The sequence below is a fragment of the Delphinapterus leucas genome, chromosome 17 (genome assembly GCF_059928025.1).
Source record: "Delphinapterus leucas isolate spDelLeu-1000000601 "Yukka" chromosome 17, BTC_Dleu_Yukka2, whole genome shotgun sequence".
In the NCBI taxonomy this organism is placed as follows: domain Eukaryota; kingdom Metazoa; phylum Chordata; class Mammalia; order Artiodactyla; family Monodontidae; genus Delphinapterus; species Delphinapterus leucas.
The window spans coordinates 50,863,289-50,935,377 of NC_143145.1; the positions used below are offsets into that span (position 1 = coordinate 50,863,289).

At 37.0% G+C, this 72,089-nt stretch overlaps 1 long non-coding RNA gene across 1 annotated transcript; it reads right to left on the reverse strand.

Moving 5' to 3' along the window:
• Positions 1-4,676: 4,676 nt before the first annotated feature.
• LOC149747004 (uncharacterized) lies at positions 4,677-40,755 on the reverse strand. Its single transcript, XR_016388439.1, has 4 exons — positions 40,583-40,755; positions 30,465-30,518; positions 27,976-28,081; positions 4,677-18,311 (listed from the first exon to the last, which is right to left on the reverse strand). It is a non-coding gene; the product is annotated as an uncharacterized LOC149747004 (long non-coding RNA).
• Positions 40,756-72,089: the final 31,334 nt, after the last annotated feature.

The window sequence follows — 72,089 nt, forward strand, 5'->3', positions numbered from 1 at the left end:
TGAGGTGACAGATGTTAACTAAATTTATTGTGGTAATCATTTCACATTATATGCATGTATCAAATCATTATGTTGTACTCTTTAAACTTATACAATGTTATAGTCAACTACAACTCAGTAAAATTGGGGAGGGAAGGAGTAGAGAAAATACAGAAGCTATCACACCATACCCCCCCCAAGAATCAGTGATACAATTAAAGAAGGATTGAGACATTCATTCCCTCTATTCTCTTTTTGGATGGCATTTTTTTTTAATTATATGCAGGAAATGTAAGAAAACATAAGATACCCAATTAACAGAGTTGTATATGAAACAGAAAAAAGATGATCCTTCTCCCATGAATGCATGTTAAATGTGCTTGAGACAAATGCAGATTTTTAGGTCCAAAAAATATCTTATGATCAATTTTCCTTAAGAAATAGTGATATCTAATTTGTCAGAGTTTTACATTGTTAGGGATAGTAATGATTCTGCATTTGTACAAGCTGGGGGTTAATCCATGCATTTTAATTGTTAGGACAAATAAAAATTTGTATTTATTACACTCATTTCAGAAAACAAATTAACAGTTGAAACAAAATGAAATATTTTAAGCAAAGGATTTACTTACATCAACTAGAGAAACGCAATTATATTTAAACAATAATAGAATTAATGTGAAAATAGTGCTAAAGAAGTATCCTTGCAACTACTCTAGGTAGGTTTGAGTACCATAATCACTGCAACAGTGTGTCCTTGTGTCTTTGGAGCCCTTCTAGAATGTAGACTTCCACCAGTGCGGGCTTGGCTTCATTCTGACTGGCCCACACGCTTGAGATCTTTCTGTATACACAGGATAGATTCAAAAGAAGTTGTACCAAGAGGAAAACACACTATGGAAAACCTCTACTTGCAATTGTTAATGTACTAAAGTGACAGAAGTACAAAGGAGCAACACTTCATAGATTGGCACGTAATTCAGTAGGAATGGAGAACATGATATGAAAAGAAGTAAGCATCTAATATATGCAAATGGAGCCCTTGAAATGTTTCAAGGAGAATGTAGAATACAATGGCACATTTTGAGATGAAAAACAATCTCCGCGTATACCTCCCTCTTTTCAACCCCACTTCTTTGCTCTCTGCTTCGTGATCCTCTGTCGGATGCCTTCTCTGCACCATCAGGTCTCTTTCAGGGGTTCATCCGCATTCCTATGATTCTCCCAGGAGCACCCTGAGAGCCCAGAGCTGGCAGGTGGCAGGGGACTGAAGCCAGAACTGTTCCACATGCAGCTAGCTGGAAAAGGGGTTAGCATTCACCTCCTGTGTTAAGGGAAACAGAAAGCCAACAGCTAAATACGGTCTGGGTTTGCCTAAGTCTGTGATCACCTGTGGCAAGGAAACAGTCTGACAAGGCAAAAAACAGTGAGGTTCACCACTACTTGGCCTAACAATGTACATATTCATAATAAAATCAATTTAAAATTCAGTGCTCCTTGATAAAGTTTCACGCATACTAAAAATTAACCAGTGCTGGATAGCACTTTACAGTTTTACAAACACATTCACTTATTTTATGGGTCATCATTATTAACCTACTTAAAGATGTAACTGAAGTTCAGCCCCAGGCAGTAAACCACAATGTACTTGAGAAGCAGGCATTCAGCATCTTTGTAACTTCACTTCTCGTGTGATTTGTTACCTGCTTACCATGTGATGGTCCTCTGCCACATGCAAGGAATTCAGGGACAGATAAAACACAGCCCTTTTTCCTTGAAGAGTTTACAGTGCCCCAGGGAAAGGAAGAGACGTTGACAGTACTTTAGAATACTGTGTAATATGAAGCTGGCCCAGACAGAAGGGGAGGAAGCTCAGGCACTATCAGGGGACAGATGTTACTCATAGCAGAGTGCATGTGTCTCCAGGGGCAAGGCTTCCATGAGGAAGTGTTACTTGACCTGAATCTTAAAAGGTGATTAAAAATTAATAGGTGTGGGCTTCCCTGGTGGCTCAGTGGTTGAGAGTCCGCTTGCCGATGCAGGGGACATGGGTTCATGCACCAGTCTGGGAAGATCCCACATGCCACGGAGTGGCTATGCCCGTGATCCATGGCTGCTGAGTCTGTGCGTCCAGAGCCTGTGCTCCGCAACGGGAGAGGCCACAACAGTGAGAGGCCCACGTACCGCAAAAAAAAAAAAAAAGAATTCATAGGTGAATGAGAAGGACTGACAGGACAGGGAGATGATGAGCCTATAAACATATGCACTGGTGTGTGCTGTAAGACACCCAATTCCTGGCCACAAGAGCACAAAAGCAATTGTAGGTTTGGGATGAAGTTGGAGGGAAGGAACAGGTAAGATCAAAGAGGGTCCTATCACAGCTAGCAAGGATTTCAGGTTCAAATCAATATGAACAGACTACTTCTCATTTTAGAAAGACACCTTATATTTTATTTATTTATTTTTTAGTACTCAGTACTTAATTTTTTTATTTTTCAAAATTTTTATTGAAGCTGACCTGCCATGTTGTGTTAGTTCCAGGTATACAGCAAAGTGATTCAGTGATAAATATTTATACATATATTCTTTTCCATTATAGGTTATTACAAGATATTGAGGATGGTTCCCTGTGCTATACAGTAGGTCCTTGTTGTTTATTTTATATACAGTAATTTGTATCTGTTAATCCCAAACTCCTAATTTATTCCAACACTCCCGTTTTCCTTTGGTAACCATAAATTGGTTTTATGTCTGTGAGTCTATTTCTGTTTTGTAAATGAGTTCATTTGTAGCACTTTTTTAGATTCCACATATAAGCTATATCATATAATATTTCTCTTTGTCTGACTTGCTTCACTTAGTATGATAATATCTAGGTCCATCTATGTTGCTGCAAATGACATTATTTCACTCTTTTTTATGGCTGAGTAATATTCCACTGTATATATGTACCACATCTCCTTATAATTTAGAAGAAGGATGGCTTTTAGTGAGATAAGACTCCTCATAGTCTTACAATGAAAGTTAGCATTAAAAGGACTACGGGGTTAAAAGAAGACATATCCTTTGGTCCCAAGCAATTTATATTTGATTTAAAAAGTAATTTATGTATTTGTACATGCAAGCACACAATCTAGAACAAGAGCAAAAGTAGTATTAAATCTATTAAGTGCTATTAAACTTGTCTGAAATCATTAAAGAAAGCTTCAGAGAGGAGTTCAGCTATAAATATTGCTAGGATTGTCACTGAAGAGATGAGAGAAAGAACATTTCAGAGGGCAGTATAGAATATAAAAAGCATAGAGTGGAAAATAGAAATTAGATACTTGTAACAAAAGCCCAGGACCAGATGGCTTCACAGGAGAATTCTATCAAACATTTAGAGAAGAGCTCACACCTATCCTTCTCAAAGTCTTCCAAAATAGAGCAGAGGGCGGACCATTCCCAAACTCATTCTATGAGGCCACCATCACCCTGATACCAAAATCAGACAAAGATGTCACAAAAAAAGAAAACTACAGGCCAATATCACTGATGAATATAGGTGCAAAACTCATCAACAAAATACTAGCAATCAGAATCCAACAGCACATTAAAAGGATCATACACCATGATCAAGTAGGGTTTATCCCAGGAATGCAAGGATTCTTCAATATATGCAAATCAATCAATGTGATAAACCATATTAACAAATTGAAGGAGAAAAACCATATGTTCATCTGGATAGATGCAGAAAAAGCTTTTGACAAAATTCAAAACCCATTTATGACAAAAACCCTCCAGGAATCCAAATTGGAAAAGAAGAAGTAAAGCTGTCACTGTTTACAGATGACATGATACTATACATAGAGAATCCTAAAGATGCTACCAGAAAACTACTAGAGCTAATCAATGAATTTGGTAAAGTAGCAGGATAAAAAATTAATGCACAGAAATCTCTGGCATTCCTATGCACTAATGATGAAAAATCTGAAAGTGAAATCAAGAAAACACTCCCATTTACCACTGCAACAAAAAGAATAAAATATCTAGGAATAAACCTACCTAAGGAGACAAAAGACCTGTATGCAGAAAATTATAAGACACTGATGAAAGAAATTAAAGACGATACAAATAGATGGAGAGATATACCATGTTCTTGGATTGGAAGAATCAACACTATGAAAATGACTCTGTTATCTAAAGCAATCTACAGATTCAATGCAATCCCTATCAAACTACCACTGGCATTTTTCACAGAACTAGAACTAAAAATTTCACAATTTGTATGGAAACACAAAAGACCCCAAATAGCCAAAGCTATCTTGAGAACGAAACACGGAGCTGGAGGAATCAGGCTCCCTGACTTCAGACTCTACTACAAAGCTACAGTAATCAAGACAGTATGGTACTGGCACAAAAACAGAAAGATAGATCAATGGAACAGGATAGAAAGCCCAGAGATAAACCCACACACATATGGTCACCTTATCTTTGATAAAGGAGGCAGGAATGTACAGTGGAGAAAGGACAGCCTCTTCAATAAGTGGTGCTGGGAAAACTGGACAGGTACATGTCAAAGTATGAGACTAGATCACTCCCTAACACCATGCACAAAAATAAGCTCAAAATGGATTAAAGACCTAAATGTAAGGCCAGAAACTATCAAACTCTTAGAGGAAAACATAGGCAGGACACTCTATGACATAAATCACAGCAAGATCCTTTTTGACCTACCTTCTAGAGAAATGGAAATAAAAACAAAAATAAACAAATGGGACCTAATGAAGCTTCAAAGCTTTGGCACAGCAAAGGAAACCATAAACAAGACGAAAATACAACCCTCAGAATGGGAGAAAATATTTGCAAATGAAGCAACTGACAAAGAATTAACCTCCAAAATTGACAAGCAGCTCATGCAGCTCAATAACAAAAAAACAAAACAACCCAATCCAAAAATGGTCAGAAGACCTAAATAGACATTTCTCCAAAGAAGATATACAGAGTGCCAACAAACACATGAAAGAGTGCTCAACATCATTAATCATTAGAGAAATGCAAATCAAAACTACAATGAGATATCATCTCACACCAGTCAGAATGGCCATCATCAAAAAATCTAGAAACAATAAATGCTGGAGAGGGTGTGGAGAAAAGAGAACACTCTTGCACTGCTGTTGGGAATGTGAATTGGTACAGCCACTATGGAGAACAGTATGGAGATTCCTTAAAAAACTACAAATAGAACTACCATATGACCCAGCAATCCCACTACTGGGCATATACCCTGAGAAAACCATAATTCAGAAAGAGTCATGCACCAAAATGTTCATTGCACCTCTATTTACAGTAGCCAGGAGATGGAAACAACCTAAGTGTCCATCATAGGATGAATGGATAAAGAAGATGTGGCACATATATACAATGGAATATTACTCAGCCATAAAAAGAAACGAAATTGAGTTATTTGTAGTGAGGTGGATGGACCTAGAGTCTGTCATAGAGAGTGTCATAGAGAGAGTGAAGTCAGAAAGACAAAGACAAATACCGTATGCTAACACAAATATATGGAATCTAAGAAAAAAAATGTCATGAAGAACCTAAGGGTAAGACGGGAATAAAGTCACAGACCTACTAGAGAATGGACTTGAGGATATGGGGAGGGGGAAGGGTAAGCTGTGACAAAGTGAGAGAGTGGCATGGATATATATACACTACCAAATGTAAAATAGATAGCTAGTGGGAAGGAGCCACATAGCACATGTAGATCAGCTTGGTGCTTTGGGACCACCTGGATGGGTGGGATAGGGAGGGTGGGAGAGAGGGAAACGCAAGAGGGAGGAGATATGGGAACATATGTATATGTATAACTGATTCACTTTGTCATAAAGCAGAAACTAACAAACCATTGTAAAGCAATTATACTCCAATAAAGATGTAAAAAATAAAAAACAAAAAAACCCTCCAGGAAGTAGGCATAGAGGGAAATTACCTCAACATAATAAAGACCATATATGACAAACCCATATGCAACATCGTTCTCAATGGTGAAAAACTGAAACCATTTCCATTAAGATCAGACACAAGACAAAACTGCCCACTGTCACCACTATTATTCAACGTAGTTTTGGAATTTTAGCCACAGCAATCAGAGAAGAAAAAGAAATAAAAGGAAACCAAATCAGAAAAGAAGTAAAACTGTCACTGTTTGCAGATGACATGACACTATACAAAGAGATTCCTAAAGATGCTACCAGAAAACTACTAGAGCTAATCAATGAATTTGGTAAATTAGCAGGATACAAAATTAACACACAGAAATCTCTTGCATTCCTATACCCTAATGATGAAAAATCTGAAAGAGAAATGAAGGAAACACTCCCATTTACCATTGCAACAAAAAGAATAAAATACCTAGGAATAAGCCTACCTAGGGATACAAAAGACCTGTATGCAGAAAACTAGAAGACACTGCTGAAAGAAATTAAAGATGATACATGCAGATGGAGAGATATACCATGTTCTTGGATTGGAAGAATCAACATTGTGAAAATGACTCTACTACCTCAAGCAATCTACAGATTCAATGAAATCCCCATCAAACTTCCAATGACATTTTTCACAAAATTAGAACAAAAAAAATCACAATATGTATAGAAACACAAAAGACCCCGAATAGCCAAAGCAATTTTTCAGAAAGGAAAACAAAGCTGGAGGAATCAGGCTGGCTGACTTCAGACTATGCTACAAAGCTAGAGTAATCAAGACAGTATGGTACTGGCACAAAAACGGAAATATAGATCAATGGAACAGCATAGAAAGCTCAGACATAAACCCACGTACATATGGTCACCTTATCTTTGATAAAGGAGGTGAGAATATACAATGGAGATAAGACAGACTCTTCAATAAGTGGTGCTGGGAAAACTGGACAGCTACATGGAAAAGAATGAAATTAGAACAATACCTAACGCCATACACCATAATAAACTCAAAATGGATTAAAGACTTAACTGTAAGGCCAGATACTATACAACTCTGATAGGAAAACATAGGCAGAACAATCGATGACATAAATCACAGCAAGATCCTTTTTGACCCACCTCCTAGAGAAATGGAAATAAAAACAAAAATAAACAAATGGGACCTAATGAAACTTTAAAGCTTATGCACAGCAAAGGAAACCATAAACAAGACGAAAAGCCAATGCTCAGGATGTGAGAAAATATTTGAAAACGAAGCAACCGACAAAGGATTAATCTCCAAAATTGACAAGCAGCTCATGCAGCTCAGTATCAAAAAAACAAACAACCCAATCAAAAAATGGGCAGAAGACCTACAGAGACATTATCCAAAGAAGATATACAGATTGCCAACAAATACATGAAAGGATACTCAACATCAGTAATCATTAGAGAAATGCAAATCAAAACTGCAATGAGGTATCACTTCACACCGGTCAGAATGGCCATCATCAAAAAATCTACAAACAGTAAATGCTGGAGAGGGTGTGGAGAAAAGGAAACCCTCTTGCACTGCTGGTGGGAGTGTAAATTGATACAGCCACTATGGAGAACAGTATGGAGGGTCCTTCAAAAAACTAAAAATAGTACTACCATATGACCCAGCAATCCCACTACTGGGCATATACCCTGAGAAAACCATAATTCAAAAAGAGTCATGTACCACAATGTTCATTGCAGCTCTATTTACAGTAGCCAGGACATGGAAGCAAACTAAGTGTCCATTGACAGATGAATGGATAAAGAAGATGTGGCACATGTATACAATGGAATATTACTGGGCCATAAATAGAAATGAAATTGAGTTATTTGTAGTGAGGTGCATGGACCTAGAGTCTGTCATACAGAGTGAAGCAAGTCAGAAAGATAATAACAAATAGCGTATGCTAACACATATATATGGAATCTAAAAAAAAAATGGTTTTGACGAACTTAGGGGCAGGACAGGAATAAAGTCGCAGATGTAGAGAATGGACTTGAGGACACGGGGAGGGGGAAGGGTAAGCTGGGATGAAGTGAGAGAGTGGCATGGACATATATACACTACCAAATGTAAAATAGATAGCTAGTGGGAAACAGCCACATAGCACAGGGAGATAGTTCAGTTCGGTGCTTTTTGTCTACCTACAGGGTGGGATAGGGAGTGTGGGAGGGAGATGCAAGAGGGAGGAGATGTGCGGATATATGTATATGTATAGCTGCTTCACTTTGTTATAAAGCAAAAATTAACACACCATTGTAAAGCAATTTTACTCCAATAAAGATGTTAAAAAAATACATTGTTGTGCTTGCAACCATGAGAAAATCATTGCAGCTGGAAAGATAAGCGACAGATAGGTGCAAACCCTGCTTGGTTGTCATAATAGGACCCCAAATTTCTCACCAACAGGAACTGCAATGTTAGCCTGTGAGAAAGACATAGATTTCCTCAATATTTCATGAAAATATTATCGATATTTTTAGGCATGATCATTACAGTCAAAATTAAATTCAAAAAACAGAGAGAAAGATAAGGATAAAGATTAAAAAAATTACGAACGCTTTTTATTTTAGAGTGGACATGACGTACAAAGCAGGTACTATAGCAGTTGACTGATACTTATAACTCTAAGACCGTTCAGGATATATGAGGAATGATGGGAAATAGGCATAGGCAAATGTTTGGCAAAGATGTTTCTTCAAATTCTCTGCCTCCAAACTGATGATTTCTCCCCTGTGAAGACATTGTTTACATGTAAAGCCAGAAGTCGTAACCAAGGTCAACCGTGTGCCGTGCAGTTATTCAGATTTTATATTCTTTCTCGCTCAGTAGCAATACCACTGGCTGGATATAGGGATAGAAATGTGCCTGAGGTTTTGATTGACAGGTTTGGAGCTTGGTTTCCCTTGAGGAATTCTCTTCCTATAAGTCTTTGTTTTCCTGGCATTTTACACATTATACCATAATGCTCATCAGAAAATTCATGTCAGATCTAACTACTGGCACTTGACTGTAAAGTTTTATATTTAAAAGATGCTGTTTGGCTGTTTACAATATATAAATGCCAGTTTATTTCTCTGGGAAGGGTCACAGAGAAAAAAACAGTAATTTTCTTTCACTGACATCAGGGGAAACTGCTTCCTGCTAGATCAATGCATAAAAATTCAGTTTTAATGACTTTGTAGTACCTTAGCCTTGACATCTGTATATTTAGAAATGAGTGTGCAAAACCTTCAGCATTTTATAAATGAAAAGAAAAAAATGATTTAATTATGAGTAGTGTATACAATATTATGATTATTATTGCTAGAGATAATAACACCAAGAGATGGTCCATAGACAAATGAATACATATTTTTCCAATTTTTATGTTAATAAAGTCATTTAAGTAAATTCAGACCTGGTGTTGTCTGCAGAGCAGTACATTATTCTCTATACACACAAATAATTATGAAAGGATTAGTCAGTTGTAGGAATTTATTATGTATAGTATTCTGCCTTGCATTTATCATTCAGTGAAGTATTAAAAGGCAGCTTATGGAGAAAGGAATATTTCAAATTATGGACTTATAAATGCTCTGCAAACCATTGCTTTTGATGAACTGATTTCCTGATCAGAGCAATCTTGTATAAATTTTGATCATTTTATATTTTTTCCATCTGTACTTCTTTCAAGTTCAAGTCTGGATAGCTTGAGTTTGTTGCTTGTCCCCCATTAAATTGCCTGAACTCTATCTCAAAGCCCAAACCATGCTTATGTTACATAACACCCAAGGGGAAATGTGTTTCCTGTGGGGACTCAGTTAAAAAGATGCCTTTTCCACATAAAGATCTTTAATATTTCTGAAAGCACATTTTCCCTGAATGTTAAAATCTGCTTTCCATTACACTCTAATGGTAAAAGTTTTTGCATGGGCATCTGTGGTCCAAAGGTTGCCTCAGCAGGGTCACATAACAGTCTCTCAAAGTAAACCTGAGGGGCCGGCCCACCAAGCCCCCCTCCGCAGAGGCAGTAGCAAGCTGGGCTGATCAACCACCAGCACAGATCAAACCAGCAGCATAGGAGTTCTCACTGCACTGCAGCACTTCTTAGCAAATGGTTTGTAATTAAGTCCACATTCCCAAAGACAACACATTGAAAAATGTATATGTTTAGGAGTGAAAGGTGAAGAAAAGAAAGCCAATACATGAGGTACCTAGAGCTGTCAAATTCATAGAGCAGAAGGAAGGAGAGTGGTTTGCAGAGGTTGGAATCAGGAGGGAAGAAGGGAGAAATATTGTTGACCGGGTACAAGACGGGACGCTGCAAAGAAATCTGGAGATGGATAGTGGTGACTTGCACAACCATGTGCAAACTTTATGTTATATACATCTTGCCACAATTTTTTTTAAAGACCTTGTTAAAAACAACAAAAAAGAAGAAAGCAAATAAGAGATAGTCATAATGATTGCACTCGATCAACTGCTTAATTTGTATCTTACCCAAATCTAAAATGTTATTCTTTTGTTTTTCATAATTGTCCAAGTTGGTTCCCCTTCTGAGGTGAGAAAAATAGTGAATTTGCTAATGATTTCTCTCATAGGCATCTATATCTTCTGCATTTTTGAGAACCTTTTACAAGTCCCCAAGTTGCTTACACAACCCTCAGACACTGTGATGCTTCAGGCCCTAGAGAAGGATGCTAAGTGTCTACCATGTTTGCGGTCTCAAGGTACCATTCCTTATAAAAGCTCAGGAAATAGCTAGGTGGCTTGCAGAACTAACCACCATGACGGTTCTCTCTGGTTGAGGGGTTGGCACTTTAATTTCCTATGGTGACAGTTTCCTTTGCTGAGAGCTGCAAGGTGTCAGGACCTATGGTTTCTAAAACCTGGAGGACTGGGCTATGGCATATGCAGTGGAAATGCTGCTCCACAATCCAGATAAGTAGACCCACTTCTTCCTGAGTGACGTTAGCTGTCTACACCACAAATGGAGCCATTGAAAAAGTTAGATATTATCTGAACTCATTAATATTCTGCTATGAAGTTTGTTACTAGGCAATTATGATTAAAACGGACAAATCTTCAGTCTCTTGAAAACTATGTTTAATGACACTTGCAAGTAGTAATTTGTTTCTTCTATTTATGGACAAATATTAAAACCAGACCTTCTTAAAGGAGACAATAACCTCAGTTCAAAGAAAATCAGCCATAATGCAATCACACATATGTAAATATTAAACATATACATAAACCAGAAAGACAATTCATGTTTGATTGTGGCAGGAATGGATTATGATTCTTTTGTAATCTTTTCTTGGAAAAAATGATTATCCAAAGAGTAAATTCACAAGTTCTAATTTTAGTTCCTCTTCATCATCAGGAGAAAAGGTGATTAAATATTTAGCATTCAGAGCTCCCTATGGCATAGTTATCATGCCCATTACAAAATGAGGAAAAATCACTCAGAAGGATTAAATAAAATTGCCTAAGCACAGCTAGACAGGAGCACAAACAGGATCCACACTTGTGTCCGACTTAAAACATATTCTCTTTTACTTCCTTATGTTTCCTCTCAATAAATAATTATTAAGACTGTATTATATGAAGGATACTGTGAAGGGCCTTCATAGACTAGAAATAAACATAAGCTCCTGTCTTTCTGTGGATTAACTGATAGAGCAAATGTACTGATATAGTGATGCAGTCTTTATATATGTAGAAGAGGCCTGACCATTAAGACTAGAATGTTCCAGGGAAGTCTTCAAGTGAAACTAGGAAAGGACCAGGTGAATAACACCTGACTGGAGAGAGCATGTTCATAGCTGAGCAGGTCAGAGAGCTGCTGCCTTGCATCCTTCAGAATCATCACAGACACAAGAAACACAGTCTTACACAGAGTGGATAATAAGTAGATAGTTATTGAATTAATGGACAAGAGGACTAATTACTAAAGTCATTTGGCTGGAGTAAAAGCTTTATGTAGAAAAATAAAAGCAAAGGTAAAATTAGGAGGCTAAAGAAAGGGAGCATGTAGAATGGTTTCACGGCAAGAATATGGGCTTTGAACTCTATCCTCTAGAAAACGGGAGAGGTCACATAAATGGGATGATAAAAGACAGAGTGGATATGTTGTCTAGGAAGAACTGGAAGGGGAGAGATTGGTGAGAAGTAGACAATAGCCCAGGTGTGAGATAATGAGAACCTGGGCTGGGGAAGGGGGTGCAGTGGGGAATGGACAGGATTATCTTTACTTGTGAATAATGGAAACCTATTTCAAGAATAAGTATGGCAAATATATTCCAACAAAATGGGTAAATCACTGTTAACAAATTTCTCTTACAATTGAAGATAAAAAAAATACTGGTGTGAATAAATTTATTTAAATTTTAAGATGTATATTTTAAAGCGGTTTCATTATTTGATTGATATTTACCATTCAAATAATTAGTTGTCCATATCATTTTGCATATACAATAACTCATACCCAATCTGCTGACAAAACCTTATGGGGTCTACACTGAAAAACTGCATCAGCCTTTTCAATTAATTTAATAAAGCACTTGCTCTTCACATTTTAAAGAAAAAAATATAACAAAACCCTAGCCCAAGAAAATCATCTTTTACTTGGGCATTTGTAAAATAAAAATTAAAAAAAAAAATGAACATCTTTTGGCTTTCTCTAACTCTTTTTTACTTTGAAAGAGAACAATAAGAAAAGTCCAGGATTGTAAGTTCATCCATTATTTGGACTGAATATAATTTCATCCTTAAGTGAGTATTTTGTTTTTAATCCTGGCCTCCTACTGTAATCAAAATAAAGCATATTGGTTACCTGCCAGGAGTCAAGTCTGACGCCACAGTACAAGTGCACTGGATTGTTCTTTGGGGCACCCAGGGTAAACTAACACCCAAAAGTCATCCCAAGTTGCCCTTCAAAATCAGTTGCAGTTATTCGTTATTTAATCCCCACAGCAATGCTTTTGTAACAAAGGTCAGGATCTCTTTGTAGGCAATCAGGTGGCTGAGGCAAGTGACACAAATGTCAGAGTTTTAGGGCTTCATCCAGCAGCTCAATTTTCATCTCTCTGTTTATTAGACCAAAGTAATAAGGCTTAACCCAACTATGTATTCAAAATGCATCATAAAAGATAGATGTCTTGACTGCAATAAATTTTTTTAAAACCAAAAGATAAATAAAGTGATGTTTCATACAGCTGGGGAGTTTGAGTTTATAGAAAAGTATTTGTTAACACAATAGCGATCTTAGCATTAAGAGCTTATATTTCTTAAAAGCTCTTCAGAGCTTAGAATACTCACCAATACACTGGGATGGATCGCGTATAAACGAGCCTACTTCCTACTTTGTTCATCTTTTGTTTTAAATGTTAATCCACAAAAGAAGCCGAGTGAAGTGTTTTCTATGAGAAAAGTATAAAAGCTGAGTTTATGAATATAAAAAATAAAGGCTAGTATAACAACCAGCCCTGAAATAATGGGAAATGGACTGCTGTCAAAAGAACAAGAAAAAAATTAGGAGAAAAGACTGGATTTTTCTACTTTTGATGTGAAAAGGAAATGGCTGCTTCTTTTCATCTGTTTACCCCCGGACTCACCTCTCCCCAGATACGTCGATTGTGAGTTTGAATATTAAATGTCTATCAATGTAGTAGAAATAATGAGATCTATTTGTCTATCTATTTATCTGTCTGTACATATACATTTACATTCAAAACATACTATCATTTGATACAATCATTTTTTGAAATGTCAGTGTTTCATTTTATATAAAAAGAGATACAAAAAATTAAGTGAGTAAATTAAAGAAGGGTCAGAAATAATGTGACACAATAATAGTGACACAAAGGACGCCTGGGAGCCATAAAGAACCTTTATCTGTTTCTAAGAAGCCTGCGGCTTGGTTATTTAAGATAAATACTTGTCTCTGCTCTCTTGATCTGCACATTCACAAAGCAATAGGCTGGGAAGCAACACGCCAACTATCAAGTCCTTTCTTTGCTGCTTAGTCACAGTATACCTTTTGCACAGCCATTGAAATTTTCTGTACCCCAGTTTAGTCACAGGGAAAATCATGCTATAAACTTTCATTTGTCTTCTATCTTTAAGAGTAAGGGAGAATAAACTAAAATTAAAGAGATTTTTCTTTTCTTAAGTTGAATTCAGGAATTTTTCTCATAGCTAATAAATGTATTTTCAAGCACAAAGGCCAAACTCCAATGGCAAACACATTATCTGACCTTGTATGCATTGTCAGATATTTCCAAGGAGAGATGCAAGCATGTGTGTCTACTGTGTGTGTGTGTGTGAGCGTGCATCTGTGGTATTTGTCCACACCGACATATACCTGTGAATACAAACTCATATTACAGCATATTGAATACTATAGGAGTAAAAAATCTATACCTCTCATATAAATATTAAGTGTCTTAATTCTATGGGATATTCTATTGGGCTTATAAAATGTATAAGATGTAAATCACAGAATTTCTCGAAATGCAATGGTTCTAATTTGAAAGTGGTTAAAATCAAAACTTTACAAATGGGCCTGGTCTTACTCTACAACAGATGGATTAAGCAAAGACATTTAAGCTCATAGCCTAAGTGTATAATCATCCTCATTGAGAATAATATCTTTTTAAAGTTGACTGTCCATGACTTGATCTATTTAGCATTGGGAGGAGAGATAAATTAGGAGTTTGGGATTAATATATACACACTACTATATGTAAAATAGCTTACCAACAAGGATCTACTGTATAGCACAGGGAACTCCACTCAATATTTTATAATAACCTATGAGGGAAAAGAATCTGAAAAAAATATATATGTGTATAACTGAATCACTTTGCTGTACACCTGAAACTAACACAACATTGTAAATCAAATGTACTTCAATAAGAAAAAAAGATATAGAGGTGCCTATCCCATCACATATTGTGAGTTTTACAGGGTTACAGAATCCTGGGTGGTGCCAGCGCCTAGCGGGCAGAGTCACAATAATTTCAGAATTACTTAGATTTGAAATTCCAGAAATTCTATTAAGTCAGAAGTGAGAAATGTGTGAGTCCTCTTGACCACAAAAGTATTCAATGAAATATATTACAGGATTTAAGAGAGAAGGTCCTAAGCCTGCTTGCCTTAGTTTCAACGCCAACTCTGACACTTTCTAACCAAATGCCTTGGACAAGTTATTTAATATTTCTGTACCTTGGAAGTCCTTGGTCACTATTGAAAAGGAGATGACGGTAGTCTTTACCTCATAAAGCTTGAATCTTCTATGTGTTCAGGAAAAATAATCACTAGCACAGAGGAAGCGTGTGAAGAATGTCTGATGTCTGTTTTTCCACTGAGTGTCCTTCAACAGCCTCTGGACAGTCCTGAGAACAAATAGCTAAAACTCTTGTCTTTGATGTTGTGTTGTATGGACACTACTTTGTACCTCTTTAGTCTGTAGTTTTCTGTGACAAGTTGAGACTTGCTAAGATTTCCAGGGCTTTATTTTTCTCCACTTGTGATGAGGGAATTAACTCATTTGATAAAAGTTTACTGAATAAATACTGTGTGCCTGAAACTATGGTAGGTACTGTGGATGTATGAATGCTGTATCAGGTGAAGTTACATGCTACAAAGAAAAATCACAAAAGTTAGGGAGTGTCCGTTTTCCAATGAGTTAACATTTGAGAAGAGACCTACAGGAAGAGAGTGAATAATCCATGGGCGTATTTGAGCCCTGAGTGTTTGAAGGAAAAATAACAGCAAGTGCAAATACCCTGTAGCAAAGTCATGCTTGGTGTGTAGGGCATTGCAGAAGCCAGTATGTCTAGAGCAAAATGAGGAAAGAAGAATGATTGTGAAGCTCCAAGACATGGGATCATGGAGGCTTTTGTAAGAAATGTGGCTTTTACTCTCAGCGCATTGAGAGCATTGAAGAACTGGAGTAGAGAAATATCATCAAACATGGTTTACAAAAAGTGTCTTTGATGTGTTGCAAATAGATTGAAAGAGGGCAAGAGCCAATGCAGTTAGAAGGCTGTTGCAATAATCCAGGCAAGAAATGATAATATCTTGGATGAGGGTAGCAATGATTAAGATGGTAAAAGAATTTGTATTCTGAGTAGACAGTCCTTAGGGACAGAAACAAGGGTGTTTGTTCATAGACTGGATATGGGTTTGAGAGAGACAGGGAGGTTACGGACAGCTGCAGTGTTTTTGGTATGAGTATAAGGGAGGGTGGAGTTGACTTTAATGAGCTGGCAAAATTGTGGGATGGGTGGGGTTTGGGGAATCAGAGAGAATCAGAAATCTCACTGTGAATTTGTTTAAATGTGAGATGACTATTAGATACTTAGTGGGAGTATCAAGGAAGCAGTGAGGTACACTGTCAAGATTTGGTTACTCTGGGAATAAGATCCAAGGGTAGACTCCTCATTGTCATGATGTTTTGGATGTGCCCATGACTTTCATGCATTGACATCATATTGCTCGTCATTTGTCTCGTACAAGTTAGCATGATGATAAATAACAGAAATACCTTTATGTCCACCCCATCCAACAAGGCATCAATAGAGCTATAAGAGATCATCTCTGAAAGTATGATGGGCAGCTGCATGGTGTGAGGCAAAGGGACAGCCTTACCAATTCTTGGTACCACTTTCCACCACCTCTCCACATTTAGACATTGTTTGCCTTACATTGTATCTCTGAATCCACAGCTCATTGAATTTCAATCTCAAACACAGTAAGATGTATGGAGTGATTACTGACCCCAAGCAGAAGGAAAAAAATGAAACAAAACAAATGACAAGTTTTGACTATTCAGTTTAGTTAGAATAGTAAGTGAAGTATGAGTGAAGTATTTTAAACTACATACTGCAAGATGAAGTATTTTAAACTACATTCATTTTGTCCGTCTAAATGTGTTTCTTCCATTACCAGTTCTTACTTTTTTCCTCTGACCTACCTTTGCTTTTAATGTTTTTCTAGTATGTTTTAAGTACATTTAACTATATGGGAATGGAACTGTGTTTCCTTCTGAGAATTCTGATGACTCATTAGCTGGGTTGATTTCATACACTGCATTAATGTGCTTGTTATTACAAACTATAAGATAAAAGCATGTTTTCGTTTTTATTTAAAAGTTTTTTCTAAATATATACACACATTCATATGCAGCACCTGCAAGCATTAGAATTGCTACACTTCGTATTTCATACATTTTCCTTTTTTCTGGTGTACCTGTTCTTTGTCCCATTTCATTCTACACCATTTATTTTTAATTAAGGATGCCTCTTTCTACTCTAGATGGCTGACTCTAAATTCTTCAACTTTTCAAAACCCACTGAACATTTACTAGTACACTGGGATCCAATCTTTGGAATGTTTCTAAAACAAGGCATGTTCTATGCACCAAATCAAAATACGCATGCCACTGTCCCTGTACCTCCAAACCTGTTTCTGATTACTGATCGAAATTCCCCTGTTCTTCATTAAAGGCTGAGATTCTTTTTAAATGCTTATTTATGGCTGCCTGGTCCACAGGGGCAGACTATGGATTTAATCGCCTACAGCACAAACCTCTTTTAACATTTGGCCAACTGAGCATTAGGTACCTTGTTGGCTGGGGGGCAACACGTTCCTACTTAGTGTTTGGAGAAGGTAGCCTCAATCCAATATTCTTCATTTATTTCCAAGAACTATTAACGCTAATGAGCATTACATCCACACATCAAGAAAAGATACAAAATAGAGTCACTGCTTCTCAGACTTCATTAAGCTCGGTATTGCTTTATTCAAGGAGCAGGTGTCTAATTTTACAATGTTCTATAAAGACAGATGAAAACAAATACACTGTAATTAATAAAAAGTATTGCTTACCTCTTTAGTTGGTAGCCCCTATTCAGATACAGCTGTGAGTTTGAAAAGATACTACTTGGGGTTACAGGAAGAGATAATTAAGTGTACTACAACAGAAAGCAATTCATTAAATGACAATGAATTTTATTTTCTTCTGATACAAGTAAAACAAGCAGGTGTCCACATTAATTTTGTATCTTCTTTTGTGACTGCAACATACCACAAAAGGTTTTCACTTAAATTTAACTTTTGTTACATGATTCATATTATATTGCTTGCTGTATGTGTTTAAATGCTTTAAGCTCTGCATCTACAATATAAAACTTAAAAAAAGCTTTTCCTCTTGGAAATGTCAGGGGGTTTTTTTCCCCCTAAATCCAGAGTATGTTTTCAAGGTCTCTTCTAAAATGATAACCTTCATATGAGTCACAGGAAGCTAAGAACATCTCTGCATTAGTCTGGCTTCAGTGAGGTTAAATGCAGCAACAGTATGCCTACAAAGAGATACGATAAGCAGCTGTAATGGGTATCACTCAACACAGCACCAAATATCAATCAAAACTAACAAATGCCCTCCCCCACAAATGCTCTCAAGTTCAGTTCCTTGAATTTAATTATTATAGCAAATGGTAATATAACAAGAGTGTCTACTGTCAGGAAAAAAAAATGTTTAAAACAGATGTGAACCATACAAAGCATATGTAAAACACATGTGATCCACAGCGAGGTCACAGGACCCATTGACAGAACACATGTGGAGTACATGAACCACATATGGACACATGTTGCAAAATCACGTTTCTGTTCAATGCCAAGACTCGTATCGTATTCTAAAGAAATCAGGGGCTCTTAAATAAACTTTGTACTTCTTAAGGTAAATGGATACATTTTTGTTTAAAATCCCTTAGTGTAGGCAGACAAGGGTCCTCAAATCTAATATTGGGCTTGAAAGTACTCAAATCCTTGTTTCACTCCTGTTTTCCTATCCCAGGGTGATTCAGTTGATTATTCTCAGGGAATAAAGATTTCTTCCTTGCCCACAGCTAATTCTTTGAGGATGCCATAGCGTATAATGAAACCTAAGCAAACAGAGCCTAAGTGTGTGAATTAGGAGCAACTGTGGTTTGAATGGGCTTTTTCTTTCCTAAAACACTCAAACTAACAAGGCATTGCTGCCTTATCTTATGTATCTGGAATAGAATTTAAATCTTCTATACTTACAAAAAATCATCAGCATAAAAATCCCAGAATAACATTTATTTTATCTTATAATTTGGGGGAATAAAATATTAACCATATAATTTAAAGTGAATATGAAAAGTCTCATATATACATGGAAATAAGCACAAGTATATCATTTTCTAGTGTGAAAACAGTAACAGTGCCTTATGCATAGGCATTAATTTAATTAGATTCAATATATTATTTCATTTGGTCCTCCTCACAGCCCTGAAGAAATGTAGTGCAACTAGAATTCAGTAAGGCAACTACATGGTATTTAAAAAGAACCTAGGAGAGTGGCATGAACATATATACACCACCAAATGTAAAATAGATAGCTAGTGGGAAGCAGCCACATAGCACAGGAAGATCAGCTCGGTGCTTTGTGACCACCTAGAGGGTGGGATAGGGAGGGTGGGAGGGAGATGCAAGATCCCCTGTATATGGGGATATATGTATATGTATAGCTGATCCACTTTGTTATACAGCAGAAACTAACACACCATTGTAAAGCAATTATACTCCAATAAAGATGTTAAAAAAAAAAAAACCTAAGATATAAGAACAAATGAGAGAAGTAAAAGTTCTTCTCCCTGAGCTGTTAAACTGTGGCATCCAACAAGTGATACACCTTTTTTGAGGTTCAGTTTTTAATAAAGAAACATGGGGATTATACAATTGCTAACTTAATATGTTTGTTGTAAATTACCCAACTATTATATGCAAAATCATATTGTAAATGCAAAGATATTATATGTATAGGTGTTAGCTATTTCCGCTGACAATTTACACATGAGAAACACTGAGATTCAGAAAGCTAAGCCGATTGTCACATGACTAATAATTAGTAGGCCTAAGATAAGAAAATAGATAGTTTTGCTTAAGAGTCCCCCATTCTCTTCCAAAAGGCAAAGCTAAGCAGAATATATTTCTCATTAACAGGACATTCATTCTACCTCTACCTCAATAGACAAGCATTGATATCACAGATAATCATTATTATAATAATGCCACATTCACATTTACAGCATTTTACATTTTCAATGTAAAGCATGATCCAGTGAGCATTTGTCTCTTCCATTTCAGGGAAATTACCTCCTTTCTAAAGATTACTAAATTAAGGTTCTAAGAACACAGTAAATAGGTTGCTTGAATTTGTATGCTTGTTAAGAAACAACATTAAGAATCTAATTCAAGAGATGAAATTCGAAGTCCAGTAATTATTTTCCATTAAACTAAAATTTTAAATATATAATTGGCAGGCTCTCAATATTGTGTTTTTGTATAATTATATCCAAAACAGTGTTTCTATTGATGCTGCTATTAAAAATGAGTGTATGATGGAAGAAAATCGTGGCATCAGGAGGGGAAATTTTACCACTGAATGAAATGAAAGATTTTCCTTTGTTACTGATTTTGGCAAAATGCAGTAGACTATCCAGCATGGCCTGAAAAGACAGAGCTCCAAGCTGCTTACTGATTTCAGATGTATCCGTTACCTATTGTTTATCGTTGTTTTTGAAAGTGTCATTCTATTATACCTTAAGATTTTAAAAATGTTTCTTAGATACATGCTTTAGCTGTAATTTCTTTGTTAGCATGACTGTCCCCTTTAAACCTGGCTCACTGCCATCCACACTTCAAGACAGAATTCTGATATCACTTCTGTAAACCCTTCCTGGAGGATCCTAGACAGAATTGTTTCCATCTTTCCATTGTACTTGCTGCATTGTGTTACAGTCGATTGTTTGCATGTCTACGTTTTATCTTTGCTAGTCTGAAAATTCCTCAAGAGTGGAGTCATTATTTTTATTAACTTTGTATCCACAGTGCTTTGTAAAGCTATTTAAAATGGCAATTCTGAGGAAGTAGAAAATAAGTGAATGAATGAATGAATGAATGATATATTGCTGCTTTTCCTTTTTGGAATTAGTTGACTTAGAGGCTTACACACTCAGTTCAGGTGCAATGTCTTGGCCAGCCACATACCGTACTAAACTATTTCCACCCTAAAAGAAAATATTATAATTCAAATAGCCACTGGAGTTTTGTTCATTCCTATTAAATTGTCTATTTATGAAACATCCCTTCAAATAATCAGCGAAGTAGTGTGCCTCTTCTTTTAGATGATTCTCTATTACACGTATTATAATTTTTCGTGAGACACTCCCCCTGACACTAGAAAGAATCTTTATGTCAGACTAACATAGAGAACTGTAGACAATATCACTACACTGGGTCTGGAATTACTTTTCTGGATTTTGACACTAGATTACACACACACTTTTATCATACGCTGCATCTCCATTGGAAGTACAGAAAATAGGGGTAATCTTTTGTCATTCCAATTTGCCACCAGCCATTGACATTTCTCTATTAGAGATGTGGAGCTGAAAATGTGAGTCTCACCCCTTTTTGTCTTATCTTAATGAGCCACGAGGAATGAGAATCACTCAATATTTTGGCTGTACACTCTCTACCATGTGCAAGGCAGACACGGTGTCAGCCAGCCCTCCAAAGGGTATGCAGATCTCGCATGCTTTCACATTTGATCAATACAAATCTGACAGTCTGCTACTTAGTTTCTTCCAAGGCTGAGTCTCACACATGAAAACAGGAGTAAGGTTTTCAACTCAATCAAAACTGATTGTTCTATTCCTCTCTTCCCATCTAATCCTCTACCCATCTATGCACATCCACGAGACACAAATATGACAAATATGTTTTAAAACCCTTTCTTGTATGTAAGGTGAGGTCCAAACTACTTTTGTACACAGACATGGTTTGTTCAATCTAGACTCTTACCTATCTCATCATGGTTACCTTTAACCACTTTTTTCCTGCCCCTTCTTATTCACCTTTATTCTCCAGCCACATGAAGTTCTTACAGCTTTTGAAACGTGATATCTACGTGATTTGCCTGACTTGTCCTATCTCTACCTCTGCTTGTAAAACTCCTTACTGATCCTTCAAAAATCAACTGAAATATCATAGAATATCTTCCTTTTCGTGCTTTCACAGGACCTCTAACTACTCCTCTGGAAGAAATTGTCACTTTGTAATAAAATTATTTGCTTACGCACCCTATTTTGCACAAGATGGGTGAATTTATGAAGGTAATATCATCTGTGTATTTCCTATACCTCTACATTCACCCACTGGTTAAAATAGTATATGGTAAGAGCTTGAAAGATTAAAAGAAGCAATGGAGGGGAGGGAGTAGCTGATCTTATTTCAAAAGGAGCCATTAATGCACACATCTCAAAATAGGCTTTGAAATCAAATATAGAATTTGTCCTCCTTAAGGTTTAGGGATTCTTTTTTAGATAAGGATGCACCTGAAGACAAGGAATATACTGTGGATTCTGAATGTCTGTTTCCATCTTATAGAGCACTTGCTTACAGAGCATCTTATAGAGCAGTTTCCCCTTATAGAGGGGTTTTAGGTACCCCGGTTACTGCAACAGTTAATGATTCTTAACTTCTATTTTTATTATGACATGATCAGCTCCCAATATTAGACCAACTACTAAAGCCAATAATACTTGTATTTATCATTTTTCTTTGTGTTCTTTATTATCAAAGCTGATTTATCGCTGAATTTTGGTTTCCTTATGCAATCAGGAGGGTGGACCCCATGAACACATCTTGGGATGATATCAGCCAAAGGTAGCATAACATGCAGTCACATCACGTATCTAATAAAAAAAGAAAAATCAGGGGCTTCCCTGGTGGCGCAGTGCTTGAGAGTCTGCCTGCCGATGCAGGGGACACGGTTTCCTGCCCCGGTCCGTGAAGACCCCCACATGCCGCGGAGCGGCTGGGCCCGTAAGCCATGGCCGCTGAGCCTGCGCGTCCAGAGCCTGTGCTCCGCAATGGGAGACGCCACAACAGTGACAGGCCCGTGTACCACAAAAAAAAAAAAAGAGAGAAAAATCAATACTGGGCACGTGAAATATACAAGTTGCCCTGGAAAAGAGTAACTCTCGGAACAACTGTGAGATCTTAATTAGTATAAGGAAATCTTGAAGAACACTTATGAATAGTTAAAGCTTTATTTGTGTTATGGTTTTCTAATGATGTGGATGCAAAATATAGTGTGAATGTGAAACAGTTTTGATCTCTGAGGACCTCGCAAAGATAGGACTATCCTCCTAAAGAGACAGAATAGCGTGTAGTCTCCATACTGCGTGCTACATCTCAAGAGAACTTTCCAATGTGCCCAAAATAACACATGCATACATACACACACACACACACACACACACACATACACACTCACTTGGACACTCCCTTTATTTCTGAAAGTCACTTTGAGGTTTTAGTTTAAGCCAAATAGGCTAAGTGCATTTCTTAAAATCTCAAAAGCCCAGAGGAGAAGTGACCTTTAGTCCCTGGAAGGGTGAATGAATTTATGTTTCAGAGACAATTTTGCTTAGGGAGCAGGGCTGAGAAAGGGCATAACAGGGATGGAGGAAGAACAGGTAAGTGGCAACTCCGTGTACCTCTATGTAGACCAGGTGGCATGTCACCTTTGTCACAGTTTTGTCGTTGGTAGAAGGAGCACTCTCCTCTATTTAGAATTATCAACCCTGAGAATAACAGGAGAACAGAAAATATCACCATCAAAAAGTCTTTTCTCCAAATCTTCCCAGCAAGAAGCTGGGGGATAATGATTTTCATACAAGTCCTATAGGTGTTACAGAATTAAATCTTCTTTCAATGTGTCATTCTTTCTCTTATGCTGACTAACTGCCCTCTTTCTTGACTGAAAACAAATACTATTTATGGCCCTTCCATTACTAACAGAAATATTTTTAAATTACAAATACAGCTCTACTAATGGTCTGTTGAAGGCCATGCCACATGCCAGTATAATAAAATTTCCATTTTAAGTCAAATAAGACTTGTTAGAATGTGAGAAAGTTGTATTTCTCATGATGGCGCACAAACCAATTTATTATTAGTCATCACATGCTACAGAACGAGGATCATGGAAGAAAATGATTTATTATAGGGGTAATATATTTGCTTTTACTTTTTTCTTCTTGTTAGCTTTTCTGATGGCGCCCCTTACCAAGGGGCATCTAAAAATGTCTTTTCACTACTGAGAGTAGTACTATTCTTATTTACTTATCAACAATTTTACAAAGTTAAGTGAACATGGGAAAGTATTGTTTTAAAGCAGTTTGTGACAGAAACCTCTGTGCTTACACTATTCAATGAGCTTAATCCGTTTGGTTTATCTCTCTCAAAAGAAAATGCATGTCTTTGGGTATTTGGAAACTGTGTCCAGAAATTTCCTTGTGTTTAAGTTTTTGTATTTTCTTTTAAAACTATCTATAAAACTTATGTGATTTAATTTCACTGGAATTTATTTGTGAAGAAATACCAGACTTCTTAAAACAAACCTGAACTCCCTTTTCTCCAACACACACACACACACACAGAAACACACACAACTGATAATATAAACTTTTTGATTTTGAAATCTACTCTGTTATAAATCAAAGTACACTGAATAGTGCACAGAGTGAAGTAGGTCAGAAAGAGAAAAACAAATACCGTATGCTAACATATATATGGAATCTAAAAAAAAAAAAAGGTTCTGAAAAACCTAGGGGCAGGACAGGAAGAAGATGCAGACATAGAGAATGGACTTGAGGACGCGGGGAGGGGGAAGGGTAAGCTGGGACAAAGTGAGAGAGTGGCATTGACATACATGCACTACAAAATGTAAAATAGATAGCTAGTGGGAAGCAGCCGCATAGCACAGGGAGATCAGCTAGGCGCTTTGTGACCACCTAGAGGGGTGGGATAGGGAGTGTGGGAGGGAGAAGCAAGAAGGACGGGATATGGGGATATAAATATACGCATAGCTGATCCACTTTGTTATGCAGCAGCAACTAATACAACAATGTAAAGCAATTGTACTCCAATAAAGATGTTTAAAAAAACCACTACATGTGCATTTAATTGTGCCTCAAATGTGAGACTTGTCCCCCCCGCCACCTAAGCCTGCTGCCCTATATTGTGAGATACATAAACAAAAGAGTTAAATCACTTAGACTATATCTGGCCTTGTATCTATTTTGTTGCACAACACATTCCTAAAACCAGGAAACACTAGCTTGTGAAAACACCGTTTGTTGTAGTATTGTTGCCTTTTAATAACCTCGGCAGTCTTCAAAGGATTTTCATTGGCTCAAAAATTGAAATTGATTCACTTGGCTAAAGTCTGTTCTCTTGGAACACACTGGAGTGTTCCTGATGCCTGTGTGTATATCTAAGCCTTTATAATGTAAGAGGATGAGCACGTAGCAACAGAAGTTTTATCTTGATATCATTTGACGCTACCATGGTTTGTTCAAAAGCATTCTCATAAAAGAAGTTGCAAGAATTATTTTCAGGACCGTGTATGGAAATGAGGCACATAATTCTGACTGCAGTAGTGGGAGTGGTGTGTTTAATTCCACCCACACACCCTTATTAACTGAAAGCATTATTTCCAAGCTGCAAGACTTCAAAATCCTGGTTCCAGTAGCTATGCTGTCTGCCAGTATCCCATAAAACTTTATTTCCCTAAGGTTTCCACAATATGACATATTTGGATCATGTTCAGTTCTTACCTTCCCCTGCGTACATTTGTTTCGTGTATTTTTATTGTTCTCTTAATTATCTGCGCATAGATATTAATTCCAGAATGTACAAATAGGCACCATTGTGATTTCCCCACCACACTTTATATGATAACATCACTTATGAATGCTATTTACAAGTTTCCAGGCAGACGTGGGGTTGATCTAAATTTGTGGGGCAACAGCATTCAGATATCTGTTTTCAATTTGTGTGCATGTTTCCCCCTGTTATTTTCCCTTTTTTATGACTGTATTAATTGTTAGCAGAAGTCTCTATGAAATGACTGAGCAATCCAACAATGGAATGTAGCAGGTCAGAAATTATTGTTTTGCTTCATCTGAGAAACGTGTCAATACAGCCTAATTCTTATGTCTTGGGGCATTTGTGTGGTGATTCGCCACTTAATTCTCAGCATGTGGGCACTAGCTGACCACCGGGACAGGAACTGTCCTAACATTGATGCTTTTATCGACCCATTTGACACGATACTTGCAGAAATGATGAATCAAAAACTAACCCATCACTAAGGGAAACAGGACATGCGGGAATTGGTATGTTGCACCTCACTGAGTCTTAAGGCATTAAGGCTAAGGATTAATCCAAAGAGGCCGTGAAGGGCATCAAAGCCATACCCTAGCCTCATGCCTCCGTGAGTTAGCAGCAGAATGGACAGCAAAGGGCCCTGCGGTCTAATCCGGAGCATTGACTTACTATTTGCTCAGGTTTATTTCCATAAACTTCTTTTGACACACAATGCGATACTTCTTTCATTGAAAAAGAGAACTTTAAAAAAGTATCAATAAAATTACTAACCACTTAAGAATATGGTTTCAAAGGATGTGAATAAAAGCCATAATTTTTAAAGCCTGTAACTCTGAGGAATCTAGGCTGAAAGACCCTGCCACGGTGACAGTGAGACCAACACTGAGGCTTTGAATGTAGTCCATTAAAGGAGATGGCATGGGTCTTCAGACTGAGATAAAGTGTAACGTGAACTAGTCGATCAAGAAATAACATGACGAGGAAGTGCCTCGGAACCCTTCCTAGTGCAATATAATTGCTACTGTCACCTCTGCAAACAGGTCAGGTGAATATACAACTTTCCACTGATCTAGAAAATGGATGGAATATTCAGTTTCTCTCTTTCTCTCTCTTTCTCTCTCTCTCCCTGTCTCTCTCTCTCTCTGTCTCTCTCTCTCTTTTACATGTTACCAATTGTTTTCAATCCTGATTGCATTTTAGAAACATCCAAGAAACTTTTAAAAATACTAATGCCTAGACTCATCCAGAGAAATTGAGGCAGAGTCTCTAGAGGTGTGGTTGAGGCATGTGTATTTTTAAAACTCCGCATGGGACACCAATGAGTATCCAAACTTGAGAGAATTTTGGAGTTCTAATCAATAGCTTAGTCAGTGTCAACAGCAGCGTGACATACATGAGTATGTTATGTGTCTATGAACGAATTCCCAGAGTAGATTACAAGCTCCCCCCAAATCATTTGTTCCGTAGTAACATTAAACAGTCACTGCAAACTGCTTAGTAACTGTTTGGGGTTTTTATTTTGCCTTCTTTCGTTTTCCTTTTCTTCTCAACCAAATCAGAGGGAAAATCCCTTATACTTTCTAAAAACAAGAAAAAACCAGACTGATCGACAATACTACACTTATGTGTACATTTATTTATAGGGAAATGTTTCTGCATTATGCTACTAAGTGACAAATGATTGTCCACTCGGGTCAATCTTTTTTCCTTCATAGAATACAACTCTCAGCATCCATCTAGAGAGTCAACTGCTATCTTCATTCACTGTTAAAATAAAGAGTCCTTCTTTTTCTTCCCTCTGTCCATACAGGCTAATAGCTGGCTACATTTACTTAGTACAAAAGATGAAAATATAGTAATATAGCAAGAGCAAAAAATGATGGCTGCTAATCTTTGGCCTCATGCACACTCCCACAAATGTTCATTCAGAAAGTGTTTAAGAAATGTTTCCTGAGTGCCATCAGGTGCATAAGAGAAGATCACGTTGGATTCCCTGGAGCTGCTCCATAAATTTATACTCTGAGTCATTTTGCATTTGTGGAAAGCAGATGGTAAGAAGGGATCAGACTTGCAAGAGATCTGTTAACTCCTAGGAGCATGAGAAAGAAAGGAGAACCTTCAAAACATGATGCAGATCTGATATCCATGGAAGGACAGAGGAAAGGAAGGTAGAATGAATAAGAAGAGTCTCAGACTACATTGCAGTTCCAAGAAAGGTTTGGCAAAGCCAATGGGGCATCCTAGAGCCAAACTCACCTGTTGGGGCAGTCTTGTATTCACAGGAATGGCCCGCTTTCTTGGCCACACCAGGCTCTGTCCTGTGCTGGTAACAGTAACTGGAGCCATCAGTCAATCATGATCCCTGTAATAGGAGATCTGAGTGTCATGTTTTTAAGGTTACCACAGTCCATCCCTGTGCTACATATATCCATTTCTCCATGACGCTTGGTGGCACAGCTCCACCATGGTTCCTATGGGCTTATCATCCCAAAGAGAACCTTAAAAGTGGAAGGTTAGTGAGATGAATAACAGTCCCTCTCTTTGCAAGTGGTCTCAGGGCTACAACTGGTACTCATCCTTGCCCTTTCTCCAGTACCAATTCTAAATACAACTGACCTGATAAAATGGACCAGAGATCACCTGAATGTGCAGAAGTTGCACTACAGGAAAGGAACTTTGAAAAGATGAGACTTGGAGCTTACGTAGGGTGGCTGGCACTTCTGATGTTCCTCCTCTCTGAGAGGTGGAGCAACTGAGAGAGAGAGAGAAAGAGATGAGAGACTTGGACTGTACAGCGTAAACAAGTCCCCTTTATGCTGCTTCTAACTGTAATCAAATGGCTCTGCTCTGGGGGAGATAAGAAAGTAGAGTCCATATTTATTACATTAGAATGCAAGCAAATGGCACTTGAGCAATGCATAATCTGTGATTTCCAAAGCCTGTTTACTATCCAATTATCCTTCCAGTGGTCCCCAACCTTTTTGGCACTAGGGACCGGTTTCGTGGAAGACCATTTTTCCACGGATGGGGGGCGGTTCAGGCAGTAATGCGAGTGATGGGGAGCGATGGGGAGATGGGGAGAGCAGATGAAGCTTTGCTCCTGCTGTGAGGCCTGGTTCCTAACAGGCTGCGGACCAATACCAGTCCATGGCCCGGGGGTTGGAGACCCCTGCTTTACACAGATTTCTAGTAATCTTTGCTTGGAAAGCTGTGACACTGCAGGAAAATGGAACTATTCACAAAGCCTTGTTTTGCACCATCACTTCATCTTGACAAGGTGACTCAAACTTTCATTTCTGAGGTTCTGAGCTCTTGTCAATTATAAAGCTCTTAGGCCAAGTCTTCAGAGTATGTTTGGACACTATTACCATGGGTCCAGGGAGTATCAAGGGGTGTTCAAGTATGTCACCTGTGTTCCATATGGTTTCCTCCTTGACTGCATATTTTAAAAACAGCCCTAATCCCTCTTACTGATCAAGATTGATTACTCCTACCATTATGGTGACTTTTCTGTACACCTACTGATCATCCCAATTTTCCTGGAACTACTGGGGACATGGTGCCATATAAAGTATGCGCTCTGATTTAGTGCATACACTACATCTGGAAGGACAGCATTCTGTCCATTGAGAGTTTGCCTCCAAGGTGGTGATTTATCCATGTCTTTAGAAAGCCATTCTAAAGCCAGAAATTGTGTTTCCAAGTCAATGGGTCATGATTTATCCAGTCTTAAGCTCCAGACCCCTTCATCAACACCATTAAAATCCAATTCCAGGGTTGCTTCCTTGACTCCTTCTTGTACTCACTAGCTATTTTTGCAGTTTCTCCAATATGTAATATCTTTTCTCTTTTATCAGACCTTGTACATCCTTAGCCAAGTTATGCTGAGCTTTAAACTAGTCCTCAGCTTGTGGGTCAGCAAAAGTGGTGCTGGAAGCTACTGAAAGGTCACAAACGCCAGAATCACTTACAACTTCAAGGATATTTCCCTCCACAAGTTTATTTCCCCGCGTCTTAAACGGGGAAATATTTAGTTAGTGGGTAATCATCTTGTGTTTGGAACTGTCTATGCCCCAAAACTACTCAGGATGATGTACTTTTCACCAGCACAGGGGATAGTGAATCAATCTCAAATCCTCATTTTACCACCAGTTTTCTTGAACTATTCTATTTTCCATTTACATTAGTGTGGGTTCTGCAAGATGCTGAAGTCAAAATGGGATTAGAGATGAAAGCGGGATGGAGGGGCAGCAGAAGAAAGGGGAAAGAATCTTCAGCTTATGATATAAATATCAATCTTGTGTAAGAAAATGGTGATTGGAATGAGGGTTATTGTAGGACACGTCACAGATTACAGTACAATTGGAAGAATGCTGGGGTTGGGTAGCTGAGTGCTCTCAAGACAAAGCTGTGCCTTGGAAGAGCCCTGCTTTTCACTGAAATGGGTCCACCTTAGGACTTCCTCTGTGCTCGGTCATTGGCTAGGAGCAGGACATGGAATACATGGTCTCAGTGTTACTGCAGTGGTGAATCCACAGGGGCAGCAACTAGTATCATTGGACAGTTACGTTCCTCAGAGCGTGAGATCTGACTGGTCTATTTTCATAAACACCTCTACATGTAAGTCTAAGTAAATTGTATTCAGGTAGGTCCCTGTTATCAAAACCAAAGAAGGAAATTCAAAAGGTGCCAAGTAGACCCTAATATTGATTTATACAGGAGAACTCCATGGGAAATCAACTTACCTCTTGCACTGAGAAGAATCAACACCATCTCTTGGTGAGACTTCTGGGATCACACTTAAAAAAGAGAGAGAAAGAGAAGAATTTCACTTGACACATATTGGGTTCAAGGTACTGGTGGGAATCTGAAAAATATTGAAAATGTCCAGAAGAGTTGGGAAAGTAGAATGCAAGCTGGATAGACAATTTAGGAAAAGTAATTCTAATTTTTATCCTCTAGGTGCTTTAGTGGAATGCATAGTAGATATAAAGACACAGAAGAATGATGTAAATATAGTGTGTGTGTGTGTGTGTGTGTTTAAGGCATGATTTAGCATCACTAATTTAATCTCATGAATGCCAATAAATTAAAAGTTGAGATGCAGAAAGTGGCTTGAGAATACAAAAATAACACTATAGTTTGATTATTTTGTAGTTCCATGAATTGTTTATATGTGGAATCCTAAAATAAACTGTTTTCAAGATGCCCTCAGGCTACATCCCTCAATGAACATATTTTCAAAGAGAACAGATACAAAAGTATCACTTTTAAATTCTGATCTTGACAAAACATTGTGAGTAAACATAGGTAAAACATACCCAGTATTTCTGTTTTAAGACAGCAAATTCTCTTTATAAGACATGGACACACATATATGCAGATATACATTTATCTAGATCTCTCTCTATATATATAAGAAATTATGAAATAAAATTATACATTTGAAATAAGAGCATTAATTCATGAAAATCATGCCAAATACATGAATGCAAAGCTTTTCAAAACTTTTTCAGTCTGAGAGCAAATGTAAAATTCAAAAGCTTCAGGTATATAAATGAAAACAGCCAAGCTAAAAGGAAAAAAAAAAGAAGCCAGTTAAAAGTATCTTCTCAAACATTCTAGGGTGCCCTAGGATGAACCATTTAGAAAGCCAAGATCAGAGCAGATCTCTGAATGTAGATCAAGTTTTATCAAAGCCAACTACTTGGTCTGCAAGTGGAACAAAAGACATAGTTTAACAAATGCAGAAATAATGAGGGTTTCAGATTTCTAACCGAGGCTCCAAAAGATATACTCCAGTCTAAAATATCAAAGCATAGGAGTTCACAACTGAAACTACTATTGCCACACAGAATTTCTGCATACCATAGGCAGAATTTATAAAAGCAAAAATTTCAGTCACTTCCTCTTTGTATTTCTCTAATGAGAAGAAAATATATGCTAGATCTAGCCTACAAGAAATTTGCAAATTTCAGTATTTATGTTGGTTGACCAAAGAAATCTGTTGATTCTATGGAAAATTAAACTCATTACTCTCCCACAGATTCTCAAGATGCTAAATTTCAAAATACTGGCACCAGTCACCAAAAGACCATATTTCAAGGTTGCAAATTTGAAGTTGTGTCTTGGGTGATGGTAATACGTTACAATGAAATATAAAAATGCATATAAATAATAAGGATAACTTAATTAATTATGCAAAACTGTTTTTTGAGATCTCAAAATAACTTCAATCACTGTCTTGTCCATCTGGTTCCGAGCATATGAAATGGAATCAGATCTATATCATCATGAATTCATGTGCTTGATCTTCTATTTGTTATCTAGGTGATTTAACTCATATAAATCTCAATTTCCACATATTAACATTGAGAATACTACTATTACTCACCTTGTAGTTAAGATGCAATAATAAAACTAAACTACAGTGGCTTATTGGACACCTTAAAAATGTAGTCAGTACTATATTGTTATTAATACCTTCACATTAAGTATGTAACAATTTGAATGTTCAAATAATTATATAATTACTTCTTTATTAAATAAATATGCATTTGCATTTTCAATATATTTCCATTATGTTGTCTTTTGATTGCTGAAATTTTTTTTTTAACAATTAAAGCAATAGTTGCCCAGATTGGTTCCAGATGGCAGAGTAGAAGGACATGCACTCACTCCCTCTTGCAAGAGCACCAAAATCACAACTAAATGCTGAACAGTCATCGACAGGAAGACACTGGAACTCACCAAAAAAGATACCCCACATCCAAAGACAAAGGAGAAGCTGCAGTGAGACGGTAGGATGGGCGCAATGACAATAAAATCAAATGCCATAACTGCTGGGTGAGTGACTCAAAAACTGGAGAACAATTATACCACAGAAGTCAACCCACTGGAATGAGGGTTCTGAGCCCCATGTGAGGCTTCCCAAACTGGGGGTCTGGCAATGGGAGGAGGAGTTCCCAGAAAATCAGACTTTGAAGTCTAGAGGGATTTGATTGCAGACTTCAACAGGACTGAGTGAAACACAGACTCCACTCTTGGAGGGCACACACAAAGTAGTGTGTGCATCAGGACCCAGGGGGAAGGAGTAGTGACCCTATAGGAGACTGAACCAGACCTACTTGCTAGTGTTGGAGGGTTTCCTGCAGAGGCAGGGGTTGGCTGTGGCTCACCACGGGGACAAGGACACTGACAGCAGAAGTTCTGGGAAGTATTCCTTGGCATGAGCCCTCCCGGAGTCCACCATTAGCCCAACCAAAGAGCATGTAGCCTCCAGTGCTAGGTCATCCGAAGCCAAAAACCCAACAGGGAGGGAACTCAGCCCGATCCAACAGCAGACAAGCAGATTAAAGTTTTACTGAGCCCTGCCCATCAGAGGAAAAACCAGCTATACCCACCACCAGTCTCTCACAACAGGAAGCTTCCACAAGCCTCTTAGATAGCCTTATCCACCAGAGGGCAGACAGCAGAAGCAAGAAGAACTACAATCTTTCAGCCTGTGGAACGAAAACCACACTCACAGAAAGACAGACAAAATGAAAAGGCAGAGGACTAAGTACCAGATAAAGGAACAAAATGAAACCCGAGAAAAACAACTAAATGAAGTGGAGATAGGCAACTTCCAGAAAAAGATTTCAGAATAACGATAGTGAAGATGATCCAGGACCTCATAAAGAATGGAGGCAAAAATCAAGAAGATGCAAGAAATGTTGAAAAAAGACCTAGAAGAATTAAAGAACAAACACCTAGAAGAATTAAAGAACAAAAAAACAGAGATGGACAATACAATAACTGAAATGAAAAATACACTAGAAGGAATCAATAGCAGAATAACTGAGTCAGAGGCACGGATAAGTGACCTGGAACACAGAATGGTGGAATTCACGGCAATGGAACAGAATAAAGAAAAAAGAATGAAAAGAAATTAAGACAGCCTAAGAGACCACTGGGACATTAAACATACCGACATTCTCATTATAGGGGTCCCAGAAGGAGAACAGAGAGAAAGGACCCGAGAAAATATTTGAAGAGATTATAGTCGAAAAATACCCTAACATGGGAAAGGAAATAACTACCCAAATACAGGAAGTGAAGAGAGTCCCAGGCAGGATAAACGCAAGGAGAAACATGCTGAGACACATAGTAATCAAACTGACAAAAATTAAAGACAAAGGAAAGTTATTAAAAGTAACAAGAGAAAAACAACAAATAACATACAAGGGAACTCCCATAAGGTTAACAGCTGATTTCTCAGCAGAGACTCTAGAATCCAGAAGGGAATGGCATGATATATTTAAAGTGATGAAAGGGCAGATCCTACAACCTAGATTACTCTACCAGCAAGCATCTCATTCAGATTCGATGATGGAGAAATCAAAGGCTTTACACACAAACAAAAGCTAAGGGAATTCAGCACCACCAAACCAGCCCTACAACAAATGCTAAAGAAACTTCTCTAAGTGGGAAACACACAGAAAAAAAGGACCTACAAAAGCAAACCAGAAACAATTAAGAAAATGGTAATAGGAACATACATATCAATAATTACCTTAAATGTGAATGGATTAAATGCTCCAACCAAAAGACACAGGCTCACTGAATGGATACAAAAAGAAGACCCATATATATGCTGTCTACAAGAGACCCATTTAAGACCTAAGGACACATACAGACTGAAAGTGAGGGGATGGAGAAAGATATTTCATGCAAATGGAAATCAAAAGAAACCTGGAGTAGCAATACTCATATCAGACAAAATAGACTTTAAAATAAAGAATGTTACAAGAGATAAGGAAGGACATTATGTAATGATCAAGGGATCAATCCAAGAAGAAGATATTACAATTATAAATATATATGCACCTAACATAGAAGCAGGTCAATACATAAGGCAAATGCTAACAGCCATAAAAGAGGAAATCGACAGTAACACAATAATAGTGGGTGACTTTAACACTTCACTTACAGGAATGGACAGATCATCCAGACAGAAAATTAATAAAGAAACACAAGCTTTAAATGACACAATAGATCAGAAAGATTTAATTGATATTTATAGGACATTCCATCCCAAAACAGCAGATTAATCTTTCTTCTCAAGTGTACATGGAACATTCTCTGGGATAGATTACATCTTGGGTCACAAATCAAGCCGCAGTAAATTTGAGAAAATTGCAATCATATCAAGCATCTTTTCTGATCAAAACACTATGAGATTAGAAATAAATAACAGGGGGAAAAAAGTAAAAAAACACAAACACTTGGAGGCTAAACAATATGTTACTAAATAACCAAGAAATAACTGAAAAAATCAAAGAGGAAATCAAAAAATACCTAGAGACAAATCACAACAAAAACATGATGATCTAAAACCTAGAGGATACAGCAAAAACAGTTCTAAGAGGGAAGTTTGTAGCAATACAATCCTACCTCAAGGAACAAGAAAAAATCTCAAATAAAAAACCTAAACTTATATCAAAAGGAACTGCAGAAATAAATGCAATAGAAACAGAGAAAACAATAGCAAAGATAATAAAAAAAAGCTGGTTCTTTGAGAGGACAAACAAAATTGATAAACCTTTAGCCAGACGCATCAAGAAAAAGAGGGAGAGGACCCAAATCAATGAAATTAGAAATGAAAAAGGAGAAGTTACAATGGACACTGCAGAAATACAAAACATCATAAGAGACTACTACAAGCAATTTTATGCCAAGGACAACCTGGAAGAAATGGACAAATTCTTAGAAAGGTATAACCTTCCAAGACTGAACCAGGAAGAAATAGAAAATATGAACAGACCAATCACAAGTGCTGAAATTGAAACTGCGACTAAAATCTTCCAACAAACCAAAGTCCATGACCAGATGGCTTCACAGGTGAATTCTACCAAACATTTAGAGAAGAGCTAACACCTATATTTCTCAAACTCTTCCAAAAAATTGCAGAGGAAGAAGCACTCCCAAACTCATTCTACGAGGCCACCATCACCCTGATACCAAAACCAGAAAAACATACTACAGAAAAAGAAAATTACAGACCAATATCACTGATGAACATAGATGCAAAAATCCTCAACAATATACTAGCAAACAGAATCAAACAACACATTAAAAGGATCGTACACCATGATCACGTGGGAGTGGGATTTATCCAAGGGATACAAGGATTATCCAAAATATGCAAATCAACCAATGTGATATACCATGTGAACAAGCTGAAGAACAAAAACCATATGATCATCTCAATAGATGCAGAAAAAGTTTTTGACAAAATTCAACACCAATTTATGATGAAAAACTCTCTGGAAAGTGGGCATAGAGGGAACCTACCTCAACATAATAAAGGCCATATATAACAAACCCACAGCAAACATCATTCTCAATGGTGAAAAACTGAAAACATTTCCTCTAAGATCAGGAACAAGACAAGGATGACCACTCTTGCCACTATTATTCAATATAGTTTTGGAAGTCCTAGCCAGAGCCATCAGAGAAGAAAAACAAATAAAAGGAATACAAATTTGGCAAGAAGTAAAAGTGTCACTGTTAGCAGGTGACATGATACTATACATAGATAATCCTAAAGATGCCACCAGAAAACTAATAGAGCTAATCAATGAATTTGGTAAAGTAGCAGGATACAAAATTAATGCACAGAAATGTCTTGTAATCCTGCACACTAACAATGAAAGAACAAAAAGAGATATTAAGGAGCAATTCCATTCACTATTGCAACAAAAAGAATAAAATACCTAGGAATAAACCTACCTAAGAAGGTAAAAGACCTGTGCTCAGAAAACTATAAGACACTGATGAAAGAAATCAACGATGACACAAACAGATGGAGAGATATACCATGTTCTTGGATTGGAAGAATCAATATTGTGAAAATGACTATACTACCCAAAGCAATCTACAGATTCAATGCAAGCCCTATCAAATTACCAATGGCAGTTTTCAAAGAACTAGAACAATAAATCTTAAAATTTGTATGGAGACACAAAAGACCCCAAATAGCCAAAGCAATCTTGAGGGAAAAAACTGAGCTGGAGGAATCAGGCTGGCTGACTTCAGACTATACTACAAAGCTACAGTAATCAAGCAGTATGGTACTGGCACAAGAACATAAATATAGATCAGTGGAACAGGATAGAAAGCCAAGAGATAAACCCACGCACGTATGGTCAACTAATCTATGACAAAGGAGGCAAGGATATACAATGGAGAAAAGACAGTCTCTTCAATAAGTGGTGCTGGGATAACTGAACAGCAGCTACATGTAAAAGAATGAAATTAGAACACTCCCTAACACCGTACACAAAAATAAACTGAAAATGGTTAAAAGACCTAAATGTAAGACTGGATACTATAAAACCCTTAGAGGAAAACATAGGCAGAGCACTCTTTGACTAAATCACAGCAAGATCTTTTTTGTCCTACCTCGTAGAGTAATGGAAATTAAAACAAAAAATAAACAAATGGAACCTAATGAAATTTAAAAGCTTTTGCACAGCAAAGGAAACTGTAAAGAAGACGAAATGACAACCCACAGAATGGGAGAAATATTTGCAAATGAATCAATGGACAAAGGATTATTCTCCAAAATATATAAACAACTCATGCAGCTCGATATTAAAAAAAGAAACAACCCAATCCAAAAATGGGCAGAAGACCTAAATAGACATTTCTGCAAAGAAGACATACTGATGGCCAAGAGGCACATGAAAAGCTGCTCAACATCACTAATTATTAGAGAAATGCAGATCAAGACTACAATGAGGAATCACCACACACCAGTCAGAATGGCCATCATAAAAAAATCTACAAACAATAAATGCTGGAGAGGGTGTGGAGAAAAGGGAACCCTTGTACACTGTTAATGGGAATGTAAGTGATACAGCCACTATGGAAAACAGTATGGAGATTCCTTAAAAAACTAAAAATAGAGCTATCATATGACCCAGCAATCCCACTACTGGGTGTTTACGTAGAGAAAACTATAATTCAAAAAGACACATGCACCCCAATGTTCCTGGCAGCACGGTTTATGATAGCCAGGTCACGGAAGCAACGTAAATGCCCATCAACAGATGAATGGATAAAGGAGATGTGGTACAATGGAATATTACTAGTCATAAAAAGCAACGAAATTGGGTCATTTGTAGGGTTGTGGATGGACCTAGAGACTGTCATACAGAGTGAAGTAAGCCAGAAAGAGAAAAACAAATATTGAATATTAACACATATATGTGGAATCTAGAAAATAGTACAGATGAACCAGTTTGCAAGGCAGAAATAGAGCCATATACGTAGAGAATAAATGTATGGACACCAAGGAGGGTGGGTGGGATGAACTGGGGGACTGGGATTGACATATATACACTAATATGTATAAAATAGATAAATAATTAAAACCTGCTGTATAAAAAAATAAAATTCAAATATTCAAATTAAAAAAAAAGATGAAGAAATCCTTTAAAATAAATAAATAAAGCAATAGTTGCCGAATATTAATGTGAGTAAGAGCTTGTAAAAACATGGATTTTGCATCTGTGAACCTGCATTTTAATGAAGCACCACAAATAATTTTATATAGGTTCATTTTGGACAATACTGACATAATGATTTCTAGGAATAATTTACATGTAGTGCTATAAGTGGTGTTCAATTTCAAATGAAAAGCTTTTTGGATTTTGCAATAAAATAAATCTGTTAAGGAAAGAATGTTTGTATCCCCCCCGAATTCATATGTTGAAGCACTAACCTCCAACATGATGGTATTAAATGGTAGGGTCTCTGGAAGGTAATTAGCTCTATATGAAGTCATAAGGATGGAGCCCCCATCATAGGATTAATGCTCTTCTAAAAATTGGACAGGCATCAGAGCTTCCACAGTGTGAGGACACACTGTGAGAATTTGGTTATCTGTAAGCCAGGAAGATGGTCATCACGAGAACCCAACCATACTGGCACCATGATCTCAGACTTTCAGCCTCAAGAAGTGTGAGAAATTAAATTCATGTTTTTTAAGTCTCCTAGGATGTAGTATTTTGTTATGACAACAAACTGAATAATACAAACCCAAATCATCCCAAGCATTTGTTTGACTTAAAACATGCCCTCACAATGAGATATTACTTCACACTTGTCCCAACAGCTAATCATCAAAAAGTCTACAAACAACAAATGTTGGTGAGGATGTGGAGAAAAGGGAACCCTCCTACACTGTTGGTGGGAATGTAAACTGGTGCAGCCACTATGGAAAACAGTATGGAGGTCCATAAAAAACTAAAAATGGAAGTACCATATGATCCAGCAATTCCACTGCTGGATATATATCTGAAGAAAAAAAAATACTAATTCAAAAAGATACATGCATCCCAAAGTTCACGACAGCATTATTTACAATAGTTAAGATATGAAAGCAAAATAAGTGTCCATCAACTGATGAATGGATAAAGAAGATGTGGTGTATGTATAAAATGGAATACTACTCAGTCATGAAAACAGAATGTAATTCTGCCATTTGCAACAATGTTAATGGACCTAGAGGGTATTATGCTTAGTAAAATAAATCAGACAGAGAAAGACAAATACTGTATGTTGACACTTATATGTGGACTCTAAAAAATAAAACAAATGAATATGTATAAAACAAAATAGAAACGTATTCACAGATATAGATAAACTAGTAGATACCAGTGGGGAGAAGGAAGGAGGGAGGGGAAAGATAAAGGTATGGATTTAAGAGCTACAAACTACTACATATAAAGTAAATATGCATCAAGGATATATTGTACAGCACAGGAAAATATAGCTATTATTTTGTAATAACTTTAAATGGAGTATAATCTATAAAATATTGAATCTCTATGTTGTATACCTGAAATTAATGTAATCATCTATACTTAAAAAATAATAAAAAAGGATGTGACAATATATAAAATATGAAATACTTATGACAGAATAATATAAAATGTATACTCATTTCTGACATATTAGTTTGGATTATCTGTCTCCATATCTTTACTGCATTTTTTTTTTTTTTTTTTTTGCGGTATGCGGGCCTCTCACTTCTGTGGTCTCTCCCGTTGTGGAGCACAGGCTCTGGACGCACAGGCCCAGCGGCCACGGATCACGGGCCTAGCCGCTCCACGGCATGTGGGATCTTCCTGGACCGTGGCAGTAACCCATGTCCCCTGCATCGGCAGGTGGACTCTCAACCACTGCGCCACCAGGGAAGCCCTACCCTAAGTTTTTATCACAAATTGTTAATGAAAATAAAGCTGTTAGTGGAGTTTCAACATGCATAGGTAAATGAGAACCCAGAACTCCCCTTTCGCATGCCCCATTCTCCTCCTTCTAACTCCCTATGTGAACCCACTTTGTGCCAAGACCAAGAAGCTGTGCCCCAATAAGAACCAAGCTGATTTCCTCACACTGACTGGGGCTATTGCTCACTTAGAAGACTTGATGCTTAATTTTGATAAGCAACTAGAAGACCATGGAGACAACCTATAAAAATGATTTGTCTTGGGAGAAAATACTAAAAACAGTTAATGTGCTGTTCCACATGTCTAACGTCCTGGGATTAAAGCACAGGCACCAAGATCACCAAGTGTACTTGGCAACAGTGAGCTAAAAGTTAAAAAAAAGAAGCATCATACTGTTATTGTATTCATTTTCCCCCAAGGCACTCTCTGAGAAACACCACAACCTCTAAGGGAATTGAGAACAGCTTCCTTGTGGGGTAGGTTATATAATATATATGCATCTTTTTCCAAGCAGTTAAATCATATCCAGCTATCAGCACACCTTACTTCAGGTGATTGTAATGTATGAGATTAAATGTTCCTACCTGATTGGAAACCTTCTTGTCCTCAATTCATTGGCTATACTGGACTTTTCTTCTTGGGTCAGACCTTCAGACTTCTACCAGAAATCATTCCTTTGGGGAAACCAGGCCTTCCCAGAAACTCAGGAAACTGAAATGGAGACAAGCAAGAGAGAAGGAAATTATTTGGACATATAGACCTCAGTTGTTTGGTTTTAAGTAAATGTCCAAGCAAACATCTTCTAAATGGTATAATAACTTTAGGGAAATTCACGGTTTATAAGTTTGGGTACTCATAAACTGAACATATTATGATAAGAGTACAGGTTGCATTTTGTGTCTTCAACTCAAGCAAAGACTTCAGAAAAGACCCAGTTATCCTTTGTTCATTAAGACACAAAGAGAGGGCAAAAAGGGCAAGTTTCGAAGTCTTTTTCTTTACAATTTACTTCCTTTCTTCAGTCTTCATCAAGATCTTCAGGAAATTAACTTTACTAAAGTTAATTATTCATAAAATAAACATAGGAACCTGCAGAAGACTATTTCACAGAGACCTGTAATGTACAATATCCATTGCATACATGAACCATGAGCTTGTCTTTTCTAGCACTGGCATACACAAAACTCTGTGTGTGTGTGTGTGTGTGTGCGCGCGTGTGTGTGTGTGCGTGTGCGCGCATGTGTGTCTTTTTTGTGATGGAACCATAGGGAGAAAATAAATCTATTGGCTGCAATTCAGTGATGTAGAAAGATTTAAGGGTAAAGGAAAAGGCTACATCAAATGAAACAATAAAGTCATGAGGTTGTGGTTCCATAATAATAACAATAGCAGTCTTCTGTAACCAAGGGAGAGGCTCCTCAAATTATAGTCACACCTGTTAGACCATCTGCCCATAAATTTCACACTATCATTAATGGAAAGCAAATGGCACTGTCTCTCCTTCCCTTTATCCATTGGCCATCCTCATAAACTCTTTTTCTCTTCAAGGTCATGCTCTTTCCTATCTGTTTAAAAATATTAGGATTTAGGAGGAGTGATACATAATGTGCCGTGCCTTGGTACTTGAACCAGTGACGGCTCTGTAAGGAGCACTGGATTGTTAGGAGGCTATCAATTGAATTCCCCTAGAAGCAGAACTTGAGGCAATAATTTGAATGCAAACTGTTCATCTGGGAGGTGCTTCCAGAAAACTCAGAAGTGGAGTGGGAATTGAGAATGGAGGCATGGAAGGAAGCCAACAGAGGTGCATTACCGAATAAATTACTCCTGCAGGGAACTGCTGCCAGTACTTCAGGGGAGTTCTGTGAAACTCTACAGAACATGTCTCAGAGTTATCCCAAGAATCGGTGAGAAACCTGAAGTACTTATCTTCCAGTCCCCTCTGTCCTTGGTTGAAAGCTACACCCAGATACATTAACTCCTGTATACTTCTGGCCTGCCCTAAGGTGGATAATTGCAGGTGGCAGCATGATTCTATCAGCATATACTGGAATGATGAGTGCTGGGGAGATATGAGTGGAGCATTGAAACCATCTAATACAGTCGGGGCAGGAGATATTAATTATTGGCTTGAAAGTCCAAATGGATAACCTTAAATTCCTGGGTTTATGGTTTTACTTTGAGGTATTTAACATGATGTATGAGTAAAAATTTCCTCTATTAAATCAAGTTTAAGATCCTAGGTCCCTAATCTTCTGGAAAACTGTGGGTATCTTGTAACAGATTTTTGAAAAGTAACATGATTAAGAGTTCAAATTGACCATTCATTCATTCAAACATTCACTCATTCAACAAACATTTATTGAACACCTGAAGTATGTCATGGGTTAAACTAGGCACCAGTGTTACTGTTACTAAAATCATTATCGTGCCACCTAGAATTCAATGTATTGTGACACTCAAATAAGAAAATCCATAGTTACTGTAAAAATTATTACAGAGTGCTATAGGAATACACGGTAAGACCTTAATTCATGCTGTGGACAGTAGTATTTGGGCGATATCAGTAGGGCTTCCTGTAGAAGGCAATTGAAATGGATATGTAACATGAAGGAAGGGTGAATTTTTGAGGAAAAGAGAAGATAAGTTCATGGTTGCCAGAAAATGAATGGTTAAGGATCAGTGCAGAAAGGAGTTCCATTCACCATCAGTATAAGAAATGCTCACTGGGGCTTACCTGGTGGTCCAGTGGTTGAGAGTAAACCTGCCGATGCAGGGGACACGGGTTCGTGCCCTGGTCCGGGAAGATCCCACATGCCGCGGAGCGGCTGGGCCCGTGAGCCATGGCTGCTGAGCCTGCGCATCCGGAGCCTGTGCTCCGCAACGGGAGAGGCCAAAACAGTGAGAGGCCCGCGTCCCGCGTACCGCAAAAAAAAAAAAAAACAAGACGATGGAGAGGGTGGTAGAGGCCAGATCATGCATGGTCCAGGTATGTATGGTAAGTGCTATGGTCTAGTCTTTGTGTTCCCCTCCAGATTCATACGTTGAAATCTTAATTTCCGTAGCTGATAGTATTAGTAGGTGGGGCCTTTGGGAAGTGATTATGGTATTAGTGATCTTATAAAAGAGACCCCACAGAGCTCCCTAAGCTCTTCTGCCATGTGAGGATACAATGAGAAGTCTGTGACTCAGAAGAGGGCCCTCATCTGACCATACTGGCACCCTATTCTTGAACTTGCAGCCTCCAGAACCGTGAGAAAAAAATTCCTGTTGTTTATGAGCCACCCAACCTGCAGTATAATCTTACAGCAGCCCAAAAGGACAAAGAGAGTTTGGATGTGAGATTTTACTCCAAGAAAGATGGGAATCCATTGAAGGATTTTACCTGGTAACTTAGAAGAGAGAAAAGTTTCATAACACAACCAGGTATTTTTATAAGAAAAATTTGCTTCTTTTTCAGGAAGATCACTCTGGAAATACTGTGACTAGATTTTTGGAGAAGGGTGATGGCAGGCCCGGATATAGAAAGATGAGTTAGTAGTCCATTAATATAAGTCAAACAAGAAAGTGGATATAAAAAGTGTGAATTTGTGGCTGAGAGTTCTTTTCTTTTAGTACTTGAAAAATGTTATGTCAATGCTTCTCACTCCATAGTTTTAGACAAGAAATATGCTGTCATTGGAATTGGTTTCTCAATAAGTGATGCATTGTTTCTGCCTGTCCACTTTCGAGATTTTTTTTGTCTCTACTTTTCAGAAGTTTAATTATGACGTGTCTTGGCAAGGATACCTTTGTGTTTTTCCTCTTTGGATTTGCTCAGATTCTTGAATTTGTGCTATGTCTTCTAAAAAATTGGGACCTTTTTAGTCATTATTTCTTTGAATACTTTGTCAGTCCTACTTGCTCTCTTCTTTCATTCTGGAACTTTGATGATATGAATGTTAGTGCTTTTGTTACTGTTTACAGGTTCTTGAGATCCTGTTCTTTCTCCCATCTCTACCCCTCAGTCTATTTTTCTCTGTACATTTGGGACATTGTATTGATCTCTTCTAAGTTCATGATTCTATGCTTTGTAACCTGCACTCTACTCTTGAGCAAAGTTTTTTGATTGTTGTATTTTTCAGTTCTACTGTTCTCATTTGTTTTTATTCTTATAACTTCTAGTTCTTTGTTTACATTTTCTATTTTTCCCATTTCTGTCAAGGAACACATAATTGCTAATTGAAGCATTTATGTGACAGCTTATTTAAAATCCTTGTCTGATAATTTCAATAGATGTTTTATCTCAGTGCTGATGTAGGTTTATTGTCTTTTCTCATTTATTCTGTGATTTCCTGGTTCTTGGTGCCATGAGTATTTTTCAATTGTATTCTAAACATTGTGAGTTATTATATGGCTCTGTAACCCATTTAATTTTATTATTACTTTTTAGAAGGAAGTCATCCTATTGGAGGTGTAGTATGAGGACTGGGGGGTTACGTATAGATTTCCATTGGGCCCTACTGTCAATACCCCAGCAAAAGTGGGCGCTTACATTGTCTCACTGCAGACAGAACAAGTTCAGCTATCCTATTGGCCCTTCTGACACCTTCCCCCGAAAAGTGGGAACATTAATATCATTGTGTTGCCTTTTAGTAGGAGTGGAAGTTCATCTCCCCAGTAGATTTCTTGACACCAGGGGAGGGGAGAAGTGAAGTGTTTGCTGTCCTTCCTCCCACTTCATTCCTTCTTGTTGATGCCGGGTGTGGGTAGAGGGTCAGCTACCTGCTGGCCCCACTGACACCAGGGTAAGAGGAAGAGAACTGCCAACTAGCCCTGCTTGTGCCATCTCATTCTGTCTTACTGCCTCAGGACGGTTATGGGGTTTCAGCACCCCATTGGGTCTCACTGACACCATGTGTTGGGGGTTAGTGGGGTGCCTACTCCCTCCAACCTGTAACATCCTATTCTTATTGATGTCAGGGAGAGACGGAGGCTAGATCCCACCACTGGACCCCATGACTGTGTGAGGGCAGCCCAGTGTTAACTAGCCTGTCAGGCACCACCTTTGAAAGTCTCTTCGCTAATGCAAAGGGGTGGAGGCTCAGCTCACCACTGCACCACACTGAAACAGCCCTGGTGGGGAATCAGAGCGCTGCCTCTTCTGGAGGGCAGGAGTGGGGTGGTGTGGAAGATCAAATCCTAGCTTGGCCCAACTGAAACCACAGGACATAGGGGATGGGTGCAATATTCCATTGGCACTTGGCTCGAGCAGTGTGTATATTATTGCCCAAAGGGTTTTCTGTCTTTGGCAACCCCTTTCCTCATACCTTGGCTAGGGGGAACGGGGGTTTTGTGTTTTCTTTTTTGAAGCTTTTTTTGTCTGTTGTTCTGTTGGTGGTTATTGATTGGGGGTTCCTGTAATACCCTCTCCAGGATGTATGGGAAGCAACAGGAAACACAGGGGACTCATCACCATGTTATTCCTCAAGTCCCAAAGTCCCTAGTTAAGTCTGCCTTCTCATTTCCACCTTTCAGTGTCTTCCTATGTTTGTTTGTTGTTATGTTCAGGGTTTTAGTTTTAAGTGCAAGAACCTGGGAGAAATGGGCTACTTCATCTTCTTGGAAGCAGAGGTCTGGAGGCCTATGGATGTTACAAAGTACTGCTGACTGTAAATTAAAATTTGATGATATACACCTTGCCCTTTAAGAATTATTCTGCTAGATGATGTGGCTTCCGAAAGTAGCTACAATTTGATTTTCATACTTCTAAAAGTCAAGTGTTTTTCTGGAGTTGAAATTTAAAGATAAGCAAGAGATGAGCCTAAGATGGTCTATGTGGTAACAGATTGAAGTTGGAAACATCAATATACATTCATGTTTAGCTTAATATTGCTTCATATTACCTTAATACACATGGTTATGTAGAGAGATACTTATAGATATGTGCGTATACATGGGTAATGTACACACATATTATCTCTTTGCTCTGTCAGCTGAGAAGATCTAGAAGCAATGACATCCGGGCAGCAATTAGCACACCCCACACCCAGATCCTGCTGTCTAATACTGTTCTCCACTAAAAAGACCTAGTTATCCTTGAAGAAATAGCTGACTCTAGGACTGGGGCAGTAAATATACAAGATTTATATACAAGACCATCTTATAATGTCAGAAAGTTAGGAAGTTCCAAGAAAATATATAGGATGGGGATACCTCAGAGTGGCACACGAGCCACTGAACTGAAAAGAGTTCACAAGGGTCAGGACTAGAGCAATTTGAGGAACAAAGTAACTAACATAGAATTAGATTATAACCCAAAGTATAAAATAAAAATCCATGAGTTCTTCTGATATAAATAAATAATTGGATACATAAATAAATGCAGGAGAATAGATAAATCTCCAGTGCAAAAGAATTCCAAATAGTTTATGTAGTACTCCATCTTAAGCATAACTCTCTATTCCTTAGTTGTGGGCTGAGCATATTGACTTCCTTCCAAAAAGTACAATATGGAAAAGGGAAAACAGTAATTTTACAATGGAGAAACCTGAAAAACACCACCTCAGCCTGGTGATCAAGGTCGACCTCAGCATTCATAATGCATATTGATACTTTGTACACTTGACGTGATCTGACAAAATAACCCTTCTACTCTTGTGGTCTTCCTCCCCTAAACACATAATCCCAATATTATCATGAAAAATGCATCAAACAAATTCTAGTAGTGGGCATTCTACAAAAACCTAACTACTCAAAATTGTCAAGGTCATGCAAGGAAAATCTGAGAAGCTATCAAACTCAAGAGGAGCCTAAGGAAACATGGCAACTAAATGTAATGTGATGTTTTGGATGAAATCCTGGAACAGAAAAAGGACATGAGGTAAAAACTAAGGAACTGGACTAATGTATGGACTATAGTAAACAATAATGTATCAATATTTGTTCATTGATTGTAAAAATGTAACATACTAATATAAGTGATCATCATAGAGGGAAATGGGTATAGTGTATATGGAAACACTTTATACTATCTTCTCAATTTTTCTGTAAAATTAAAACACTTCTAAAATATAGTCTATAAAAACGTTGTTTTCTTGTTTTATGATTATGTGCCTCTATTTCATAATAAATATGTAAATTTGCTTTACCTTCCTTGATACTGATATTAAAGAAAATACTAAGTAACTCTGAAAGAATTTGTAACTCCAATTCAACAAGCAATAATTCTTGGTATTAACTTTTTAGAAGAACCCACTGAATAAATCAAAGCAACTTGTCTTTAAAGGCTGAATTTCTTTTCAGTGTTTAATCTTTTATATGATTAATGCATACCACAAGCATGATTCTGTTTCAAAGGGCAGAAAACATTGATTGTAGGCAATGTCTAAAGTACAGTGAAATATTAATGCATGATGCTATAACAACTTTAATGTATTTTATATTTTCAAAATGATGAATTGTTATTTCAGTCAGTAAAGTATTCACTTTTATACATTTCCTACCCACCTTTCCCCAGAACACCCACAAGGAAATGATACGATCATCTGATATTAGGTTCATCAATTTAAACTGGAGTTTTTGGTAGCTGTGGTTGCCGACGGTACTGGAATGTGTGATACTTTTACAAATCCTCTCCATGGCAAAATCTGATCTTCACAAGGTAAATCACAGTAGGTGCCTAAAGCCAAATGACATATAGCTTTGTAGCTAGATTACCAAGCATTTTACTTAGAGGCACAATAGAATGTAGAAAAGGCCATTTCTCCTTCTGTCTTTTTCTGCTCAAAGGTCACTCACCATCTTACTTTTTTTCAGCCATCTCAGAAGTTTTCCATAAATTTAGACTATATAATGTCACTTAATGTGAATGTAGCTCAACATTCTGTTTTAGTACAGCTAATCTCACATTATTTTATTGGTCCTAAATATGTAAATCAGCAGCAAATTTTTGTACTTAACTTTTTTTTTTGATGTGGACCACTTTTTAAAGTCTTTATTGAATTTGTTACAATACTGCTTCTGTTTTATGTTTTGGTTTTATGGCTGCGAGGCATGTGGGACCATAGCTCCCCGACTGGGGATTGAACCCACACCCCCTGCATTGGAAGGCAAAGTCTTAACCACTGGACCGCCAGGGAAGTCCCTGTACTTAACTTTTAAAAATAATTAAAATAAGCTATTCAACACATTTTTCCTTAAAAAAAAAAAAGCAGTTCTTCTTAGGCTGGCCCTGGGCACATACATGACTTTGACATTTTCCCCATGGACTATTTTCTTATCTGTTGTACTGTGTCACATTTGTTCTACCTTCTCAAAAAGAAGCATTTAAAAATTCATCTACGTGTTCATGCATCGATACATTTATTAAATAAATCTATTGAACACCTACATACGGCACAGAAGAAAAGGCAGAAAACTAATCTGGGTTGCACAGAAAGTAATGAACTCAGCTAAAATTTTTGGTGAAAACAGGTGTTACTCAATCTACTGGAAATTACATTTCATTATGGGGACTCACAGACTCAAGGAAAACCAAGACCTAAATAATAATAAAGTAATAAAAGCACTAGCCATTTACTGAGTGCCTGCTTGTACCTGACTCTGAAACTCTAAAATCATTACGGATGTTTTGAGGATTGTCTAATATAATTGTAATCTCTATTTTACAGATGAAAATAACAAGGTTCAGAGACATTAGGTTACTTGCCTAAAGTGAAGTGGCCCAGTCACTACAGAATTGGAAATTGAACCTTAGACTTCATGATGCCAAAGTCTGTGCTTTTAATCACAATGTGATTAAAAGGGGGGGGGTGGGAGAGAGAGAGAGAATGTGTTTAATAGAGAACTTCTGAGAAATGGCAAGAAAACTGCCAGGTATCCATAAAACAATAATTTAGGAGCTTCTTACTATACAAGTAATTGTTAATCATATGGCTGAACTAAGGATCTCTCATTTTTGAACTAAGAAATCAAAAGCTTCCAGAAGTTGAGTCTAAATTTTACACTTACATAAGATACTTCATACAGAATGCTAAAGTATAATAACAAAAGAGCTCTGAAAATACTGGAAGCATTCATATTAGTATGATTTCATAATGTGGATAATAGAGGATTTAAGAAATTGGCAGATACAACTGCAGACTCATTTGTTATCATTTCTGTGAAGGGTAAGATAAATCAATAAAATGAGAAAAATGCAAAAAGAATGGCTAGCAATTTTAGGTAGTTTGCTTAATCTCCATACTAGGAAAGACTAAGCAAAAAAAAAAAAATCTCGAAATTTTATTTTGAAAGCACCTACAAGTGTATATGGTCTTTTTATACCAAATAACTTGGAATTATGAACTGTCAAATAAATCTAATCTTCTCTGATGATAAAACTGCTGACTTTATTTGAAACTATGAAATGAAAAATGAGGTAATAATCAGAAATTCTTAAGAAGAGGAGTAGAAAAAACAAAATTATAAGAGTTATGTTAAAAAATATTTTGAAACAAACATTACATCCCCATTACTGGTACAGAGCTTTTAAAACCTTATTTTGCTTTTAAGTTTTAATAAATATTGATATGTTTACATAATTACTGTCATAAGGAAGACACAATTTTAGGTCAGCTTTCTTCATTCTTTCTTTATTAAGCATTATTCTATTTTGCTCCATCATCTTGTAATTATAATATAGTAACTGTGTAATTTTCTACTAAGTGGATATAATTTCCTAAAGTCTTTTCCTACTGTTAACAATTAAAGGTGTTTCCAATTTTTTGTTATTACAAATGATATGACAATGAGCATCTTTATATAATAATTTTCTGGATTATAAATTATTTATTGGCATAAGCTTCCAGAATTAGAATTAATGTGTAAAAAGCTATTAACATTTTTATCTTGCTAGACATTGCCGAATTACTTGTCAAAAGATGGAAACAAATTATACTGCAAAAATCTTTGCCAACAAAAAGCATTATATATAATTTTTGATTTTGCTAAATTAATAAGTGGGAAACCTATGTTCCATTTCTTTGAGTTCTTTGATAACAGAGTGGTGCTGGAGGCTGGGAGGGCAGCCATGTCCATGAAGCCTCCCCAGAGTTGGAGCGGGGAAGTGGAAAAAGATAAAAAAAATACTAATTGTATTTTCCCTCGATTGTTATCTCTCACTCTTTTCTGCCTCTGTGTAACTTATATCCAGGTAGCTGGAGAAAAATCATGTGGCAGGGCAAATTGGTATTCCAATAAATTAATAATCACCAACTTTAAATGGATTTTCAAGACTGGAAATATTGCTCTGACTTACAGTAAGTTCTTTCTAATTCTCCTTAAGGACTATTTTCTTAGAAGCTTTGCCTACCCTCCTCAAATTTTCCTCCATCCTCTCTACTTCCTTCACTCTGATCTGGTGAGGCGCTTCATAACTCATTAGGAACACAGAAGTCAGTAAATAGTCCACTGCCAAATCCGTTAATTCATTAGCATTTGCATTGATCTTTGTATTCCCTTCCACTACAGGAGTTAAAGTTAAAAGGCCACGTGCACTACAGATAGCATTCCATTTTCTCTCATCTTCTCAAATACTTCACAGCACTACATTTTCTACAACCCATCTAATCCTTATGAATGATTCTTGCCAAAATTCAACCTCATTCTAGACTAGTAACTCCAACTTAAAATGTTAAAAACTATACGTGCAACATGAAAGCCTCCCTCCTCCCCTAATCCCTGCATATCTTCTTTAGCCAATTCATGTCTGAACTTTTCAAAATTGTTATCATCATATATTGTTTCCATTTCCTCACGTCCCATTTACTCTATAATTTACATCCATCTGACTTCTCTCACCGTAATCTCTCTGCCCACTGTTCTGAAATTTTACTTATGAAGGTAACCAGCGATCTCCATGTCAGTATAGCCAATGAATTAGCTTTTGTCCTATTTCTAGGCTCTTTCCTTCTTTAAAAAAGAAAAAGAAAAACAAAACCCCTTTTTTTCTTCTACGCTTTTACACTCGCATCAACTTCTGTCCTGGTGTATTTTACTGGCTTTCTGTGTTTAATCTGATTTCTAATATTGTATGAGTTTCCTTTATCTTCAGTGGAATAAACCACTATATGAAGGATTATTCTCAACAGTTAGTTCTCATAATAACAGTACTAGTAGCAGCAGTCAATACTTCGGTAATGCTTATCATGTGCCAGACACTATTCTAAGACACTGTTTAAATACATATATATAGACACACACACACACACACACACACACACACACACACATATATGAAGTTTTCCTCCTCATAGGCGTATGAAATAAGCCTATTATTATACCCATGTTACAAATGAGAAAACTGAGGCAATGAGAGGCCAAGGTCACATGATCAGTACTTGGTGAAGCCCCGCCTGAGTTAATGCTGGAACTTTAGAGTCGACAAGTTAAATAATGTCTCACAGATTGGCCTTAAAAGTGAGCAACAGTTAATTAATGACTTGTGAAGTATCAGAAAAAAATGGAACATTTTAAATTGAATGGGAACTACTAAGTCATGTATCAGTAACTAAGAATGACTCTTATTGAATGAAATTATTTTTCATTATTCTTTTGAAGAATATTCTTGTGTTAGTGTTTTACATTTATTTTCATCCACATATTTATTAATTTATTAGACACACATTTCCTACACACCTTCTAGGTGCCAGTGTCTGCTGGAAGCCTTGGAAGATTCAGTGGTGAGCAAAATATTACAAAGTCCTTGCTCTTAAGCAAATGTCCACTGGTGGAGAAAGACAGAGTAAACATGTACATAAATTTCTACAGTGACAGAAATACGACTGGACAATGGGATGGAGAGGCACTGAGGAGGCAGGTCTCTTTGGTCAAGATAGTAGTGGTGGCGTTTGAACCGAGACCTTAATGATCAGAGGGAAATTGGTCTGGGTAGAAGGATTAGCCAATCTAAAGCTGGGAGAGCAAGAAGTAGAGATTGTTGCATCTGAGGGACTGAAAAAGACAACTGTGCCTCGAACCCCATGAAGGTCAGGGAAAGATGTAGCAAGTGACCAGAGCACATGGCCCCTGTGAGCCTGGCTAAGTAGTTGAAAATTTAATCTCTTTACAATAGATAGCCTTTAGAGGTTAGAAGCAGTGCAATAATAGCGTCTGATTTGTGCTTTTTAAAAGACTACTGTGACTGTTGAGTGTCCTACAAAAGCAAAATACTTGTGTCTCTATGAAGCGCAGATAGTAAATTTTAAAAAGCCCAATGAGCTCATAAGCAGTTGGTTTACTAACTAATCATTTATCTTAACTAGACTTCATTAACATAAGCTTGGTGACCTTGAGGTCCTGGGACATATAAGATTAGGGCAACCCAGATATTTTCATATAGTGTGATTTGAAAAATTCTTGAAATTGTTGGGGTTCAGGAAGATTATTTTATTGCTGGGGCTGGATGGGAAGTTTAGAATAAGAAAAGGAAGTATGATGGCTGGCTTCCATCTATTCTCCCTTTCTGTGGGAGAAATGATGGTGGGGTGACTACTTTGCTGCTGACCCAATGCTTAAATTTCAGAGCTGGTTCAATCCAGTAAATATTTGCTGAACAGCTCTTATACGTTAGGCACCTGGCTGGAACTGGGGATATAAAGAGAATAATTAATAATAAAAGCAGGTATTACTAACAAGACACAGGCACTGTGCTAATGCTTAACATGCACCATCTCAAGGTACATTAAGTTACACACTAACCATATGGGGTAGATGCATTTATTATACCATTTTCTGGGTGAGAAATCTAATCCCTTTAAGGGGCTTAAGTTACTTCTCCAAGGTTACACAGCTAGTTAGGGGCATAGGCAGTACTTGGACTCAGGTCTGGTATCAGCACCAATACTCTTAGCCATTATGCTCTCTAAGGACCTTACTTGAGAAGTTCAGGATTATACATATATGGGTACAACCAACCCTAAGACCATCTGGCAAAACTGGCTGCTTCAGAAGTCCTGGAATTATGTAACATGCTCTTGGAATGGAGAAGATCGTGAAGGAGGGACCCCAAAACACACTCTCTATACTAAGGGGCAACAGAAGAGAGAAAGAATTAGCCTACAGCAGTATGATTTGAGGACCAAGAAACAGTGTTTCTCTCTTTTGTGAACAGTTATTAAATTATTTCTACTTCAGAATATCAGAAAGAAATCACAGGACTCTGGACACTTTGCTGAGCCACCCTATCTATCTTAGCATGAAGCCTGGCAGGTGTAGAGTTCATAGTATGACCCTGGCACCTAAGTGTAGTTAAGTAAGCTTTCATTTTTCTTTAGCCTTAAAGCAAAGTAGGTTTCTGATCGGTATAATTTAGGAAAGTCTTCAAAGAAAATATTTAAAGTCCACTATCTCAGAGAAAAGCAATTTTGCAAAAGATCTATCAGCAAAAGCAAGGCCAAACACACCAATTATTTAGGGAGACTTGTATTGTTATGTCATTGCTCATGTTGTTTCTTTATGCATTTACATGGAAGAAGACTTTTAATGTTCAACAATTGTCAAAGACATAAAGACCCACTGATGTGTCAGAAAGAGCTTTGCCCTGGAATTAGATCAGTTTAGGTTTGGCTACTTACTAGAATTAGGTAACATTCTTAATCTTTCTGAGCCTGTTTCCTATCTGCAAATAGGGATAACACTATCTATTACAGAGGGATGTGGTTAAATTAAATGACACATGTAAATGAAATATATCCTTCCAGACTGAGAACATACCTAGTAAATGTTAAGTGATCTGCAAATATTCTGCTGTTTTGAAGTGGATGAAACCTGTTATCATGATTTTAACCAATGGTCTAAATATCAAGACAATATTTGGTTAAAAGTTATAATTGTTCTTTCACTGTCCATCTGCATTTTAACATATTCTAACATATTCTCCTTGATAAATTGTGTCAATATTAGTAACATTTGTCATTTCAGCTATTACTGTTCATACGTTTAAAATATTTCAATGTGATATAAGTCATTACTCAAAGGGATGCCTAGCTGGCTTTGCCAAAGATTTATTTTAAGTAAAAATAAAAGACACATTTTTCATTTTCACCAAGTTTTATTGAACAGTGTATTCATTAGCTGTATGAACTTTCTGGCCAACCCAATACAGTAGCCAAGACATGGAGACAACCTCATTGTTTTTTTGTGGATGAATGGATGAAGAAAATGGGGTGCATACAACCTACCATTATTCAGCCATGATAAGGAAGGAAATCTAGCTATTTGTGACCACATGGGTGGATTTGGGGGGCATTATGCTAAATGAAATGTCAGACAGAGAAAGATAAATACTTTATGATCTCATATGTGAAATCTAAAATACTGAACTCATGATAGAAAGAATGGAATGACGGTTGCCAGAGCTGGGGGTTGGAGGTGAGGAAAATGAGTGAAGATGACCAAAAGGTAAAAACTTCTAGTTATAAGATAAGTGAGTAATGGTGATGTAATGTACAGCTCGGTCACTACAGTTAACAATACCGTATTTTATGTTTGAAAGTTGCTAAGAGAGTAGATCTTGAAAGTTCTCATCACAAAAATAAAATTTGTAATTATGTGAATTAAGGTTAACTAAATTTATTGTGGTAATCATTTCACACTATAAATATATATATATATATCAACCATCACATTGTACACCTTGGACAGATACAATATTATATATCAATTAAATCTCAATAAAACTGGAAAAATTTCATTTATATTTTAGCATAAATATATCAAATTGGGTTTCTTGACAAGATGAATAATAACTATAGATAAAAGGAAATAAAATATTGTTGTTGCTGCTGTTGTTTGCTTTTCCAGAGTGCAAAACACTAAAAAGGGGGGAGGTGAGTATGGGCTTGCAAATGCTGCTCCATGGGCCCTAATGCTGTGATACAGACATTTAGTCCAGATCTGAAAGAGAACTTGAGTCATTTCAACAAATCTGCAAAACAGTCAGGTTCAAACATGAAGAGATGAATAGATATCAGTAAATTCTTTTTCACACTGCAAGCAATCTGCCTTCAGCTTTCAGCAAAACCTCAGTTTTCGGGTTATGAGGGTAACAGTTCTGAAGCAAGCAGTACGATGCTTAAACACCAGTGTTTTCTCCCCACGATGAATAAGTTTTCAGTCTCCCCACCAGTGCCCATCCCTTCTCCCCTTAATGTCTTGGCCAACATTCAACCATCAGCCCAGAAAACCCTTTCCCAGTTTCATTGCCTGTACATGACCACGTTACTTCAATCACCTTGGCACATTTATATTCCCTACTTCCTAAGGTAGGTATTATATATATGAGATTTTAAATAAAAGAATGCCTGTCAAGTACTTAATGCTCAACTCCTAGCACAATATGAATATTCCGTAACTGCTGACTAGCATTATTATTATATCATTTATATTAAAAGTAATCTGTACTTTCTTTCACACACCCATGTTCTTTGTCCCCAACTGGGGTAAAGGAAAGAAATGAACACTTATTGATTATCTACAGTGAGAGCACAGAATGCAGTGTAGGCTATAGAATTAGTCGTGTTCAAGCCTGAAACTGACCTGGATTTGAATTCCAGACCTCTCACTTACTTAGACTTTACTACGCCTCAGTTCCCTTACTGATAATTAGAGATAATAGACATTTCAGGGACCACGGTAAGGATTGAAAATATTATAATGTTTGGATCCAGAAAGGTCATTCATTACCTCATTTAATGGAAACTGTTAGATAATCTGATTGAGTTTTGAGAATCTGATAACGGCTCTGCATCCTTTTGCTAAAAATAGATAGCTAGATAACTATTCATAGCATTTTGCATATAATTCCAGGGCTTTGCTAATATGAAAATCAATCAAAGGCTTTAGTTGGAACAAAGAACTCAGAGAAATTGCTATGGGGCAAGAATTATAATTCTTCTTGAAATATAGACTATCATCCTGGAGAAGAAAGAACAACATTTTAATGTGGTCAAATTTGGGTCAAAACTATGCACTTCCATAATGGTGTTTCTACCGGGTCTTGATTTGACTGGGATTGAAATTTCTGACATTACTGTCCCCATCACAGACTTGAAGACCTGGCAGACAATCAAGTGCAACCTACACTTAAAGGTCGCTCATCTAAAAAACTGGGTATGTTACTACCATTCTGACAAGAGCATTATGAAGATTAAGAAAAAGCACAAATAAACTCTCCGAACACTTGACAGCCAAGTAATACATCTTTCAGCTCTTTCAATTCTTTTTCCTTCTTACCTTACTTATTTCCTTCCCTGCTCTGATTTCTCACTGTGTTTCATGTCCCACAATGCTGAAGTCATTGTAATGCTTTTACTCAGAAATCTCATTTATCATTTAGCATAGTAAATAAGAAAGCCTAAGAAGTGATAGAGGTAAACTGCCATTATTACATCATTCTGAGAACCTGATTTGTCCAGAAATGTAACTATGTGATTCTCCTTTACTTCTAGTTGCTCACCATTCATGGGCACAAATTGAGTGTATATCAGATATATTAAATTCCTGGAAAATTATCTGTGGTGTGATTTGGGGTTCTATTTGTGTACTACAGCTTTCCTAAAACAAAACTATTATCATTTCTACCCCTCTTCTGTCTGAAAATCCTCAAAACATAATTTCTAATTAATAGCTATACTAATTGGCATTATAGTCATTCTTTTTTGCTTTTTCTCTGATTATAAGTATCTTCTGACTCTTAAGTCAATCAAATGGGTTCTCTACCTATGAGGAAGTTCAAAGAGGAAAATAGGAGGAGTAGGGTAAGAAGACATTCACACATAGAATTAGTGGAAGCCTTAGCAGTAACAGAACTAGTGAACTTAGAGCTAATTAATTAGCAGTCAGGAAAATTTTGTCATGTGTTGTCATTAATTGGTCAACTAGGGTAATTAGGCTTACAAACAATAGAAAGCAGAGTGGAAAATCTATTGTTTCTGCCAGCTTCTCCTGCTTGTTATCAGCGCAATTTTCTCCTAGTTTATGAAACAGTAGCAGTTTGGTATTAGAATTTAAATGCCATCAATATAAGATATGGAGATATGTGACGCCTACTGCGCTTTCTTCGTAAACTAGTACTATAGCATCATAAATTCCACAGTAGAACGATTTAGTTGAAAGATAAGATTCATGCAGAGTACACTATTTGTTTAAACTTCAAAAACATCAAAAAGGATTTGCTATATCTTGGCACACTCTTCTTTGTAGAGTACGTTAGAGCCAGCCTTTTTTGATTAACAGCTACTGCTCTGTAGAGAACACTTTTTTCATATTCACAATCATCAGGCAAATCAAGGATCTGACTTCCTTAGAATCAGTGTTTTTTCCTCCCTTCTTAACAAAGAACACAACAGCTGATAAGAAAACTAAAATACCTCTTTTTTATTGATGTATAGATGATTTACGATATTATATTAGTTTCATGTGTACAACATAGTGATTCAATATTTTTATAGATTATACTACATTTAAGTATTATAAAATGATGGCTATATTTCCCTGTGCTGAACAATAAAATCCCTCTTTTGTTAAAAAAATAGCAAATGATGGAATGTTAGAAAATTAATTTATTTCCCATGAATAATGATCAATAACTATGGGACACTGGCCCATGGAAGTTAAGAAGCTTCTTTTTCCATGTGATTCTGAATACAAAATGTATCCATATTCAGGAATCATTTTCAAAGTGAATTTTTTTTGGTACCTTAATAATCATAACGGGTAGTAAGAGCAATTTGTTTTAACACTTATGTAAATAAGTGTTAAATATAAAATGATAAAACGTAGGGTCTTTTCACTTTTTAATTTTAACTCTGTATATGAGACAAAGAAAACTAACTGCTTTCTATCATACTGTAGTTTTTGCTCAACTACTACTACCAAAATTCTTGAAAGATAGTATTACCTGTTTGTGTCCTTTCAGAACAACTCCCTTGCATACCAGTGCCATAAAAAAATCAATAGCCTTGAGAGACCTTTCAAGGAAATCATTGTTATTGATTCATCCCTCAAATATGACCCAATTTAGCAACAAAAGGATGCTGAACTTTATCGTTTCTTCTCAGTGAATTAATAACTCTGGGAGATTTAAATGTCTTTTCCTAGATGACAGAGGTGGCTTCTATACACATACACAATGGACACATACACACTAATAACATCCTGATATCCATTTTACATCTGTAATTCCACTCTGAATTCTCCCTGCCATTAACCACCTCAAATGCCACATTATTCAACTCCTTTCGCTTGCTGGATGGATTGGCTTCAGGAAACAGGGAGCAATTTTAATGTCCTCTTTAGTAAACCTACACCCTATTTTTTGTTTCTTTGTTTGTTTTTTTTGTTGTTTTTACGGTACGCGGGCCCCTCACTGTTGTGGCCTCTCCCGTTGCGGAGTACAGGCTCCGGACGCGCAGGCTCAGCGGCCATGGCTCACGGGCCCAGCCGCTCTGCGGCATGTGGGATCTTCCCGGACCGGGGCACGAACCCGTGTTCCCTGCATCGGCTGGCGGACTCTCAACCACTGCGCCACCAGGGAAGCCCCCCTACACCCTATTTTTGAACTAAGAAGAAATAGATTTGGTTTCTATTTTCTGGTATCTTGAGCCTTTCATATGATTGCTTGTCTCCAACTATATAGCTTGCAGAATTAGTATTATGATTAGAGATGCAGAAAAGTTTGGATGCCTAAAAATGTCTTCTCATTTACTAACTCATGGTTGGCACTCAACTCTCACCCCTTTATCTCTGAATCTCATCCCTTTACCTTAAATCTTTTTTTCCCATTAAAATTCAAATACTGGTTGTGCTTTAAGATCGTAGTCATTTTTACCTCAGCCTCAATGATCCAAAAGCAAGTTCTGATGATGTGTAAGAGGGAAGAGAACTTGAGGGCATAAGTGTTGTGCAGAGGGTATTAGGGAATAGAGAAGACAGAGCAATCAATAGACTCACAGGGGAAACTCAGAAAGTGGAGCTTGATGAAACAAGCAAACATCACGGCTTTGCTAAGGTCTATTCTAATTAGTTATTATTCGTGTGTAAAAGTTTGCCTAAAAAGCATAACCTATGAGTGATCTGTGCCCCTGCATATTACGGATGTATAATATAATTCAAACAGTGCAAGGAACACACTGATTACCACATGGCCTCAGCCATGCTCCATTTTGTAGTCTGCCCACTTTGAGCATCAGAAAATGGATTGTAGAAATCTGGTTCATCTTATTTTAAACTTCTCATTCCCCAAATTTGAAATAGTATTTATTTAAAAACTAGGCTCTTTAAAAAGATCGCAAAAACACTATAAAGTATTCATTGAAAAGAACCTAACATTTACAACTGTAGTATGTTATGTACAATTTATTGACTATTTCTCCTGAATATACATTTATGTATTTCATAATCTAACATTTATATTAAGTATAACTATAATATGATTCTGGTGTCAACCTTGACAAAGCTGCTGAAATCCTTTGCTACAAAAATTGTCTCTGCCTTATATTTTTGTTTCAGTATTAGTTTCCACATGTGCCAGCAAGATAGTTTTCATCCTACTAAACTAATAGGCCACTTAGTTGAATACTGGATAAAATACAAATTGCAGAGAATTCTCCATTTCTGTCTATAATTTTAAAAAATTTCAACTAAAAGTGCAAAGATTTTATCAATTTCTGTAACTTGCTCTCTTCCTAAACCTACTTGCTTCTTACATCAATATTTAAGTTTCTGGTTTTAAATAACTGTGACTCTCCTTCAATGTGTTCTCTGTTAAAGGCTTTCTCTCCCGTTAGAATTGTTAGTAGAAGTGGTTGGTTTTTGTTTGTTTGTTTGTTTGTTTTGCGGTACACGGGCCTCTCACTGTTGTGGCCTCTCCCGTTGCAGAGCACAGGGTCCGGACGCGCAGGCTCAGCCGCCGTGGCTCACGGGCCTAGCCACTCCGCGGCATGTGGAATCTTCCCGGACCGGGGCACGAACCCGTGTCCCCTGCATTGCCAGGCGGACTCTCAACCACTGCACCACCAGGGAAGCCCAGAAGTGGTATTTTTGTGGGAAGAAAACAGCATCTTCTCTACTACTCAGTTGTCAGGACTATAGACCTACATCCTCAGTTGTATAATCAAAAACCTGGCCTGGCATCAACTAGTGGGATTGAAAACCACTTTTTCAATTCCTTGCAATTAAAATATTTACATCAACTTCTCTTTGTTTTAACAACAGCATATAGAACCCAGTGTGGGTGTGGCTCATGATTCTGCTTCTCTCACTCACGATCTTAGACTTCTTGCTTCCAACTTCCTCATGAATGTGCCTTTAGCAATTGCTGGGGGCCAGGTTTGTTTACCGCTACTGGTTTCCAACAGTTCAATGCCCTGAGGCATCTCTTGAAAGTATTTCTTGGCTACAAAGTATTTCTCTCCCCTGCCTTCACCCCACTCTCGGGTTCTGTTGCTTATTTAAGGTTTGCATCTGTAAATAGTCCTTTGGGTTTGTTTCCTTGGTGGACTGGCTGTCTTCCAAGATTTTGTTGTTAATCTTGTCTGACATTTTAAAGATGACCTTTTGGTGGTGTTATAAAACTTCTCAAGAAAAGGAAAACAGAAGCGCTCATCTAACCCTCTTCTAAAGACCATGCAAAAAAGCCAGTTGTTGTAAAACATTATGGCTGGTGATATAAATGGCTGCAGCATACTATATCTGCACCTGCATGTTTTTAACTTCCAGAAACTAAAAATCAGCTCTGCAACATGGAATCAGACATGAAGAAAAAGCAAACAAAGAAAAAGCCAGCATTGAAAATTTTCTGCCTGATACCTGAATGTATTGGCGAACAAGCCTGCTACTTCTCATATTTACATAGACATTACTCAAATGACCAATGCAGTAAAACAATTCTTCTATGAGAAAAAAGAATGATGCTACTTAGAGTTGATGGACATGAACTTTAGGAATTTTAGAGCTGAAAATAATCTTGGAGGCCTCCTTTTACAGATGAGGAATATGAGGTCTATGGTGGTTAAGTGAATTGTCCAAGCCAGAGATGGGACTACGGTCAAACTTGAGGTCTTCTGCCAGGGTGTTCAGCTTACTCTTTGAACTTGCTGGCTGTTTACATATTGCATCAAGAGAGCCCATACGTACTGGATTTTCTTCCATTTACTAATAGAAGCAAGTTAGTGCCTTTACAGGTATTGTAGTATCAAATCAGCCCATTCAGTCAAACTAGTCAAAAATTAGTCAATCTAGGAGACCCAAAGCGACAATGCTTTGTAGGCTTTTTTTCTTTTTTTTCGACTGGAAATGGGAGTTAGATAGATAATGCACGTTTGTGTGTATGTATGTATACATATATATATACTTATATCTTGTTCAAATTTAAAAGAATGCAATTTTTTATAGTCTATGTATGACATAAAAATAGAACATGTCGTTAATCAAATATATTTGTAGTATTTATTTTTGTAAGTAACTTCCTTTCTTTATATATCTATACAGTTTTAAAGATAATGGGACGACACAGAAATATTATTCATTTTCAAGCTAACACTGATAATGTTTTGTAAGTGCCCTAAGTTATGTAAAGACTAAAAGTTCCATTGTTCTATCTATTCTATGGAAAGTGGTTGATGTTTAGCTATGAAATAATGTATCAATCTCAGGAAACAATTCTTAGGTTAAAAAACTCATTTTCCCCAAGATGTCTTTTCACAAAGATTTAATTCAAAGAATTTGCCTTTGTAAGATCTCGATCACTTTTCACCATTGTTCTCATGCATGTTCCTGTTAAGGGTGCCTGATTCTGCTACGAAGCAACCCTGCAGTCTTGTGGGGGCATGATGATGAACTAATAATTATTTTAAATATGTCTGTTTGGATAGAGTCTTTGTAAGAATATCGTGATACTTTTGTCTAAGAGGCTGTGTAAGAGGGTTCTTCATTTCAGCTTACAATTCTACAGGAATATAAGTGATAGAATGATGTTTTCCAGAAGAGTTGGAAGAATGCCAGGAGTACACTAGAAAAGCACTAGGTCTTACTTCCTCCCGCTATGCTTTTTTTCTAGAAAAGGGTAAAAATCAGTCAGATGACAAGTCAAGAAATTTACCAAAGGATTTCAAAGAAATATGAGGAACATCAATATTCCTTTTATTGACTAGATTAAATTATTAATTTTTCCTTCTCATCCCAAATTCTTAAGAAAAATTGTCAAGCCATATTATGTTGAAAAATAAGTCCCATGTAAGCGAGACACGGGTATTTGAATTTTATCAGGCTTCCAGATAAAACTAAATTGTTGATTAAATCCTCTCCATCCTGCTTGCTCTTGTCCCAGACATCCCTCTCCAGTTCAGGAATATCCTCCTTTAAGTAGCTTATTTAACCATATGGGGCTGATGCCAGAAGCCTTACTGTTTTCTGTACGGTATACTGGGATATATAAGGGGACTACCACCATATCTCCAGCATGTAATGAGAGTCAGTAAATAGCATTCCCAGTGTGTATCTGGAAAAACAGAAAGGTGGTTCCTTTAAACGATCTTTTTTGGTGATAAAGCAAAGAATCAAAGGTATTTCATTACTAAAGAATCAGAGAATGTCCTAACTCTAAGAGAAGAGCACTTCTGATGTCATCTCAATATCCATCCAATCCAGAAGCAGAGCTGATGGTGCTACCAAGAGACAGAGCCTCCTTGTGGTGACACCACCTTCAAAAGTTTTGCAAGGTACCCCCAAACATCACCAGTTTTCTTTACAACCTTGCTTGTCTCTAGTATTTAAAGATACATCTGATACTTATTGATTCTATTTATATTTTGAGGGTGATCCCTTCTTAGGGATATCATCTCATATGCAAAGTTAAAAGTATTGATCATTGTTCTCTCCTAAATTTAAACTATTATAATTTATGTTTAAGGCAGCCAACTTTAATAGCTTTATGACTTGGGGCCATAAAGGTGAGTGTTTAAATCTTGGTACACTGTTTGGTAGGAGGTATATGGCCACTCCAGGTATGTTTTCTTACTTATAAAATAGGGTTTGCAGTGCTTTCTTCACAGATAAAGGATTAAATTTGATATGCTAACATAGTATCTACCATATAGTGTACATTAAATGTGAGCCCTCTTTCCTATCTCCACTGGGCGTGGCCAACTTCTAGTTTTCTAGGATTTACCAGAAAATTTCATACCTTCTAGGAATATATGGCTTCTGATCATATTCCCTTACCGTCTTCATTTTACTAAACTAAAGGCTCTTAATTTTTTTGTAATTCCCACATTCTTATTTCCTATCTCAGCTACTCTTCCGTTAATTTTTGAGAATTCAGTTTATTTTAGCAGGCATTAATTGAGGTAAGAGGAATTACAGTAGGTCCTGTGGTTACAAATGTAAACAGGATCCCTGTTCTCAGGTGCCTTATAGTCTAGTGTCAAGAGTAGTAAACAGACAAAAAATTGCAATTTGACCTGATAAATTCTGTGATATTGGTAAGCCTGTGACAACACAAGTGAAATATCTAAATCAGATTAGGGAGGATGGGAGATTAAAGGTAAAGGAGCTTGCCATACTTGTAGGCTTTTCTCTAGAGTTGGCAAACATCTGTACCTGTGTTCAAGGTTTAGATTGACCAAGACAGCCTTAACATTCCTTTCAGCTTAATAAAACTTTAGACAGGTTTCTTCCTGACTTGTAGGCCCTCGACCTCCCCTTATTTAGAACATTTACTCTAAAAAACATGCAAATTCTTTTTTCACCCCTTTGACACGTAAATCTTCTTCTAGTAATCTTGCCAGATTTACAACCCAGGAATGTCTTTCTCAAGGACATGGGAGCCATTTTTCAAAATGTAATCATCAAGAAAGATAGCACCGCATCCTCTGTGGGAGGGCAAGAGTCTACCTTCAATAAGTGCTGATTAGCAAACACAGATGGCCTAATCACATTAACCAGTCTCCTCCTAATGCCCTCCAGTACCAGTCCACTAGCTCACTCCAGAGCTGAGAAACTGTCCCACCTTTTGTTTCAGCAGAGTTTAGTCCAATCTCTCTCTCCAATTGCAATAGTTTTGAATAAACTTTCCCTTGCCTGTTTAACTCTGTCCTTGGACAGGATGCATCCAGGTTTTGTACAAGGGGAAAAAACTGATTTTTGCCCAATAATCTACTCACTGAGGCCTGGCACTTGGTCAACTTTTGTAATTGCTGATTAAAAGAAGTCCATCATGTCAAGGTCTAGGGGGAAATGTTTTCAATGGCTCTAAACACTTTGAGCAGTGATAAATGAAATCTCTGAGTTCACCATCTTCTAACTGGAACTAGAATTATTTTTCCAAAAATACATTTCTTTACACTTATGCACAAAATGAGCCTCTACCTCAAAGAGACTGTGAGTAGGCTCAAGTATCCATTCGTCCTAAAAGCTTTATACTCATTCTTTTGGTATTTCAATTATCTCAAGTGTTCAGAATCATGAATGAAGTTGGGAGCAATTCATGAGGATGTTAATCAACTATAAATTACTCAACAAGGGCTCCCCTTATTATACTCTCCATGAAGCTCTCTAGAGGATCAGCTCAGACACTGGCCTCATGCACAGTCTAGATTGAGAGAAGATTTCAAATAATTGATGGTTTTAGCCAAAAATTTGAATTCTAAAAATGGATGGAAATTTGGAAATTCTAAATCAATCATAGCAAATTACAAATTGTCATCAAGAAAGACTGCATAATAAAAATTTCTAAAGGTTACTGTAGAAATGAAGCTTAAATTCAAATTTAATTCTAAGGTAAATAAAAATATGTATTCCATTTTCATTTTTTTCATTATAAAATGTATAAAACCAGAATTTTCCTTCTAATGTGCACATTTGGTGTACTTGCTTTTTCTTTCCAAAAAAAGTTTCACTAACTTAAGGTCATATACAACATATGGCACCTTAGAATTAAGGAAATATGGGAGAATAATTTTGATTACCTCCTCATGCTACATGAAAATTCATTACTTCAAACTTTCTTGGACAGTTTTAAAAAAGATGCCAGTTATCTAACTCATACAAACACCCATATACATATGTACATCTTTCTTGTTGGGGAACAGACTTATATTAGTGTAAATAAGTGGTAATTAAAGTTAATGTGTTCATTTCATATACTTATAATTTAAGATATAGGTGAAATTAGTTTGAACATGATATATACCTTTTTAAAATATATTAGAGACATATAACCACCTCACAGTGCCTATATTTGTCCATTATGAGGTTTAGAATATACTTTACTACTTAAATGAGTTGAGTATGATATTTTATAATTATACCTTTGCTTTTATCATATATTGTGGATGTAGAGTCTTTGGTCAGAAACATACCGTCTATATTATAAAAACATCATTAGAGAAAAATGCAGTATTCTTTTAATATATAATTTAACATGAAACTAGGACAGATTTTCAGCAAAAGAAGGGAGCTGCATATATTTGGCTTTTACTGGCAGGCCTGTTTCTGCCCAGTAATTACCCAGTCTTTACATACATGTTACAGTTCAGGGCTTTTAAGGAAATGCAGCTTTCTTTGCTCTCTCATCTTTTCTTCTCACAAAATACTTAGCAAGCACATAGCTATTAGCTCCATATGAAGTGGTTGTATACATCAGGTATTTTTCACAAGCCCACTTAACCAAGGTGCCAAGTAATTTGACTAGAATCCAAACCAAATCAGTTGAGGAGCTAAGTGTGCAAAAAAATCCTGTAACACACTAGATTCCAATGAGCCACAGTTTTATTAACACTGCATCACTTAACAAACTCAGATGGGGTCTTTGGGTCTTTATGTTGAGTTTCTTTAATTGGCAAACGCTTAAGAGCACACTTTATTTATTTATTTATTAAAGAATCATCTTTTTTTAATTTATTTATTTTTGGCTGCGTTGGGTCTTCGTTGCTGCAAGCGGACTTTCTCTAGTTGCGGGGAGCGGGGGCTACTCTTCGTTGCGGTGCGCGGGCTTCTCATTGTGGTGCCTATTCTTGTTGCAGAGCACCGGCTCTAGGTGCGTGGGCTTCAGTAGTTGTGGCACACGGGCTCAGTAGTTGTGGCTCGCGGGCTCTAGAGCGCAGGCTCAGTAATTGTGGCGCACGGGCTTAGCTGCTCCGCGGCATGTGGGTTCCTCCCGGACCTGGGCTCGAGCCCGTGTCCCCTGCACTGGCAGGTGGATTCTTAACCACTGCGCCACCAGGGAAGTCCCTAAGAGCACACTTTAAATGCAGTTACACAATGAGATCATGATAAGAAATGCTATAGGAATATAGGCATAGAAAAAAAAAATCATCACTCACATATGCCCTGAGCATTTTCTGCTGAAGAGAGAATCTGAACTCCATAGTGAGGGTACTAACATATTACATGCTTCTGATAGTAAGTTCTTATCACTTGAGAAATATCATTAAACATTATATCTGTGCAGCTTAATCCTTCTTACCTTGAAATATACCTGTAGATATAATACTTTAACAGTTTGAAAAAATTCAGCTATTACATAGCTATTTATCTAAATATTTATGTGAGATAATTATGAAAGCATTCTATTAATAATTTTATGAAGACATTGTAATAACAATTTAGTCTTAGAATTTTAGGAGAAAAAAAAAGACGAATAAAGATACTTCTTCTGGTTCAAATTGTACAAATGAAAATTCTGAAGCTAAGTAAATTGGGCAAAGTATGTTGCTGTTTCATAAGTTAATTAAAGTAAATTCATTTATTAAATTTTTATTTTATATTTTCATGGGTTTATAACACATACGTTTCATGTGTATAATATTATATTTTGACATTTATATACACTACGGTGTGCTCACCACCAGAATGTTAGTTGTCATCTGTCATCATATTGTTGACCCCCTTTACTCATCTTGCCCTCCCTCCACCCCCTTCTCCTCTGGTAACCACTACTCTGTTCTCTGTATCTGTTTCAGTTTGGTTTGTTCATTCGTTTTGTTTTGCTTGTTTTTATATGCTACATATGAGTTAAATCCTATGGTATTGGTCTTTCTCCATCTGATTGATTTCACTTAACATAATACCCACAAGGTCCATCCATGTTGTCCCATATGCCAAGATGTCATCTTTTCATAGCTATTATTCCATTGTAAGTGTGTGTGTATCTTCTTTATCCATTTATCCATCAGTGGACACTTAGGTTGTCTCCATATCTTGTCTATTCTAAATAATGCTGTGATGAACACAGGGGGGCATATATCTTTTCAGATTAGTGTTTTTGTATTCCTTGGATAAATACCCACAAGGGGAATAGCTAGATCATATGATAGTTCTATTCTTAATTTTTTGAGGTATCTCCATGTCATTTACCATAGTGGCTGCACTAATTTACGTTCCCACCAAAAGTGCACAAGGGTTCCACTTTCTTCACTTCCTCTCCAACACTTGTTATTTCTTGTCTTTTTGATAATAGTTATTCTAATGGTGATATCTCCCTGTGGTTTTGATTTACACTTCCCTGATAATTAGTGATGTTGAACATTTTTAACGTGCTTGTTGTCCATCTATATAGCCTCTTTGGAAAAATATCTATTCAGTTTCTCTGCTCATTTTTTTATTGGATTGTTAGCTTTTCTGTTGTTGAGTTGCCTGAATTCTTTATATATTTTGGATATTAAATACATGATTTGCAAATATCTTCTCCCATTTGGTAGGTTTTCATTTTGTTGATGTTTCCTTTGTTGTACAGAAGCTTTTTAGTTTGATAATAGTCCCATTTGTTTAGTTATGCTTTTGTCTCCTTGCCTGAGGAGACATATGCAGAAAGATGTTGCTAAAACCAAAGTCAAAGCGAATACTGCCTATGTTTTCTTCTAGGAGTTTTATTGTTTCAGGTCCTACATTGGAGTCTCTAAACCATTTTAAGTTGATATCTATGTATGGTATAAGATAGTGGTCTAGTCTCATTCTTTTGCATGTGGCTATCCAGAGAAACTAAATTTAGATTCTCTCCATCCTTTCTTCACATTTTAAACTCATTCAGATTAATCTGCAAAACTTCATCAAGAGGTTTGAAGGTAGAGAACTTTTTACTGTCTAGCTGATTTTTAAGAGTGATTAGGGCAGAGTTATAAATCAAATTACTGCAAAAAAATGTCCTGGCTAGCCCATGTCAGTCGCTTTCCTAAATTTCAAGGTTATTGATTGATCAACTTATCTTATGACTTTAAATTTGAAAGCCTCAAATTAGCAACAAGTTTCATATGATTCAAAGCAATAGGAGTTTTACAGAATGATTCTGTTAAATTAACTTTTTCCTCATTTGAAACATAGATGATTAAGATACATATTAATTTATTCAGAAAAGTCATACATTTTTTCAATGGAAAAAGTCTTCCCTTTTGTGCTCCCTAGGGCTATTTGTGTGCAAAATTTAACACATATTGTTTCAACTCTTTTTTTTTTCTCATTCAAAACTTCAGCATGAGTGATGATTAGTTGGATGGCTACCGAGACAGTAATCTCCTCAAACATTTTTTAACCCACTTGTACATTCTACATGAAGCAGCAGCTCAGTAAATGTTGAATGAACGAGTGGACAGATTCCACCTGCACAGAAGACTGAATTCTTCTTTTAAGAATCTGAGGCTTAATTTTGTGGTCAAATGTTCAGAAATGTAAATAGAACTCAAAGTTCCATTTGACTTATAACATGACTTCTGTCCTCAGCAGATGGTTAAAAAGGTTAGTTCTACCAGTGGCTTCAGAAAACATCAAAAGGTGTTAGCAGAACCATGATATTTATGGTATATATTTGATTGTTTCCAGAACTGAGTGAACGAGTATTACTTGTAAGGGCAATCAGGTGCCAGTTTCAAAGATAAGGCCTGAACTGCAGGGGTTTCACACACAGCCCTGCTACTTGTGAATTCTGGCTTAACTCATTATGCTTCCTGATGCTGCCACACAGCTCCTTATTTTGAGGTAATAGGTGATTTGACTACGCCTTTTTGTGTGTTTGTTTTTCTAATGTTACACAGAAAGCTAGAGTCAAAAGTTTGTGTGTAGTCTGAGAATGATACTTTGGATATATTGCTATTTTTGATAAGCCCAGATTGACATGTTTACCTCGAACTGGAAAAAAATTGCTAACTAGAATTTCCCCCATAAAAGTAATTACTAACAATGTCTTCCTCCTTAACCACATGGACCTATATCAAGGCTGCTTATTTGTGCAAGATACCAAAGTTGTTACCACAGGACTATGCTACCAGAAGTAGATTTTCTGCCAGTGGGCTGGGCCAGCTTTTGCAAACTACAGGAAACCTGGGTTCATAAAATAACCTAAGGGACACTCCTGATCTAAACTCAAACAGAATGGGGTTAATACATAAATCCTTGCAGGAAGTTTGGACACTGAAAAGATCTGTCACTTAGGATGGCGATTCAGCTTAACAAATGAGGCAATGAGACTGATGGAACACGCCCTTTCCAAGGAAGGAGTTACAATGATTTCCATTGATACTATCAGTATTTCCACAGTCCTGTTTCCAGGCGGTTATATATAGTATCACAGAAGAACCCTGAGAACAGATAATCAAGCCTTTATAAAGAATCAGAGAAATATATTAAATGTCTCTTAACAAGGAGAATTGAACTTCTTTACTTATAATAACCATTATTATCATTATAGAATTATTATATTGTTCTTAATAGTTTATTATTAAATAAATAATTATTATCTGCAGGGAAGGCAGACTGGCATCACAGAAGTGTTACGTCACTGAGAACTAATCAATACACACACAAAACAATGTGTTAAGGCTACACTAGGGAGCCTCACTTCTGATCTCAAGGTTATGCCAGTTTATCCCAATTTCTCAACAAAACTCTTTATCAAACTTATTGTATCTTATCCCTCACTGTATCGGAACTGTTTCAAAAGGGATCTTGTTAGTCATTTTCCTTAAAAAAAAAAAAAACAGAGAAATCCAAGTCATGCCTTTTCTATGAAATCTTTGGAGGTTGCTATGACAAGGTTATTTGTAGCTCAGCCCACAATTCATATTCTTCAGCTTTTACCCAAAGTATCCTGGTTCTGCTTGCTAGGTGTCAACTTCTAAGACTCCAAGAGATATTGCCAAAGTTTTCTCCAGAGACTGGGATTGGAAAAATGACGGCATTATTAAATGCTGAACTTTAAAAAAATCATTTCTATTCTAAGCACCCTAACATAGTTATCTTCATTTTGCATAATACTTTTTTTTTAAACAAGGATGTACATTTTTACATGGTTGCAATTATAGGAAACACAGGGTTTTGTGTTATTCCTTCACTATTTCCAATAACGAAAGCATTTTTCATGTATTACGATTGGGGGATTATTTTCATGTTAAAGAATACATGATATTTAATGGATACAATCTATATTTAATTTAATCAGATCCCTATTACTACCTATTTCTCTTCATTTTTTTCCTTATTACAGACAGATTCACAAATAACATTATTATGAATATTTTTTTTCCTCTACAGAATTGTTTCTTTAGAATGAGACAGGGGTTACGGTTTGTGTGGTTTGTGTCGACAGTATTTATAAAAGTGTAAATCTGAATGTGTTTAGGTGAGGCAAGTACAGTAACCTGTATTCCCCATTGCCTTCCCCCAGGCCAACATTGCACATTTAGATTACTTGCTTGACCCTGAAAGCATTTGAATTTTTGACTCCTGGATTACTGGATCAAAGGCGTAAGTATCTTTATGACTTTCAATAACAATTATCATTTAACTCTTCTAAACCAGTTATACATGTATTTCAATGTCACCAACTTTCATTTATTTGAGTACTTTCCAAACGTTAGGTGCTGTATAGGCATTGGGGACACAATGATGAAGTAAGACAATGCACAGGGAGTTACAATGCAGTGTGAATTAATAGAGCTTAGAATAGGGTACTAAGGAAACCCATAAGAGGGGCAGAAACAAGTCTTCTCCAGATCGGGTCATTACATGGGGAAGTGGTGGCAAGTAGAAGAACGGAGGAAGGAGAGAACTCCAGGCAAAGAGAGTACCACATGAAATGGCCTGGAAAACATAAAGCAAGCATATTTTAAGTATTATGAGAATGTAGAGGGTGAGGTTAGTGTTGAAAGACATAAATATATATGAAAAAGCATATATATATATATGATTTTCTGATGTAGTCATCATTAGGTATCATTTAATAATTTTTGGTCAAATTTATTAACTATATAAGCATGTTATACATGTAAAGTAGATTTAATATGCATCGCATCTAAGAAAATCCAATTCCTGACATAATCAGCAGAATGAAAAGTGACACAGAGATCAGAAAACTCCCCAGCACTTGAGAGAAGAGAGGTTTGTGCAGTTTGATGGCAGCACAGGCCCACGTGTAGGAGAAGGGGAGGTGATGGAGCCGCAGTGATAGGTTAGAACAGTTAAAGTGCCTGGAGGGCCAGGCCAAGGAGCTCACTTTGTATTAATTCAATGGTCAATGAAATTACATAGCAATTTTAGAGGAAACAAAATTATAATTAAAACTGTAGAGGAAACACTAATTCCTTTCACTAAAGCAAAATTCAGAACATCCTGGTGTCAGCACTGGAAAACAATCTCCAGGTAATTGAAGCAGGAAAACCACATCCATTTAGGGGTTCTCTCATTTTCATTATGACTGCTACCACCATAGCAGCCTCTAGGCTTCCATTCTAACACTTTTGTCCAGGTATGGAGCAATCAAAAACATCTTGCTTTGTTTCACTTTAGTACAAATGATATAGAAAAAACATCAAAAGAAGTTATTAAGCGATAAGAGAGAATAACTGGGAAACAGTGTGTATGAAATATATAAACAGTCTAGTTTACAAAGAACTACTTTATTCTTTATAGAACATTATTAGCCCATAGTTCATGTTATTCTACATTAGACACCAAGTATCTGTTAACACTGTGAAATAATATGTAAGACATTATGTGCATTTATATAGTCTTTGTATAAAGGATGTGATGGAAGACGACCTCTACCAATAGATAGAAAAGAAATTCTTGTAATTGTCTGTTATG